This window comes from Loxodonta africana, chromosome 5 (assembly GCF_030014295.1).
Source record: "Loxodonta africana isolate mLoxAfr1 chromosome 5, mLoxAfr1.hap2, whole genome shotgun sequence".
Lineage (NCBI taxonomy): Eukaryota > Metazoa > Chordata > Mammalia > Proboscidea > Elephantidae > Loxodonta > Loxodonta africana.
The window spans coordinates 102,775,488-102,844,708 of NC_087346.1; the positions used below are offsets into that span (position 1 = coordinate 102,775,488).

The window sequence follows — 69,221 nt, forward strand, 5'->3', positions numbered from 1 at the left end:
CATAGGGTTTTGAAGGCTGTGGCCTTTCAAAAATAGATTGCTAAGCATGTCTTCTGAAGTGCCTCTGGATGGGTTTAAACCAACATTTTAGCTAGTAGTTGAGTGCTTAACCATTTGCAATACCCAGGCACTCCCTGGCCTCTAAGTCTTAGTCAAAAAAAAAATTTTTTTTTCACAGTGCCCTTCCCTTTATAGTCTAATCTTTAATGCTATTATAGTATTAAAAGTTGAATTCAGGTAAACAATTTCCTAAATTTAAACACCATATGAATTTCATTCTTCTTCTTAAAGTTACTGAAGTCTTTAAATACTTCTTAAAATGCATACAACTCAGGCAAATTTCTCAGAATTTATTTTTTGCTCACTATTTCCTCCCTAAATTCTTCACATTCTTAAACTAAGTTTCCATCAAGGAAGACAGTATCTGCTGCCAACTTTAAGGAGAAATGTACGAGCAATTGTAATAGCCCCTTGAATTTTTATAATTTAAAAAAATTAAGTTATCATCAAACTTTCTAGCAGTAATATATGCTGTTTTGAATTGCTTAACATTTACTTCGTGAAGTGCTTCTTTGAGTTATGAAAAAGTCTTAAGAATTCAGTTTAAAGATCCAGTTTCTAAAAATACACCAACAAATTATCGGTTTGACTCATTACATAAGTGTCCTTATATACACAACCGAAGCTAAACATTCAGTTGTATACCCAATTGGCACTTTATCTGTGTTTCCTACCTGGGGTGAGATTGTCTATATTTCCAGGCAAGTGGCTGAAAACATGAACTCTGACCTAATGGTATATCCTGTTGGAGAAGTGATCAATTCTAAAACTATTTTGCAGTAAGCTAAGTTTACTAAGTAACCTATGAAAGAAAAGAATGTAAGAAATGAATTGAAAAAAAAATTACAGTAGAGTATTAACTTCGTTGGACCTAAATCAGCTAACTTTGAGACATGTTTTTGATAGAGAAATATTTGGAGTTCTTGAAGAAAATGAGTTTTCAGATCTTAGTGCATTCGAACACTTTCCTTAAATTTTGTTTGCTAGACATTCTCTTCTCCCATCCCTCATATCTTTTTTTACCTCCGTTTCCAAAATTCCTTTACATATTGCTCTATTTCCAGTGATAAGACTCTAAATGACTTGTACGGTTGGGCTTCGCATTTGAAAGTATAAAATTTTCTGTACATTGGAACTTACGTTTTATTCTTTTTCTTTCTTCTCTTTAATATATTTGGTAACATTTTTTATTTAGACATAAACATATAGTTTCTATGTGTACATTTCTACCCACTAATTTCTCAATCTTTTAATTTGGGGGGTTATAGTAAAGGTGGAATTAAGAACAAATATTTTAGAATTTCAGATATTTTTGTTGTAAAGCAAAGATTTCAGTATTTTAGTAGATCTCAGAACATTTCTTAGAATTTAAAAATATGATTGTACTTATATTAATGCAATAACTGGAAAATGTCTTGACTGATACATTTCATGGTGTTTGCCATCCTGGTGATTCTCTTATGATAAGTAGTTGTTAATGAAAATGGGAAGCTACAAGAGCCAATTTTATGAAAATTGTAAAATGTTATTTTATATTAAAATGAAATATTTTAAGAAAAGAAACACTATAAAATGTACCCATTATGGGTGATCAGTTAGTTCCTATTTGGTACTTCTTTTCGTTACCGCTTCTGGAAATGTAATTATATTGGGAAAATATCTTCTGAAGTATCATTGAATAAGCATACTTTACCAAAGTTGTCCCTCAATTTCAATCTGCATTCCTACAGAAATATTGTGTAATATTTTTTAGCTCTGCCTGAATTCTATTTTCTATTTCTCCGTATTCATGTGTTATGTATACACATACAATATTTATTTTAAATAAATTATTTTATTCTAACAAAATGCTGAAGGGTGGTTTTAAATATAGTTAATTAGCTACGAAGTGTCTATCATTTTTCTTTCTACTTATCGGTGAATACATGTACAGCTGACAGATTTCCCAAAAATAGAATCTGCTATATTGATAAGGAAATTATTTTTAAATACAATATACTGATGATTGTTACTGCTGGATATTGAAAATTCTTCTGGTGTAGATACAAAGATTCTGTACTGATATGAATTACATACTGAAGTCCTTGATTCCCTCTTTGTTTAGTTATTATAGTTGGAAATTCCTGTATGCTCAAAAAGAATTTGCACTTAGTATTATTTGATTTGTAATACCCTCATTTTCTCTTTCAGGGAGAATTTCAACGTCCTGTTGCAAGTCGAAGTCAGGGGTTCTTTCTATTCAGGGTGTGCACATATTGTATTTTCAAAAAATCAACAGTATCCAAATTGAAAAATACTTTCACCATGCATTTATTTACATTCTCATAAGTTTCAATTAAGTTTGAAGTTTGTTTATATCTATTTAATATTAAATGTTATAGTCTGAGGTTCACTTTGGTCACTACTTTACTGTTTTCCTACCACCACATCTCTGATCCCTTCTCCCATTCACTACTCATGTTTGTAAACACTCCAAGTGACATTCACCTACTTTACAGTTTATGACCATGACAGTTTATGTACAGGAAATGAATGTCTTAATGTTACATTACTCTTTAAGTTCCAAAGAGTCATTTACTAAAGTTTTGACTTAGTAGATTGGAAGAGTTATGACTACTTTTGCAAGTTCTTAAAAGAATCAACTAAAGTCGAGGCTATTTGCAGACAAAACTTTGTAATTGCATTTCGTATTTTGTGTGTCAAAACCATCTATGAAATATGAGTGTCTTTTGAAGCAGCTATACTTTCTAAAACATGGGCATCCTTAGTACATTACCAGAAGGTTTTCATTCATTCATGTAGCTACTATTCATTGAACTTCTACTGGATGCCGGGCAATGTACTGAGGGCTGGGAATATAAAGGTAGATAAGACTCCACTTTTAAGCTCTAGGAACTTACGGCATAGTGGAGAATATAAGTAAGTAAATGAATAAAAAGTACTGTGCTAAATGTACCTTTAATACAGGGGCTGTTTTCTCCAAAAGGAAGGTACCTAACCCAGGCTGGGGAGTGAAGGAGGTATAGGGAAGGTTTTCTGGGTTGAATCCTGAAGAATCAACAGGAATTGTTTAACGATATATTTAGCTGAGAAATTTCAACTTGAGTGTAAAGACTAAGGAGAGCCATAAGGTAAGATTTGCACTTTGGAAAATAACAGCAAATTGGAGAATGGATGGAAGTAAGGAGCAAGACTGATAGCAGGAATACTGAACAACTGTGTTTTCAGTAAGTTAATTTTGGTTTAAATCAAATTTGTCTACATCTGTTTTAAAACTTTAGTACCTTCAAGGAAATAGGCAAAATCAAATAGTGTCTAATTTAGCGTGGTCCTCAGCAGCTTCAGCATCACCTCAGAGTTGGTTAAAAATTAAATTATAGGGCCCCACCCCCAGACTTACTAAACAGAAACTGTGGCTTTGAGGCCCAGCAAGCTGTGTTGTAGCAAGCCTTCCAGATGATTCTGATGAACATTAAAGTTAGAAACACTGGTCTATATTGTTGGACTTCTTTCTATGGAAATGGCCTTCATTCCTTAGTTATACTGATTTATTTCCAATTTAATATTTTCCAGCCACGCAATGGAAGGAGGTCAGCAGGTTTCAATTAAAATGGTATGTGTCTCACATTCCAACCCTGTTTGAGGATTTCTATAAATTTCAAACATAAATTAAACTATGATGAAGGTATTTCTATTATTTGATTGCATGTGTACATTGATCTTCTATGTAAACACTACAATAATAGGTGCTATGAGGGCTTTATATTAAGGAAAAACACCAGTATTTTAGGGCCATATTTGCTTTGCCCATGTCATATATTCCTCAGATTATGCCACAATAACAATCATCGTCATTGATTTTTTAAACATTGTCCTTCTCATCCTTTGTTGTGCAGGTGGCATATGCCAGAGATTGAGTTCTTATTGTGGTAATCGGTTTCCACCATAATGGGCCAGAACTTACAGACTCGATCTTTTTCTGCCTTCCAAATAACCTACACTGAAAGATTCTTTATAAAAGCTGTGATTTAGCAGTTTCTAGGGAAATAAGAAAATGTGGGAAGACATGAGAGCATGACATTTACTTTATTACTGCCAGTTTCTAATTCACTACTGGGCATACAATAGACACTTAGTAGCTCTTGACTGGCCCCACATGTTTGATAAATATGTTAATCTTAATATTGTATTAGACTACGAATTTTGAAATTAAACCAAGTGCAGATTGACAAATTTAAATCATATTAACACAATTTAAAGGTATATTCTATGAATTTCATGTAATGCTAAATCCAGATTCTATGCTGAATATATTTTTCCAAGTATTTCATTCTTAGAATTTATTTCAACCTTGAAATATATTTACCTTATAAATATTAAAATTCTTAATATTTTCTCATAGAAACAAAAATCAAAACCCATCACTTCTAACTAAAGAAGATATCAACACTAAAATTGTACAATATCTAGGAAATAAAGATAATGAGAACCCTGCATATTAAAACTTATGGGACTCTGCCAGAGTTGTATTCAATAGAAAATTTAAGTCTTTAAATACTACAAGCAAGACAAAATTAATCAAGTAAAGATTTAACTCAATAAGTTAAATTAAAATAAACCTCAAGAAAGCAGAAGGAAGCAAATTATAAAAACCAAGGAAGAAATTAATAAATTAGAAAAGAAAGAAGAATTGGTAAATATGACAAAAGTCTGGTTCTTTGGCAAAACAATAAACCAGTAAAATAAACTAGCCCAATCAAGAAAAAGCATAAATATACAAGAATGCAAATGAAAAGAGAGAAATAAAAATAAACAGATGTAAAAGAAATGAAAATCATAAAAATACCTTGCAAATCTTTGTACATATAATTTGAAATTTTGTATAACATGGAAGTTTGTTGAGTAAGTAGATGTTAACAAAATTGACCTCAGAGGAAAGAGAGAAAAAAACAAAACAAAAAAAACACTAAACAGAGGAATAGCCATGGGAAAAAAATTGAAAACGTTATCTAGAAACCAGCTCCTTAAAAATCTTTAGGCCCAATAGATATTGAATTTTTTCAGCCCCAGAGAAAGAAGAAAATCTCTAAATATTTTTTATGAAACCAGCATAATATTAATACCAAACCTAACAAAATATTATTAAAAAAAGGAAACTGTAGATCAGTTCTATTTATAAATATTGATACAAAAAATTTAAATGAAATATTAGCAAATAGTATCCAGCAGTATGCTTAAAGAATTATATGGCCGTACTAAATAAAGTTTGCCCCAGCACCTGGAGGATGGCTTAACATTAGGATGTCTAAGAAAATATTTCCAGCGTTAGGAGAAAAATTATATAATCATCTCAATAGATGCTTTTGATAAAACTTCACACCAATTTCTGATGTTTTAAAAGAAGATCCCATAGAAGGAGATGAATTTTGACATTATTAATGTAACAGTCTCAAACAGACTCAGTCGTAGGCTTGATAGTGAAGCACTTTGGAGTGCTTCCATTAATGTCAGGACTAAGACGAGGATGCTGTCACTTTTTATGTAACATAGTTCTTAATAATGCACTAGCCAATTCAATTAGACAAGTAAGAAATAAATACGAATATTAGAAAAGTGAAGGAAAAATTCAGTATGTTCATAAGGTGTAATTAGGTACTTGAATTTTCAAACTATATTTAGTATTAGCTTCCATTTCAGAAGAGGCCTGCTAAGTTATTTTCCCATCAAGAATATAGGAAAACATATTATTTCGTATTTTTTTCTCTTTTCAAGGAACTCAGAACAATGAGTTAATGGAAAAGAAACGCTACCTTTTATAATACTACAAATGTATACAGGCACTTAAAAAATGTAAGCAAAAATAAGTTAAATGGAAACAAATGTCTGTGGTCCTAACACTAAACTGTTAGAGTGTTCACAATGTGAAAAGGAATTTAATCCATGATTGGAATCAATTTAGCAAAAATCTCTCCTGAAGTTGAGAAAAATACCATAGACTAATTCACTCAGGATTTCATTTTACTTTGTCTATACAGAAACAGTTTATAATCATTTTTCTTTGTTTTTCTACTCCGGTTATCTGAAGTCTTACTTTGTCCTGAGTGACTTATATTTACTTAGAAAGTAGTTAAAAAAAAAAAACAACCCGCTGCCATCAAGTCAATTCCGTCTCATAGTGACCCTATAGGACAGAGTAGAGCTGCCCCATAGGGTTTCCAAGGAATGGCTGGTGGATTCCAACTGCCTTCCTTTTGGTTAGCGGCCCAGCTCTTAACCACTGCACCATCAGGGCTCCAAATATAAAGTAGGATAATTTAATTAAAAAAAAAAAATTAAAAATATGTGAGGAAATAATAATAAGGAATAACTGCAAAACTTTTGAAATATTTTATTTATAAATCTTGTTGGCATCAACAAGCTTTTGGAAACCAGTTTTATATTAAGTCCTATAAAAATATGGAAAATACAGGCATATAGAATAAGTGTTTTGTCAAAGAGAAATTAAATCATACATAGCCAGAAATACACAGACTGAAGGACTGCTAGGAAATATCTCAGATGTCAATTTTATCAAACTAAGACAAAATATTTATAGAAATGTCTATATACACACATTCACATACACTTGAATCTAATTCATTTTTTTCTTTTTATAGGCTGCTGACTAATTTTCCACAGAAGCAATGCAATGGAATAAAAATTGTACTGACATTTTGTTTTCTTCTCAAAAACAATCCTTGCTAAGTTTACCATGTCTGAGAATCTCCAATAAGCAATTTCTGATTTATATACCATAAACATTCTTGGTAAACATTAAGACTGTAAATGTTTAATTCCTTGAAAATAAAAAAAGCATCTTAAAATATTAAGTTTTTCTTAGCGTTTTAATGGTAGTGTGTAATAAGTCTGCAAATAGTGATGTTTCTCCAATAACTTCAGCTTTTGACAGTACTGATCCACGTGTTCTTTGCTATTTTTATTAAAGGCGCTCAGTAGAGAGTTGGGATTTAATGAGTTGTGTTTTTTTTTTAATTTTAGTATATCCTATTTGGATTTTGGAATAAGTACAGCCAGAATGCTCATCTGAAGCAAGGATGGCGAGACTTCATCTCACATACTTCAGACACGTTATCAGGGGGGACCAGTCCCTGTAGAAGAACATCATGCTTGATCAAGTGAGGGTCAGTAAAAAAAAAAAATGGAAGACCCTCAACGAGATAGATTGACACGGTGGTTGCAATAATGGGCTCAAACATAACAATGATTGTGAGGATGGCACAGGACTGGGCAGTGTTTTGTTCTGTTGTACACGGGGTTGCTATGAGTCGAACTGACTCGACAGCACATAACAACAACATTTGGATTTTGTCAGTGACAAAACCTCCAGCTGTTATAAAAAACCAGAATATCCAGTAGCCAATGATCTTAAAATGTGAATACCAACTAAAACTGCACTAGTCTGGGAGATGTGGCCAAAATCCATCCAATAGTCCAATAAGCAATTTCTGATTTATATACCATAAAGTGAATTTCTGATTGCTACAAATATATCAGGGGCCTAGCTTTTTCTACTAACTAGTAGTATTCAGTTTATCTTAAACTGTTTGTTTCAGCCTGCGACATTTGAAAAGCAACCAAACCAAAACCAAAACCAAACCCATTGCTGTCGAGTTGATTCTGACTCATAGAAACCCTATAGCACTGAGTAGAACTGCCCCATAAGGTTTCCAAGAAGCTGCCAGTGGATTCAAACTGCCAACCATTTGATTAGCAGCCAAGCCCTTAACCACTGTGCCACCAGGGCACTTTGAAAGGCAACAGGTTTGTCCATGACCAGCAAGAAAACAAACTTAGTAGTAGAGGATCGTGAACACACTTAGAGAAGTTTTACATCCAGTCAATGTGTAGTGAACGCAGAATTAACCTAAGATGATGAGTTTATCTCCTCCTAGGTTCTCCTCACTCTCTGCCTTCTGACTGGACTGGCCTCCTCAACCTTCATTTTTTACACTAAGCAGGTAGAGTTAGATCTTTTGGATTCTTCGGAGGAGACTCTACAAACCTTTGTCTTACTAATGTTGACTACCCATTATAAGTTAAATTTGGTGAATTAAACTTCTTACCAAGAAAGTCCCTGATTCTCACTTCTCCTTGTCAACTCAAGTGAAGAATGTTAGGAAAGAAGGAGCAGAAAAGGATAAAAGTACATTCTTCTTATTCTTAAAACACAAACAAACAAATAAAAAATTGCCTTGACAAGATGGAGACTTGAGAACAGGGAAGCAGTCCTGCTCCAAAGCCACAGATGCATGGGGCATCATGAACTAGAGCTGTGCACAGTAATTCAACTTGCTTGGATTGAGTCAGTCGAATATTAATTTAAGCAGCAGTTCCTAGGGCATCTCAGACATCCAGAGAGTTTTAGCCCACTTACATTTTTTAGGACTCTCAGAACAGCAAAATAAAAAGAAAATGAAGTATCAAAACATGATCCCAAAAATTGTGGCATATTTTTAAACAAACAAATTAATGTGAAATGACTTTACATTAAGTACATTTTAAATGTTTAACATATTAATGTCTCATACACAAACACAACATGATATTTGGAGTTTAGGATTTGTATGAAGTATTCACTGGGCCCTGCGGTTGGGGGTGGTCCAATGCTGAAGCCAAGTTTAAAATTGAGTCATTAAATTTCTTTTTTTCTTTTCCATATCCTTGCAGTATATCTCTGCGACCATTTGTATAACCTTATTTGGTAATAACATAAAATGTTTTCCCCACGTTCCTGACAGTTCCCAGTAAACATCTGTCCCCTTAACTTAAACACCAGGAACCTGACTCTCTAGGTTTTCTACCTAAGGCCAGAGCTCCTGTCCCTTACTTAAGTCAATGGGTTTTTAAGATGGGGGTAGGGAGGCTATGATCTCATTTAAGAACCTGATGAAAGCTGTGGTCCTTAATTCCAGAGGGGAAAAATGTACAGATACAACAAAATTTTGTACAGTTGGGGCTGGGAGTTAGGGATCCCCTAAAATCCATCCAAGTATCTGCTATAGGCTCCAGTCTAATAACTCCTCCTCTGGAGAGTTCTCTCCCCCAGGATTTTGTTATTTCTCCGCGAAGACAGGCTTGGTATATTTGGTGGTGGTAGAACGACGAGTGGGAGGACTGCCTGGACAAGCACCACACAGCAAACAGGAAAAGCAGGCCTTGAGAAGATGGGTCTGGACCTGGTGCTTCTGTACCCACAATCGCCCACTGCTATGCCTCCGCGTTGCCCGGCAACAAAGCTGCGCCGGCACACGCGCTTAGGGAGCCCTAGTTCTCCGATTTGCCTCCCCTTGGGCGTTTGAAACCGCTAGGGCCGCTGGGGGCTTCCTTCCCCCTCTTGAGGAGGCATCAGGTCCTGTGGCCTCAGTCTGGAAAGTGTGGCCAGAAGCCGGCGAGTTCGGCGCGTGAGCGGCGGAGCGGAACACCATGCAGGTTAGGGCGCTCGGCCCACCGGGTGAGCCCCCGGACCCCGGAGGGGATCTCGGTTGGATTCGAGGGTGAGGGGCAGAAGTGAGGAGGGCAGCCCACAGGGATTGAATTCTCACATCCATTTAAGAGCAAAAGTTTTCGTGCGGCTTTATTTAGATTTGAGAGAAATCCAAATTAACTCTAGGAGAACGTCATTTCTTTTTTCCATGTTCAAGACTTCGATATGTCAATGGAGTAAACTTTCATAGTTGTTTGGGATTGCTTTCTACACATTAATCCTGGAGCTCATACTGTGGCTGTATTTCTAACTTGAGAAATAGGCCACCACCGTTTGCCCAAGTGTAATTCAATTTAATTGCCCATCTCCACCACCTAAGGAGCCCTGGTAGCACAGTGGTTAAGCGCTAGGCTGCTAACCGAAAGCTGGGCGGTTGGAACCCATCAGCGCTCTGGGGGAGAAAGACGTGGCACTCTTGCTTCCGTAAAGATTTCAGCCTAGGAGACCGTATGGGGTAGTTCTACTTTGTCCCGTAGGGTCGCTACGAGTCAGGATCTACTCAACGGCAGTGGGTTTGGTTTGGGTTTGGTCCCCACCAGCTTATGAAAGGTCAGTACGAAAACCCAGTAACATCTGCCTTGAGGAACACCAGGAGTTTCTCCTAACCAAAAAACGAACAAAACCGTTTGCCATGGAGTAGATTTCGACTCATGGTGAACCCATGTGTTTCAGAGTAGAACTGCCGCTCCATAGGCTTTTCATTGGCTTTAATTGTTACCAGAGAGAATAGCCTTGGTCCTTGTCTTCGGTGTAGGAAAGAATTCAAACACTGAGACAAATAGCGCCAAGCTAGCAGAGGTTTATTAGCTAGCAGAGGGTGAGTAGCAAAAGTACACTCGACTAGGGAGCGTCAAGCAGGCTACTCAGATATAGAGTCTGAGAGCCCCGATAGTGGTTTTCTTAGTGTTTTATACCCCTTATCTCTCCCTGTTAACCTTTAACAGCCAAGTCAGGGACCTTATCAAGTTAGGGACTACCTTATTGAGGAATGTCACCACCCCCTGTCTCTTCTTCCTCCTGAATGCAAGCTGTCTACCTCCCCCTTACATCTTTCCCCCTCAAGTGCGATTCTCCCAAATCTTTGGGGTTGCTGAAGGGGAGTGGTCTGTCTTCTGTAGCTGCTTCTTGCTGTTAATGGGGCCTAGAGCTGGCCCTAGGAGTGACACTTGTTCTGTAATGGGGGGGCGGGGTTAACTTGACTTCGGGAGCTGGGAGCTGAGGAGGCGTTGGGCAGGTTGATCTAAAGGACTTTCAGGACTTGTATTATTTGAAGATGTCTGAATTACAGACATTTGCAATTGAAACTTTTGTAACCTGGAGGATATAAAACGAGTGAGTATTTTAAAGAGGCAGGGCCCAAATAGTAAAAGAAGAATCAAAGACATTAAAGGACCAAGGAATGGTGTTTTCTTGGGGCCCTCGGTTGATAGTGGCCAGTTTATTGAAATTGGTAGGTTTTATTCTGTAGGCATTCATTCTCTCAGCCAGGTACACTAACATGTGGTCTCTTGTCTACCTGTCTCTTTGGGTATTATATATAAACCCATCTCGGATCTGTGCTTCGGACTGTGGTGGTGCCCATGGGGTAGGCCTGTTGGTTTTGTATATATAGCCCATCCTGCAGATCATCTAGCTGCCTCGGAGAGATTTAATCTTTCCCCCTGGGTGAGCATTTGGTTACAGATTATCATTATGTCTTTCCAACCCAAAACAAAGGTGAGTGTTAAATTCCTAAACTTTTCTATATAATTGTTAGGGTCATCAGAGAAACTTCTTAGTTCTGTTTTTAACTTTCTTAAGTCCTGTATTGAAAAGGGAACCTGTACTCTGACTGGTCCATTAGGCCCAGTCACTTCTTGAAGGGGACACAGGTAGGGTGGTGAAGGTGCTGTGGGCAAGGAATTGAAGTAGGGAGGAGGAGGAGGACCAAATTTTTTTTGGTATACAAGGGTGTAGCTGTAGGGTTTGTGTTGTTTTGTGGGTTAGTAGGGTTTGGGTCTAAGGTGCCTGTTGTTTGGTTCTGGCCAGATTTCTCTATCTCTCAATTTATATTGCGGCCAAGCAGTGTGATAAAAGAAGACTAATCTCTTTTTCTTCAGGGTTTGAGGGTCAAACCTGTCTCAATTTTTGAGGATACATCCCAGAGGCGGGGCTGGTGGTACCGAGTTTTGGTTTCCCATCTGGAAAGGAACAGAGTAGGATGTCTCCTGTGCCCCCTATGTTAAATCACTGCTGGGAGAAAGCGTCCCTTCTCAGGCCTGGGCTTCCAGAATTAGTCAGTCTTACTGTGTAGCCCGCACCTAAAGTTTCTTGCCTGGAAACTTCCTACTGCTTCTGTCCTAGGAGTCCTTGTTTACGTTGGGCTTCCAGAATTAACTAGTCTTACTGTTTTGTCCGCACTTGAAGTTTCTTGCCTAGAACCTTCCTACTGTGTTGGGCTCCCAGAATTAACTATTCTTACTGTGTAGCCCGTCCTGAAGTTTCTTGCCTAGAAGCTTCCTACTGCCTCTGTCCTAGGGGTCCTTGTCCTTGCTCTTGTCTACATCTGTGGTGTCGATGGGACATGAACCTGTATATTTGTTGATGTCCCTGTTCTGGCAAGAAACTGATTATCGTATACCCCGCCAGCCATTTTAGGGTGGAGGTCTTTTGTGCCTCTGTCTGGGAAGTCTTCATTTCATTGGCAAACTTTGCTACCCATTGAAGCTGACACCTTGATTGTCTTGCCCCCTGACATACTGCATAATCTTGGGGGTCCCTTGGAATTGGGCATAGGAGATGATTTAGCATTTGTGGGAGCCCCTCTTCTGTCCATACCCTTTCTTCCAAGGCACTTTTGGGTGGATTCCAACCACCAACCTTTTGCATTTACAAGCTGTCTTCAGCTTCCTTTTGTACCTTAGGAAGCCCTTTCTCTCTGTCTGAAGCTTTCTTACCAGTCAGAACCCTGTACTTCTGTTTGTTTGTTTTTAGCAGAGTAAAATTCTCACTTTTGACTTAAAGAAACAGCTTCGTCCCACCTACTCCTCCAAATACAACAACTGTGATTTTTCCTGTTTTACATATTTAATTTTGGCATTTGTATAAACTGTATAATTTATTAGAATATTTGAAAAAAAACAAACAAAAAACCAAACTCAATACCATCAAGTTGATTCTGACTCATAGTGACCATATAGGACAGAGTAGAGTTGCCCGATAGGGTTTTCAAGGCTGTAAATCTTTACAGAAGCAGACTGCCACATCTTTCTCTGGCAGAGGTTCTGGTGGGTTCAAACCACTGACCTTTCGGTTAGCAGCCAAGCACTTAACCACTGTGCCATATAATTCTGGATAGATAGGTCTTTCATGTTAATAATAGATGCCTAAACATGTACATCTTATGCAATGTGTGAAAACATAGAAAATCTGTCCTGGTTTGCATCTGCTCATCAAGAATTAGGCTGAAATGGAATTGAAAGTGGAGTCAACAGCACATTAACCATAGTTTATTTATTCAGAAACTGTTTATTCAGTACTTAAGTTTTAGATGCGGTCTTGTTCTCAAAGATCTTACTATGAGGTAATAAGAGGGAAACATGCAATGATACATGCTGTAGTAGTTTGAACAAATAGATTGTGGTACCTATTTCTATCAGATAAATTTCATAGATAATTTCTAAAAATGAAGGCAAGGACAGAATACAGAGCATTTATTGTTACATAAATCCCATAGCAACTGACTCCTAAATCAGTTAAGCAGGAACAATCAGAGAGATGTGAATAAAAGCGTTAACAACATGGTGTCATGAATATCAAGAAAAAGTGTTTCAAAAGAAAAGAATGATTAACACCAAAATGCAGCTTGAAAGACCAAATACAACAAATACCCACTGGAAATAACATGGTAGAGCTCATAGGTGACATTGGCCAGAGCAGTTTTTACGGAGTGTTGGAGGTAAAAGCCAACTTGGAGTGGGATGAAGGGTGAATGGGAGGTGGAAATAGTTACAGCATATAGAGACAATTTTTTAAAGAGAGAAGTGAGACAGGATGGCAGTAGGTATGAAGTGCAGGGAGGGTTTTTTTTTTAAGGGTAATTGCTGGAATTTTTGTTTCTGATAGTAGTGGGTTAGTTTATTTGGATACCAGGGAAAAATGCTGGCAAGAGTGTAAAACATAGCTCTCTAAAAGCATCAAAGGAATTTCAAGATAGTAAGAAACTATCAGATGAAAATCTAAGGGAAAGGGGAAATCCAGGTGAATGGAGTTCTGGAGCCCCAAAGCCATTTTTTGCTGTGAAGGCATTAGCAATCTGTGTTTTGGTCCTGGGTATAATTGTGGGGTAAGGAAGACCAAAAGATACAGTCCATCAAAGGTTGGGACACTGATAGAGACTTTTCCCACGTTAAGAAGGGTGAACCAGAGGTAAATTCTAGGGGGAGGTTCAGGGAGGATTATGTTGGTGCTTAGTGGAGCAGAGGAAAAAAAGTAAAAAATCAAACTTGTCTTCAAAAACCTGTCGCCCAGGCCAGTACATAACATGGATTTGCAACCTGTGTTTCATTGCTTGGGTGGTCCAGCAAATCTCAAATTGTGAATTTTATTTAAATTAGTTATATACTATAGTGTCCCCAACTGCCTGGAAGAAGTAAATATAAATCCTCTGTGGAGGAGGACATCTTTATCTTAGGCTTCAAGATATTTCCACAGATATGTTTTCAAGAACAGCAAGCAGAAATTAATCAAAAATAACCAAGCACACAAAGAAACAAGGCATGATGAACATGAACCAGCAAATGCAGATCTTCAGAGGTTTCAGGTATTGAAGTGATCAGAAACAGGTTTTAAAACTATGCTTATTGTGTTTAAAGAAATAAATAGCCAGTTTGAACTTATCTGTAGGGACTAGGAGACTATAAAAAGTGACCTTAAAGGTTTGATAAAGAGACAATTCAATCTTCTAAAAATGAAAAATTGCAATAAATAAAATTAAAAATGCTTTGGAAACAGCAGTCATGAAATCAAATATATATTCCATTGGGCAGATCTACTGCAAGAGACCTCTTTAAAGTGTTATAACGCAAACATGTCACTTTGAGGACTAAGGTGGCTTTATCAGATAGATTAGAAGCATAGAAAGATGAAAAAACATAAAAGAAATTAAGAAATAAGGAGAAGGGAGTAAGAAAGTCTAGCATATGTTAAATTGGCATCTCAGAAAGAGAGGTGCAAAAGAGGTAAAGAAATATTTGAAGACATAATTGCTGTGAATTTTCTAGAACTGTTGAAAAATACCTTTCTACAGCCTACTGAATCCACACAGGATAAATAAAAAGAAACACACACTTAGATGCACTATGGCAAAACTGCAGAAAACTAGAAACAAAGATAATCTTAAATGCATTTAGATAATCTTCAAAAGCCTGAAACTGACAGTTGATTTCTCAGCAGCAACAGTGGATCCAAAAGATAGTGAAAACATTTTTTCAATGTGTTGGAAGAAAAAAACTATACTCAGAGAAATTCTTTTTCAAGAGAGAGCAAAATAAAAACATTCTAATAATTGAGAGAATCAGGCCCTAGCAGGCTCTCAGTAAAGGAAATTCTCAAAGCCAAAAGGAAAATGTTTCCAAACAGGAGGTCTGAGATTCAAAAAGAAATGAAAAGCAAAGAACATGGTTAAATACACAGGTAAGTCTAAATAAAAATTGACTGAATAAAATAATAATAATAATGATAATGTATTGTGGGGCTAAGAAAAAATATTATCTTAAGAATAATATATTAGTTGGAAGAGAAGTATATGAAGTTGATGTATTACTGTGGGGTAAAGAATTCAGGTTTACCCAAAGTAAGGATGGCTTTTGTCCTTGGTGGTGTTGCAACCCCGTGTACAACAGAATGAAACACTGCCCGATCCTGCGCCATCCTCAGAGTTGTTATGCTTGAGCCCATTTTTGCAGCCACTGTGTCAGTGCATCTTGTTGAGGGTCTTCGTCTTTTTCACTGACCCTCTACTTTACCAAGCATAATGTCCTCCAGGGACTGGTCCCTCCTGATAAGATGTCCAGAGTATCTGAGACATAGTCACGCCATCCTTGCATCTACAAAGCATTCTGGCTGTACCTCTTCCAAGACAGATTTGTTTGTTCTTTTGGCAGTCCATGGTGTATTCAGTATTCTTCACCAACACCATACATAAATCAAAAGCGTGGATACTTCTCTGGTCTTCCTGATTCATTATCCAGCTTTCAGATGCATTTTATAAGGTGATTGAAAACACCATGGCTTGGGTCAGGAACACCTTAGTCCTTAAAGTGACATCGTTGCTTTTTAACACTTTAAAGAGGTCTTTTGCAGCACGTTTGCCCAAATGCAATGCGTCATTTATTTCTTGAATGCAGGTTCTATGAGTGTCGATTGTGGATCCAAATAAACGAAATCCTTGACAGCTTCAATCTTTTCTCCATTTATCACGATGTTGTTTGTTGGTCTAGTTGTGAAGATTTTTGTTCTCTTTATGTTGAGGTGCCATCCATATTGAAGGCTGTGGTCTTTGATTTTCATCAGTAAGTGCTTCAAGTCCTCTGCATTTTCAGCAAGCAAGATTGTGTCATCTGCGTAACGCAGGTTCGTGAGTCTTCCTCCAATCCTAATGCCCTGTTCTTCTTCATATAGTCCAGCTTCTCAGATTATTTGCTGAGCATACAGACTAAATAAGTATGATGATGACGCACACCTTTCCTGACTTTAATTCATGCACTATCCCCTTGTTCTCTTTGAATGACTGTCTTTTGATCTATATACAGGTTCCTTATGAGTACAGTTAAGTGTTCTGGAATTCCCATTCTTCACAATGTTATCCATAATTTGTTATGATCCACACAGTCAAACGCCTTTGCGTAGGCAATAAAACACAGGTAAACATCTTTCTGGTATTCTTTGCTTCCAGCCAGGATCCATCTGACATCAGCAGTAATATCCCTTGTTCCACATTCTCTTCTGAATCAAGCTTGAATTTCTGACAGTCCTCTGTTGACGTCCTGCTGCAGCCACTTTTGAATGATCTTCAGCAAAATTTTACTTGTGTGTGATATTAATGATATTGTTTGATAATTTCTGCATTTTGTTGGATCACCTTTCTTTGGAAAAGGGAAAAATATGGCTCTCTTCCAGTTGGTTGGCCAGGTAGCCGTCTTCCAAATTTCTTGGCACAGACGAGTAACCACTTCAGTACTCCATCTGTTTGTTGAAACATCTCGTCTTAGGCTGGGTTCTCTAGAGAAGCAAAACCAGTAAAGCATATAAATATATAGAAAGATTTATATCAAGGAAATGGCTCACGTGAGTGTGGAGGCTGAAACATCCCAAGTCCGTAATCAGGATGGAGGCTTCTCTCAATTCACGTAGTTGCAGGAGCTGGCACACCCAAAACTGGCAGGTTGGAGAGCGGAGCTCCTGCTCTCAGGCTGTGAAGATCAACAAATTCCAAGATTTGCAGATAAGCTGATAGCTCAAGTCCCAAGAGCTGGAGGTGAGATGAACAGGAGGCAGCATAGGATCCAGAGTGAGCAAAAAAGCCAGAATGTCTGCTTATATTTGGATGCAGGCCATATCCCCGAGGAAACTCCCTTTCAACTGATTGGCTACTCACAGTAGATTCAATCATGGGAGTGATCACACACAAACACTGAGAATTATGGCCCAGCCAAGGTGACACACAATCCTAACCAGCACACAACTCAATTGGTATTCCATCAATTCCTGAAGGCTTGTTTTTCGCTAATGCCTTCAGTGCAGCCTGGACCTCTTCCTTCAGTACCATCAGTTACTGATCATATGCTACCTCCCAAAATGGTTGAATGTCGAACAATTCTTTTTGGTATGGTGACTCTGTGTATTCTTTGCATCTTCTTTCCCTGTAGAATCCTTCAGTATTGCAACTTGAGGCTTGAATTTTTTCTTCAGTTCTTTCAGCTTGAGAAATGCCAAGCCTGTTATTCCCTTTTGGTTTTCTAACTCCAGGTCTTTGCACATGTCATTATAATACTTTATTTTGTCTTCTCGAGCTGCCCTTTGAAATCTTCTGTTCAGCTCTCTTACTTTATCATTTCTTCCATTTGCTTCAGTTACTTGACATTAAAGAATAGGTTTCAGAGTCTCTTCTGACATCCATTTTGGTCTTTTCTTTCTTTCCTGTCTTTTTAATGACCTCTTGCTTTCTGCATGTACGATGTCCTTGATATCATTCCACAACTCGTTTGGTCTTTGATCATTAGTGTTCAATGTATCCAATCTATTCTTGAGATGGTCTCTAAATTCAGATGGGATATATTCAAGGTCTTACTTGTCCTTGGTTCCTGAGAAATAACCCTTGGAGCAATTGGAGTAACTTGGTCTGGGACTTCCAGGCCACACCTAAGGGTTTGTGCTGGTGACTAGGGGCTGGCCAGACCAAAGAAGACTCATCTGGTAAGCCTATATCAGCTAGCCTCGGGAGGCATGATTTAGCATATCATGCAGGACTGGCCAATAAAAGCCCAGAACACAAAGGTTTGGAGAGCTTCCTGGTCAGTAAAGGAGGCTTATGTACCCTCTTTCAGACATAGAAACCCTATGTTGGGGACCCTCCCAGACCTCGTTCATGTGTGTCTTCCTTATGATGATCCTGATTTGTGTCCTTTTGCAATAATAAATCTATCATTGCAAGTGTAGTCCTCTCTGTGAGTTTTGCGAGTAATTCCAGTGAATTACTGAACCCAAAGGAGAAGGGGGAGGGAGCCAGCAGGTGAAAGTGAGGATATTGTGTAGACTCCCAAACTTGCAACTGGCATCTGCCTATTTGGCAGTCTCAAGGAGGTGTCTTTTTAACCTGTGAGATCTGCCCTAACTCTGTGTGGCTAGGGTCAGAGAGTGTGCTACGTGGGCAGCTGGTGTCAGAAAAGATTGCAAAGTGGGGAGGTGGGGGTTGGATCAATTTCTACATTTAGGGGATGTTTTCATGCTGATTTTTATCAACGAAGTTAAAAACATAAAACAGGACCAATAGTAAGCACAAAATAAAATGGTAGATTTAAACCCAAATATATTAGTATTTACATAAGATATAGACCATATGCTGTAGTTAAAAGACAAAGTTTTTAGACTGCATTAAAAACAAAACAAAATAAAAACAACTACATGATATTTATGAGACATGTCTAAAACATGTAGGTACAGACAATTGAACATAAATGGATGGATAAATCACAAAAGGGAAAAGGAAGTTCTACTTCTGAGTCATAGTGTCTAGGAGCTTTGAGAAACTCTCACAACCCACAATCAAATTGACCATAGTATATTGTCCTCTTGGAGGCTTTTTAATCTGGGAGCCTCCTTCCTCCAAACAAACAAAGTTGAACCGGGGGTGACTGGGAAATAAGGAGACTGTCATTTGGATGGTAGTTTTAGGACCCAGGACTGATGTTGCCTGGATGAGAGCAACAAAATCAGGATCAAGGGCTGGAGTAACAAAGAAGTAGAGAGGCCTTTTGGACCTGCAGGCAGCAAGGAAGAGTTCCCTTAAGGCTGAGCACTAAAGCAACACATGGATTTCTGGAACAGTATTAAAGAATGGAAGTTGAGGCTGAAACATCCAATGAGCAAAATCCTCTAGAGAGGCTTAACAGGTTTGGTGACTGAGGAACAGTACTCACCTGTCAGATAATAGCAAACCCCTTTTGAAGGAAAGCCTCATATTTTAAAAGCAAATATGACCTCAGAAAGATCACCAAATGCTCAAGAATACTAGCTACTGTGTGTTAATGTTAAACACAGGCAAGAAACAGCAGTTACATCCCCAAGGATTGCATGTGTTGAAACAGTCAGATATGGAATACGAAATATCTGTTAATGAAGTGTTCAGGAAATACAGGATGACATTATAAAGAGGAATTTATATAGGAAATCATCAAGAATGAACAGATAAAGAAATGGAAAGTATAATCATTGAAATAAAAAACTGAATGGGTAGTGTCTTAGGCTGAGTTCTCTAGAAAAGCAAAAGCAGCGAAATATGTATATATATGTAAGAAGTATTATGGATTGAATTGTGTCTCCCCCAAAATGTGTGTCAACTTGGCTGGTCCATGATTCCCAGTATTGTGTGGTTGTCCACCATTTTGTCATCTGATGTGATTTTTCTATGTGTTATAAATCCTACCTCTATGATGTTAATGAGGTGGGATTAGTGACAGTTATGTTAATAAGGCAGGACTTAATCTATAAGATTAGGTTGTGTCTTAAGTCACTCTCTTTTGAGATATAAAAGAGAGAAGCGAGCAGAGAGACACAGGGACCTCATATCACCAAGAAAGCAGAGGCAGGAGCAAAGCACGTCCTTCAGGCCTGGGGTTCCTACATGGAGAAGCTCCTAGACCAGGGGAAGATTGATGACAGGGACCTTCCTTCAGAGCCAACAGAGAAAGAAAGCCTTCCCATGGAGTTGGTACCCTGAGTTTGGACTTCTAGCCTCCTAGACTATGAGAGAATAAATTTCCCTTTGTTAAAGCATCTACTTGTGGTATATCTGTCATAGCAGCGCTAGATTACTAAGACAGAATTTGGTACCGGTAGTGGGGTGCTGCTCTAATGGATACCTAAAACGTAGAAGTGTTTTTGAAACTGTGAATGGAGGCTGGAAGAGTTTTAAAGTGTCTAATAGTAAAAGCCTAGACTGTCCTGAAGAGACTGTTGGTGGTATTATGCATGTCCAGGACCATTCTAGTGAGGATTCAGAAAGAATTGAGGAGAGGTGTTACACCGGAGATAGCACAGATGGTGAGAAGCGGCAGCAGAGAGGTGGCAGCAGCAGAATTAGGAGACCAGCATGAGACAGCACTGGAGCCAACCAACAGAGTGAGAGAGCTGAGTATCTTTGTGTAGGAGGCTTCCTGGCGGAGTGGGATCCCTCTGAGCAGTTATTAGTGAAGCTAGGCATGCTGACCCACAGAGCAAGGGAGCTGAGTGCCTTCTGGCTGGAGTTTACTGGCAGACTAGCGTGCCTCTAGGCACTCCTTGGTGGAGCTACACAGCTCTGGAACACTTACCCAAGCTTGGTAGACACAGATGGCGGGACCCAAGGGGTGGAGATGCCAAGGTACCAGGAAGCAGGACCTGAGGAAACAAGGAACACAGGAAACAGCTGCCTCAGTCTCAAAACGGTGGAGCCACGGCCTTTAGAGTTTCTAAGCGTGGCGTTGCCACTCAGATGGACTAGGAGAATGGGGGTGCCCAAAGCTGAGGAGCAGAGTTGCCCTTCCAGCGGGCCTGGAAGGCAGAGCTGAAGCCCAGGGCCGAGGGGCCTACATGCAGAATCTGCAGAGTGGCCAATACCTGGAGTCTGGAGGGCAGGGCCATTGTGTAAATGGTCTCAGAGAACAGAGGATTATTTTCAAGCCTTGAGGGCTAATGTAATGTGTTCTGCTGACTTGTTTGGTACCTGTTATCCCTTCTGTCCCTCCAATTTCTCCCATTTATAATGGAAATGTCTACCTTGTGTCTGTTCCACCATTGTACCTTGGAAGGAGATAACTTGTATTCTTGATTTCACAGATGAAGAGGAATTTTTGGATTTTGGACTGGAAGTTGATTTAAGACTTTAGCTATGATATGATGTAGTGAATGTGTTTTACATGTGGCAAAGACATGAACTTTGGGGAGGCTATAGGGTGGAATGTTACGGAATACATCACATCCCCAAAAAATGTGTGTCAGCATGGCTGGTCCACGCTGTGTGATTGTCCACCATTTTGTCATCTGATGTGATTTTCCTATGTGTTGTAAATCCTACCTCTATGATGTTAATGAGGTGGGATTAGCAGCAGTTGTGTTAGTGAGGCAGGACAACCTAATACAAGATTAGGTTGTGTCTTAAGTAACTTTCTTTTGAGATATAAAAGAGAGAAGCAAGCAGAGATACATGGGGACCTTATACCACCAAGAAAGCAGTACCGAGAGCAGAGCGTGTTCTTTGGGCCTAGGGTTCCTGCATGGAGAAGCTCCTTGACCAGGGTAAGATTGATGACAAGGACCTTCCTTCAGAGCTGACAGAGAGAGAATACCTTTTTCTAGAGTTGGCACCCTGAATTTGGACTTCTACCCTCCTAGACTGTGAAAGAATAAATTTCTCAGTGTTAAAGCCATCTGCTTGTGGTATTTCTCTTATAGCAGCACTAGACAAGACAGAATGTATGTATGTATATGTATATATAGAGAGAGAGCAAAAGATTTATCTCAAGAAAATGGCTCACGCAGTTGTAGAGGCTGGCAAGTCCCAAGTCCACATGTCAGTTGTCAGGCTGGAGGCTTCTCCTGATTTATGTAGCTGCAGGGTATGACAAACCCAAGATCAGCAGGTTAGATAGCATGCTGCAGAGGCTGATGAATCCTAAGAGTCACAGGCAATATGGCAGGCCACAGGCTCAAGTTCCAAGAACTGGAGGTCTGATGATGATGAGCTGGATGCAGGATCCAGAGCAAGCAAATGCCAGCAAGCTTTGCTAGAACATCCATATATATTGGATGCAGGCCACAGCCCTGGGGAAACTACCCTTACAACTGATTAGCTAATCACATCATGGAGGTGATTATATCACAAAATGGTGATAACTACATCATCACATAACTTCCAAACCACTGAGAATTATGGCCCAGCCAAGCTGATGCACATTAACACATCTCCTTAAACCAATCTCTAAATAAAGATAATCACAAAGTCATACTTGTGCCTAACATCATATAACAAACATGCTACAACTGAAAATACACTAGCCCCATTTACACCTTATAATTTATAAGTGAAGAAAACAAAAATATTTGTTGCACACATACAAGGAATACTCATAACAATTACAGTCCTCGTTTCTGTAACTGGTCACATGGTTGCAACTGGTATTTAGAACTATGTTCTTCCACCACCCATTCTGTATTCCCTTTGCCCTCAGCAAACACCTCAGCTGGTTGTGGTCCTTTGCCTGGCAGGATAACCCAAACCTTCATTCCTAAAGGGTCTGTGCCATTAGTAGTGATGTTGGAATTGGGTTGTTGTAATTTTCCATTGACTTCAGTCACAGGACATGGTAGTATACAAAGATGTCTTAAGGGATCTCCTGCATTCCAGACATACTTTTCTTTACCTCCATTATGTAATATCAATCTGATTTTCCCCTCGGTAATCAGGATCAATCACACCAGCCAATATGGTAATTCCCTTCTTTGCCTGTTGATCCAGAGTCATGAAGAGCCCAAAGTGGCAGGGTGGCATTCTTAACTTCCAGGTCAATGGAGTCAGTGTTGTGTCTTCTGGTGGGAGCATTTCTCCCTTTGGAACTAAGACCTCTAGACCTGCAGAGCGTAGGGTTGCGGGGACAGGACAGGAAGCAAAAATTTTGCGAGTGGGTCACTAGGGGTAATAATGAGTGGATACCACTCCTATTTCCACCCCTTGATTCCTGGACCCATGAATCCTCACTATGAAAGGAACAGTACCATATATTGGAGGCTGGTTTAAAGCATACAGAGCTTCCTGGAGAACATTGCTTCAACCCTTCAAAGTATTGCCACATAGCTGGCACCATAACTGTGTACTTAGAAGGCCATTCCATCATTCTGTTAAGCCTGCTGCTTCAGGATGATGGGGAACATGGTAAGACCAGTGAATCCCACGAGCATGGGCCCATTGCCGCCCTTCATTTGCTGTGAAGTGAGTCCCTTGATGCAAGGTGATGCTGTGTGGGATACCATGACAGTGGATGAGGCATTCTTAAGTCCATGGATGGTAGTTTTCACAGAAGCATTGCATGCCAGAAAGGCAAATCCATATCCACAGTAAGTGTCTATTCCAGTGAGAACAAAACTCTGCCCTTTCCATGATGGAATCGGCCTAATATAATCAACCTCCCACTAGATTGCAGGCTGATCACCTTGAGGAATGGTGCCATGTCAGGGACTCAATGTTGGTCTCTGCTGCTAGCAGATTAGGCGCTCAGCAATGGCTGTAGCCAAGTTGGCCTTGGTGAGTAGAAGTCCATGTTGTTGAGGCCATGAATAGCCTCCATCCTTGCCACCATGGCCACTTGTTCATGAGGCATTGGGCAGTGATGGGAGTGACTGGGGAAAGGGGATGGATGATTTCCACAGAACGCATCATCCTGTCCACTTGATTGTTAAAATCCCCCTCAGCTGAGGTCACCCTTCAGCGAGCATTCACATGAAACACAAATATCTTCATTTCTTTGCCCATACAGAGAGGTCTGCCTACATACCTCTTCTCCATACCTCCTCGTCTCCAGTTTTCCAGTCATGTTCCTTCCAAGTCCATGACCATCCAGCTAAACCATTGGTCACAGCCCGTGAATCAGTATACATTTGCACATCTGGCCTTTTCTTCTTCCAAGCAAAATGAACAACCAGGTGCATTACTCCAAGTTCTGCCCTTTGGGAGGATTTTCTTCTATGACTGTCCTTCATACAGTCTCAGAAAGGGGCTGTAGTGCTGCATATCCACTTGTCCACTTTCAGGTGGTGCCTGCATATCATGCAGAACCATCTCTAAATCAGGCGTGAGTTTTCTCTGCCTCAGTCAACTGATCATAAGGAACTCCCCCAGGAGGCCACAGGTGTAGACTGGAAGAGGTCAGGTAATGTATAATGAGTGGAGACCATGGGCATTTGGGCCACTTCCTCTTGTAGCTTACTTGAGCCTGCAAGTCCTGCTCAGGCCTGATTTCGTATATACCACATCCATTTAAAGATGGAGTGTTGTTGTGAACGTCCATCTTTATGGCTTTGTGGATCAGACAACACCCAATTCCTGATGGGCAGCTCAGGCTACTTGGTGACTTGGTGTCCCATGGTTAAGCATTCAGTCTCTACTAAGGCCCAATAACAAGCTAAAAGCTGCTTCTCAAAAGGACAGTAGTTATCTTCAGAGGATGGCAGGGCATTCCTCCAAAATCTTAAGTGTCTGTGCTGTGATTCACCAATAGGGACCTGCCAAAAACTCCAAACAGCATTTCTATCTGTCACTAGCACTTCAAGCACCATTGAATAAGCCAGTTCATGTGGCCCAAGTAGCAGAGCAGCTTGCATGGCAGCCTGAATCTGTTGCAGAGCCTTCTCTTTTTCTGGGCCCCATTCAAAACTAGCAGGTTTTCAAGTCACTTGATAAATAGGCCAGAATAGCACACCCAGTTGAGGGATATGTTGCCTCCAAAATCCAAAGAGGGTCTCCAGGAGTTGTGGGAGAGGCCAGATGCAATAATTTATCCTTCACTGTAGAAGGATTATCTTGTCATGCCCCACACCAGTGGACTCCTAGAAATTTCACTGAGGTGGAAAGTGCCTGAATTTTTGTGGGATTAATTTCCCACCCTCTAGCACACAAATGGAAACCCTGGTGGCATAGTAGTTAAGTGCTATAGCTGCTAAACAAAGGGTTGGCAGTTCAAATCTACCAGGTGCTCCTTGGAGGAGTTCTACTCTGTGCTATAGGGTCGCTTTGAGTTAGAATTGACTCAATGGCAATGGGTTTGGTTTTTGGTTTTAGTTCCTAAAAATCTAGTGCCATCGAGTGGATTCCGACTCATAGGTTAGCACACAAATATTTTACCAGTAAGTCCCAAATCATTGACCCTTCTTCCTTACTAGGTCCAGTCAGCATAATGTCATCAATGTAATGGACCAGTGTGATGTCATGTAGAAGGGAAAGGTGATCAAGGTCCCTTTGGACTAAATAATGACATAGGGCTGGAGAGTTGATATACCTCTGAGGTAGGACAGTGAAGTTGTACTGCTGGCTTTGCCAGCTGAAGGCAAACTGCTTTTGGTGTTCCTTTGAAACCAGAATTGAGGAAGAGACATGGGCCAGATCAATAGCTGCGTACCAGGTACCAGGAGATGTATTAATTTGCTCAAGCAGTGAAATCACATCTGTAGCAGCAACTGCAGTTGGAGTCACCTACCTGGTTAAGTTTTTGATAATTCACTGTCATTCTCCAAGACCCATCTATTTTTTGCACAGGCTACATAGGGATGTGGTGGGAATCACCACCCCTACATCCTTCAAATCCTTGATGGTGGCACTAATCTCTGCAATCCCTCCAGGAAAGCAGTATTGCTTTTTGTTTACTATTTTCCTACACAGGGGCAGCTCTAATGGCTTCCACTTGGCTTTTCCTAACATAATAGCTTTTAATCCACTCGTCAGGGATCCAGTGCGGGGGTTCTGCCAGCTGCTGAATATATCTATTCCAACTGTGCATTCTGGAACTGGGGAAATCACTACAGGATGGGTCCAGGGACCCACTGGATCCACTGTGAGATGAACCTGAGCTAAGACTCCGTTAATAACCTGACTTCCATATGCCCCCACTCTCACTGGTGGGCCACAGTGATGTTTTTGTTCTCCTGCAATTAGTGTCAGTTCAGAGCCAGTATCCTGTAATCCTCGAAAAGTCTGATTATTTCCTTTTCCCCAGTGAATAGTCACTCTTGTAAAAAGGCATAGGTCCCTTTGGGGAAGGCTGGAAGAAATATTAACAGTATAAATTTTTGGCTGCACAGTGGTGTCCTTCCTTAAGGGAACCCACCCTCCCCTTCATTGAAGGGATTGTACATCTGTAAACTGACTCCAATCTAAGAGTTGATTGAGGGGCCGTGACTCTCTGTTCTGGCAATTCAAGTTAGACTGCTGTTCACTTGACCTAGAATTCTTACGCTTGTACAGATCAAGTAAATATTTAATAGATTTCCCATCTATTTCACTCCTAGGGACACCATGACTAAGTAGTCAACACCATAAGTCCATATGAATCAGACTATTCTGATTACTGCTCTGACACTGCTATTACAGTAACCACGCCCACCTTGTCTTTGTTGTTCGAGTGCCATCATTTGGCCCCTACCACCACGGGGTCCAATCAGCCCCATTGTAGCTAGGTGTCTTACTTCAGTTAGGGTGGTTCTCACTGTCAAATCTGACTTAAATAGCAATCACAGCAGTCTTCAAGGATGCTGGTGTAATGGATTGAATTGTGTCCCCCCCAAAATATGTGTCAGCTTGGTTAGGACATGTGTAGTTGTCCCCCATTTTGTGGTTCTCGTATGTGTTATAAATCATAATCTCTACCTGTGGTTAAAAAGGATTAGGGTGGGATGTAACACTCTTGCTCAGGCCACATCCCTGATCTAATGTAAAGGAAATTTCCCTGGAGTGTGGCCTGCACCACCTTTTATTTTACAAGAGATAAAAGGAAAGGGAAGCAAGCAGAGAGTTGGGGACCTCATACCACCAAGAAAGCAGCGCTGGGAGCGGAGCGTTTCCTTTGGACCTTTGGATCTGAGGTTCCTGTGTGAAGAAACTCGTAGACCAAGGGAAGATTGATTACATAGACCTTCTCCAGAGCCGACAGAGAAAACCTCCTCCTGGAGCTGATGCTCTGACTTTGGACTTCTAGCCTACTAAACTGTGAAAGAATAAATTTCTCTTTGTTGAAGCCATGTACTTGTGGTATTTCTGTTATAGCAGCACTAGATGACTAAGACACTGGGGCTCCCTTCACAAATCTGTTCCTCACCATTGTGGTAAAATGTATGTCCTCTGGGCACTCCATGTGTGGGTCTGTGGGTCTAACCTGATAAATTCACTCTAACATGCCAATTTCCCTAAGCCTTTGGATACCTTCATCTACAGTATACCAAGATAGATCTGGTGCTTCAACTTGATTTAGAGTAAAAACCAGAAAAAAAAAAAACAAAAAACTAAACTCATTGCCGTCAAGTCGATTTAACTCACAGCAACCTTATAGGACAGAGTAGAACTACCCCAGAGGGTTTCCAAGGAGCAGCTGGTAGATTATAACTGCCGAGCTTTTGGTAGGCAGCCGAGCTCTTAACCACTGTGCCATGAATGCGCCTAATTTATTCAAATTAAGGCTCTAAAATTTCTTTTTTGAACTGCTTTAGTTACAGCTAAATTGTTTTGAAATGTAATTTTATTGTTATTCAGTTCCTAACCCCTTGTAATGCCCATGTAATTTCTTCTTTCACTTGTGGGTTGTTTAGAAGTTTTTTAAGTACCAAATACATGATGATCCTCTAGTTATTTCCTTCTTACTGATTTCTGTCTTTAGTCACTGTGCTCAGATTTGTAGAGCTTTGCTCAATTTCTCAGCCTCTGGGCCTCCTCCAGAATTGGCAGTTGATCCCAGGGGAGTGGCCCCAAATGCAGAGCTCCTTTCTCTAGGTCTCCTTTTCCTGCAAGATCTTGTCTCTTTATAATTCTTTTCACTGCCTTGATGAATCTCCAGTGCCTTCAGATTGATTTTTATCTATCTTTTTCCAGTTTTTCTAATTGTACTGAATTAACACCATCAAGTGTTCTGCTTTTGGTAAAAGAAAACTTGATAACTTGCATCAACTGAGCAGGGAGGTTGATGCAAGTTATCAAGTTTTCTTTTACCAAAAGCAGAACACTTGATGGTGGTGACTTGCAATTGTTATTAGAGTTATAGTAAGAATGAGAATCGGGAAACCACTTGGATAGAGACACCATTAAAAGACCCAGTGGGGAAAGAGAAAAAACTGTCCAAAGAATAGAAAGGAGAAATGATATGGTATTTATAGTAATTATCCATTACTGCATAAGAAATTACCACAGATCTGGTAGCTTAAAACAACATTTTATTATCCCGTAGTTTCTGTGGGTCAAGAATCCAGGCATGGTTTTGCCATGTCATTTTAGGGTTTTCCACAAGGTTGCAATCAAGGTGTCAGTAAGAGTTGGGATCTTATTTAAAGGCACAACAGAGGAAGGATACACTTTCAAGCTTAAATACATTGTGGCTGGCAGGATTCAGTTCTTCTTAGGATGTTTGATAACTTTAGCTCTTAGCTGGCTATTGGCCAGAAGCTGCCCTCAGTTCCTTGCCACACAAGCGTTTCCATAGGTCAGTTGACAACACGGCAGCTTGTTTCATCAAAGCCAGTGAGAGTTTGCTAGCAAGATGGAAATTACAATAGTATGGAATATAATCACAGAAATGACATTATTTCACCTTTGCCATATTCTTTTGGTTAGAAGTAAGTCACAGCTACCACCCATGCTGACGGAGGTGGGATTACACAAGGCTGTGAATACCAGTAGTTGGAGATTCCTCAAGACCATCTTAGACTCTCTTTCCCACAGTATCCACTCATGTATATAATTAAGTTCTTTCTTCCTCTGGAAATATCAGAGAATATGGACAACAGGTTAAACAGACAATACTTAATAGGTGTCAGACAGGTTCTGGAAAAGTAGCAAAAAGATCACAAGGAAAACAGGACAAACTTTCATAGAAACAAACGATGGTTAGACAGAAATTGAACGGTGAAAAGATTCCTGGCATCTTCTAAGATTTAACCCATGGTGACAGTCACACAAAGCTACATAGCTGAAAATAGAAACAAGTTCATTTAGAGGTCTTGAATGCTTACACAGAAGGAGAAACAAATGCCATTTGTACATGATGTGAATTGGTTTTAGCCACTATAGTCATCTGAAAATCTTCTGTAACTTAGGAGTTTACTCTCTTAATATTTGATATGTATGTTCTAAATTGATTTTTCACTAAGCTTCTCAGTATATTTTGAGGGTAGAGGACGTACCTTGTTTATCAAAGTATTTAGTCCCATTAATGCTAGGAAACGGGGGAGAGTAGGCCAATTTACTCTAGTCTTTGAAACTAATTATATAGTTATTGCTAGAGTTCATGAATAATTGCATACTTGGAAGTGCCACATGTCAGTTTTACACATACATATTAAAATGCCCAACTATGTTAATAAATTTTCTTATGTTTTTCTATATAGGATCCAAATGAAGATACCGAATGGAATGAAATTTTAAGAGACTTTGGCATTCTTCCTCCAAAAGAAGAACCAGAAGATGAAATTGAAGAAATGGTTTTACGTTTACAGAAAGAAGCAATGGGTATAGTTGTACATTTGATGGGCTGGATGAAGAGGACAATACAGTTATGACAGTGATAGTATACTGCATGAACTTAGGAGAGAGGACATTAAAATCATTTAATTTAAACCCCACACATAATTTTAAAATTAGGATGCTGATACCTAAAATGACTAAATTACATGTTGAAAGTCACATGCTAGTTAATAATAGCTGAAATAACATTAATTCTAACCTCCTAAGCTTTTTTTCTATCAGCATATTCCTCTACCTCATGACTGCCTTCCATTTAGATAATTCTATATAGTATCATTTGTCAAGGTTTCCAGGCATGTGGAGAAAGCTAAATTTATGGGGTCTAATTGATTTTCACATCTACTTTTAAATGTACCCTGCCAGTTCTGTAAACTTTAAGAAAGTGATAACACTTTAATATTGTAGTTTTTCAACATATAAAGCTATTTTCTGGCTGTTTCAGGTTTGCTTAAAGATATTCTTAATTTCCATTTATATAAGATACTATTTTTAAGTATATGTAACTGTAAAGTAAAAATAGTTTTTAAGCAATTCAATTATACACCAATTTGTGTTTTTTAGTTAAACCATATGAAAGGATGAACCTTGCACAGTTGAAAGAAGCTGAAGATGAATTCGATGATGAAGATATGCGAGCTATTGAAATATATAGGTATAGTGATTCATTTGGATTACTTTTGAATTTTTGAATGGAGAAGTATTTTAAGGATAAAACTAAGAACAAATCCTATTTTGTCTACAGAATAGATAGAACAAAGCAGGCTAATTTTTAAGTGACATTTTAAAACTAACTGCCTTTACATGAGATAGAATGGCTTCATTATTTTTCTTAAACTTTTACCTTTGTTTAAATAGAAAATTTACCAGTAACATATGGCAGAACTTCATCAAGCTATATATGAGTAAAGCAGAAAATACCAATAAAAAGTCAACAAAAAGAGGGCCATGATTCTCTTTCTAGCATGATGTCTTTTATAGTTTCTATAGAATAATTATATCCTGCATAAGACACATTCCTTGAGGATATTGTCAGTCTCACAGCGATAGATGAGTTTGCTAACTACTCCCCAAAACTAACGAGCGAGGTGGGGTTGCTGTGAGGGCAGATGCCAATGACAGCATTGCTTTCAGGATTTTGAATCATAGTCCAGTAGAAAAGTAGGGACACTGAGCTAAGAACACTGCGTTAAGCCAACATCCTTAGAAGGCACAAGGCTTTAAATAATAGGTACCTCCTGGCTCCCTGAGGAAGTAGAAGCAAACCTTCTTGGGAGGAAAGTTTTCCACTTAAGCCCAAGGACTTCTACTAATGAAGATCATTTAATGAACTCACAATTAAAGATTCATTAAATGCACAATAAGGCAAATAGGTGAGAGCAGAAATTAGTTTCCCGAGGATTATAGACAGTGTAGTTGTCAGAAAAAAAGTATAGACAAATTCTGTATTAAATGCTTAAAGAAATATGAGATGGCAATCACAAAGAGAAGTATGTATCAAAAGGCTCTCGGGAACAAACAGGCATAACTGAAAAATCGTGTGGTGTATAGGACTTAGTTTTACTCTAAAAGTAAGGCGGCCTTTTTCCTTGGCTCCAGAAAAATAACCCTTGGAGCAATTGGGGTGCCTTGGTCTGGGATTACTAAATCACACCTGAGAATTTATGCTGGCCAGACCAGAAAAGACTCACCTGGGAGGACAATAAAAACTAGTCTCAGGAGGCATGATTTAGCCTATCATGCAAGACAGGCTGATAAAATCCCCTGAACAATGGAGGCTCAGAGGGCTTTCTCCTTGGTGAGAACATCTGCTCTGTGGAGGTTAGCATGTCCCTTGGGCAAGGAAGCTTGGCATTGGGAAACCTCCAAAACGTCACCGTATGCGTCTCTTCGTTTGTATCCTTTTTGGCTACAATAAGTCTGTAGTCATAAGTATGGTTGTTGTTGTTGGGTGCCATCCAGTCAGGTCCCACTCACAGCAACTATGTACAACAGAACAAAACGCTGCCGGTCCTGCGCCATCCTCACAATTGTTGCTATGCTTGCTTGAGCCCATCGTTGCAGCCACTGTGTCAGTCCATCTCACTGAGGGTCTTTCTCTTTTTCACTGACCCTCTATTTTACCAAGCATGATGTCCTTCTCCAGAGACTGATCCCTCCTGATAACATGTCCAAAGTATATGAGATGCAATTTTGCCATCCTTGCTTCTAAGGAGCATTCTGGCTGCACTTCTTCCAAGACAGACTTGTTCGTTCTTTTGGCAGTCCATGGTATGTTCAGTATCCTCAGCCAACACCACAATTCAAAGGCATCAATTCTTCCTCAGTCTTCCTTATTCATTGTCCAGCTTTCGCGAGCATATGAGGTGACTGAAAATACTATGGCTTGGGTCAGGCGCACCTTAGTCTTCAAGGTGACATCTTTGCTTTTCAACACTTTAAAGAGGTGTCTTGCAGCCGATTTGCCCAATGCGATGTGACTTTTGATTTGTTTACTACTGCTTCCATGGGTGTTGATTGCGGATCCAAGTAAAATGAAATCCCTAAAAACCTCAATCTTTTCTCCGTTTATCATGATGTTGCTTATTGGTCCAGTTGTGAGGATTTTTGTTTTCTCTATGTTGAGGTGTAATCCATACTGAAGGCTGTGGTCTTTGATCTTCATCAGTAGGTGCTTCAAGTCCTTTTCACTTTCAGCAAGCAAGGTTGTGTCATCTGCATAATTGAGGTTGTTAAAAGAGTCTTCCTCCAATCCTGATGCCCTGTTCTTCTTCATATAGTCCAGTTTCTTAGATTATTTGCTCAGCATACAGATCGAATAGGTATGATGAAAGGATATAGCCCTGACGCACACCTTTCCTGATTTTAAACCATGCGGTATCCCCTTGTTCTGTTTGAACAGCTGCCTTTTGATCCATGTACAGATTCCTCATGAGCACAAGTAAGTGTTCTAGAATTCCTATTCTCTGTAATGTTATCCATAATTTGTTATAATCCACACAGTCCACATAGTCAAATGCCTTAGCATAGTCAATAAAACACAGGTAAACATCTTTCTGGTATTGTCTGCTGTCAGCCAGGATACATCCGACATCAGCAATGATACCCCTGGTTCCATGTCCTCCTCTGAATTCAGCTTGAATTTCTGGCAATTCCCTGTCAGTGTACTGCTACAGCGGCTTTTGAATGATCTTCAGCAAAATTTTACTTGCGTGTGATATTAATGACATTGTTTGATAATTTCTGCATTCTGTTGGATCACCTTTCTTTGGAATAGGCACAGACACGGATCTCTTCCAGTTAGTTGGCCAGGTAGCTGTCTTCCAGGTTTCTTGGCATAGATAAGTGAGCACTTCCAAAGCTGCATCTGTTTGCTGAAACATCTCAACTGGTATTCCGTCAGTTCCTGGAGCCTTGTTTTTCGCTGATGCCTTCAGTGCAAATTGGACCTCTTCCTTTAGTACTGTCGGTTCTTGATTATATGCTCCCTCCTGAAATAGTTGAGCATTGACCAATCGTTTTTGATACAGTGACTCTGTGTATTCCTTGCATCTTCTTTTGATGCTTCCCACGTTATTTAATATTTTTCCTGTTGAATCCTTTTATATTTTGAGAAGAGGCTTGAATTTTTCCTTCGGCTCTTTCAGCTTGAGAAATGCCTAGTGTGTTCTTACCTTTGGTTTTCTAACTCGAGGTCTTTGCACATTTCATTATAATACTTTGTCTTCTTGAGCTGCCCTTCAAAATCTTCTGCTCATCTCTTTTACGTCATCATTTCTTCCTTTTGCTTTAGCTACTCAATGTTCAAGAGCAAGTTTCAGAGTCTCTCCTGATATCCATTGTGTTCTTTTCTTTCTTTCCTGTCTTTGGAAGCTCAGCTGAAATCTGTCCACCATGGGTGACCCTGCTAGTATTTGAATACCAGAGGCATAACTTCCAGCATCATAGTGACATGCAAGCCTCCACAGTATAACAAACTGACTGACGCATGAGTGTATTCAGCCATAAAAATAAACACTGATATATACTACGACATGGATGGACCTTGAAAACATTATGCTAAATGAAAGAAGCCAGACACAAAAGGCCACATATTGTATTTTTCCATTCATATGAAGTGTCCAGAATAGGCAAATCCATAGAGATGTGGGCTGTCTCTTGGGGCTTGCTATGGGCTAACGGGAGGGGGTATAGGGAGTGACTGTTAATAAATACTGGGTTTTTTTTTCTTTTTTTATTGTGATAAATATATATGTAACAAATCTTTGCCTTTTCCACATTCTTTACATGTAAAATTCAGTGACATTAGTTATGTTGATCATGTTGTACAACCATTAACATTATTCATTTCCAAATTTTCCCACCACCCTTAACAGAAGCTCACTGGGTTTCTTTTTGGTGTGATGAAAATGTTTTGGAATTAGATGGTAATGGTTGTACAACTTTGTTATTATTTTTAAAACATCACAGAGTTGTACATTTTAAAAGCTTTTCATTTATGGTATGTAATTTACATCACAATTAAAAACAAAAAAGATTGTGGAGGAACTAGAACTCTTCTAAGATCAAGTCAGAAAAAAAAAGATGTAACAACTACTTATCAATCTGGCAGTTTCTTAAAAAGTTAACTATTCTTTTAATATATGATTCAGAAATTGAATTCCTGGGATTTACCCTAGAGAAATAAAAATACATGTTGACCCAAAGACTTATACATGAATATTCGTAATAGCCAAAAACTGAGAGTAGCCCAAAAGTCCATTACCAGGTGAATGAATAAGCACATTGTAGTGAACGTATTTACATTCTTTGGACATGTTATCAGGAGGGATCAGCCCCTGGAGAAGGACACCATGCTTGGTAAAGTACGGGGTTGGCGAAAAAGAGGGAGACCCTCAGTGAGATGGACTGGCACAGTGGCTGCAACAATGGGCTCAAGCATAGCAACAATTGTGAGGACGGTCCAAGACCAGGCAGTGTTTCATTCTGTTGTGCGTAGGGTCGCTATGAGTCGGAACCAACTAAACGGCACCTAACAATAACAACCACAACAGTGTATTCATAAAATGGAATACTACTCTGTAATAAAAGTAAGCAAACTACTGATACACACAATAACATTGGTGAATTTCAAAAACATTATACTGAGTGAAAGAAGCCAGATGTGGGACATTACATTATAAAATTTTTAAAAGGACAAAAGTAAAAAGAAAACAGATAAGTTGTTTCCTGGGGCCAGTGGCAGGGGATATTGACCGCAAAAACTCATGGGGGAAATTTTTTGGATGCCATTTTCTATCTTGATTGTGATGATATACATTTGTGAAAATTCATTGAACTTAAATAACTGTATTTTATTGTATGTAAATTATGTATCAATAAAGCTGATTTTTTAAAAACTAGGGATCATTACCTAATTGATACTTGGAGGACAATTAATATCACTAAATACATTTATTTAGATAAAAAAGATTGAGAATAAGTTAATTAAGCATTTTATTCATAATCTATTTAAATAACTGCAGAATCCAGAGAAAGAGCATTTAAAATAAAATTAATTAATTAATAGTAGTTTTTTTTTTTTAAGTAGTAGGTTCTTTGAGAGAACTGTGTAGTTAGGTAAGTTTTCTCAGTCCAGATCAAGATAAAAGGAGAGAAGAGCTAAATAGCAGTAGGGTAAAAAAGTGAAATAAGTACAGATATGAAGCTGATTTTTAAAAAATGATAAAAGAATATGTAAACTTTATTCCAGGACAAATTTATATCTAGATGAAACATGAATTTTTAAAGAGAATGTAAATTTTCAGTACTGAATCAATAATATGTAGAACAGCATGATTTAAAATAGTCTACCCCAAAAACCGACACCTTTGAATTATGGTGTTGGTGAGGGAGGTTAAATATACCATGGACTGCCAAAAGAACAAAATTCTGTCTTGGAAGAAGTACAGCCAGGATGTTCCTTAGAAGCAAAGATGGTGACACTGCATTTCACATACTTTGGGCATGTTACCAGGAGGGATCAGTCCCTGGAGAAGGACATCATGCTTGGTAAAGTAGAGGGTCAGCAAAAAAGAGGAAGACCCTCAATAGGATGGACTGACACAGTGGCTGCAACAATGGGCTCAAGCATAACAACTGTGAGGATGACACAGGACCAGGTAGTGTTTCATTCTGTTCTATATAGAGTTGCTGTGAGTCCAAACTAACTCGATGGCATCTAACAACAACAACCCCCTAAAATATAATTTTATAGCTGAATTTTCCCAACTTTCAAAGACAGATAGATCTCCATGTTCTTATAAAGATAGAAAGATTACTAATTTTTTAATATCCCAAATACAATCCTCAAAATGAGAAGAAACAGATGCAGGCATCCATTAGTAATCAGAATGTAGAATGTGTGAAGTATGAATCCAGGAAAATTGAACATTGTCAAAAATGAAAAGGAACACATAAACATCAGTATCAGAGGCCTTAGCTGAAATGAACTGGTATTGGCCATTTTGAATGAGACAATCATATGGCCTACTATTCCAGGAATGACACACTGAAGAGGAATGGTGTCATGTCCATGGTCAAAAAGAAAATTTCAAAACCTATCCTGAAGTACAATGCTGTCAATGATAGGATAATATCCATACGCCTACAAGGAAGACCAGTTAACGTGACTGTTTTTCAAATTTATGCACCAACCACTAATCCCAAAGATGAAGAAATTGAAGATTTTTACCAACTTCTGCAGAATTTGAAATTGATCAACCATGCAATCCAGATGCATTGATAATTACTGGCAACTGGAATGCAAAAGCTGTAAACAAAGAAGGGTTGGTAGTTGGAAAATATAGCCTTAGTGTTAGAAACGATACCAGAGATTGCATGATAGAATTTTACAAGACTTTTTCATTGCAAATACCCTTTTTCAACAACATAAACGGCGACTATACACATGGACCTAGTCAGGTGGAACACACAGGAATCAAATTTATATCTGTGGAAAGAGACGATGGAAAAGCTCAGTATCATCAGTCAGAACAATGCCAGGGGTCTGACTGTAGAACAGATCATCAATTGCTCACATTGCAGGTTCAAGTTGAAGTTGAAAATTAGAACAAGTCCACGGGAACCAAAATATGACCTTGAGTATATCCCACCTGAATTTAGAGATCCTCTCAGGAATAGATTTGATGCATTGAAAACTAGTGACCAAAGACCAGACGAGTTGTGGTGTGACATCAAGGACATCATACATGAAGAGGTCATTAAAAAGACAAGAAAGAAAGAAAAGACTGAAATAGATGTCAGAAGACTCTGAAACTTGCTCTTGAACTTCGAGCAGCTAAAGCAAAAGGAAGAAATGAGGAAGTAAAAGGACTGAACATAAGATTTCAAAGGGTGGCTTGAGAGGACAGAGTAAAGTATTATAATAAAATGTACAAAGACCTGGAGATAGAAAACCAAAAGGGAAAAACATGCTCTGCATTTCTCAAGCTTAAAGAACTGAAGAAAAAATTCAAGCCTTGAGTTGCAATATTGAAGGATCTATGGGGAAAATACTAAATGACACAGGAAGCATCAAAAGAAGATGGAAAGAATACACAGAGTCACCACACCAAAAAGAATTTGTCAATATTTAACCATTTTAAGAGGTAGCATATGATGAAGAACCGATGGTACTGAAGGAAGAGGTCCAAGCTGCACTGAAGGCATTGGTGAAAAATAAGGCTCCAGGAATTAACAGAATAGCAACTGAGATATTTCAACAAATTGATGCAGCACTGGAGGTGCTCACTCATCCACGCCACGAAATTTGGAAGACAGCTACCTGGCCAACCAACTGAAAGAGATCCATATTTGTACGCATTCCAAAGAAAGGTGATCCAACCAAATGGGGAAATTATCAAACAAGATCATTAATAGCACACGCAAGTAAAATTTTGCTGAAGGTCATTCAAAGGCAGTTGCTGCAGTACACTGACAAGGAATTGCCAGAAATTCAAGCCAAATTCAGAAGAGCTTTTTTTTTATGGGACCAGGGATATCATTGCTGATGTCAGATGGATATTGGCTGAAAGCAGAGAATACCAGAAACATGTTTACCTGTGTTTTATTGACTATGCAAAGGCATGCCACTGTGTGGATAATAATAAATGATGGATAGCATTGCGAAGAATGGGAATTCCAGAACACTTAATTGTGCTCATGGGGAACCTGTATTTAGACCAGCAGGCAGCCGTTCAAACAGAATAAGGGGACAGTGCGTGATTTAAAGTCAGGAAAGGTGTGCATCAGGTAGTATCCTTTCATCATAATTATTTAATCTTATGTTGTTAGGTGCCATCGAGCCAGTTCTGACTCATAGCAGCCCTATGTACAACAGAACAAAACACTGCCCTGTCCTGTACCGTCCTCACAATCACTGCTATGCTTGAGCCAATTCTTGCAGCCACTGTGTCAATCCATCCTGTTGAGGGTTTTCCTAGTTTTCCTCTACTTTACCAAGCATGATGTCCTTCTCCAGGGACTGATCCTTCCTGATAACATGTCCAAAGTATGTGAGCCATGGTCTCACCACCCTTGCTTCTAAGGAGCATTCTGGTTGTATTTCTTCCAACAAATTTGTTCTTTTGGCAGTCCATGGTATATTCAGTACTCTTTGTGGACACCACAATTCAAAAGCGTCAATTTTTCTTCAGTCTTCCTTATTCATTGTTCAGCTTTCAAAAGCATATGAGGCAATTGAAAACACCATGACTTGGGTCAAGCGCACTTTAGTCTTTTGATTTCTTAACTGCTGCTTCCATGGGTGTTGATTGTGGATCCAGGTAAAATGAAATCCTTTACAAGTTCACTATTTTCTCCGTTGATTATATTGTTGCTTATTGGTCCAGTTGTCAGGATTTTTGTTTTCTTTATGTTGAGGTGTAGTCCATACTAAAGGCTGTGGTCTTTTACCTTCATCAGTAAGTTCTTCAGGCCCTCTTCACTTTCAGGAAGGAAGGTTGTGTCATCTGCATATTGCAGGTTGTTAATGAGTCTTCTTTCAAACCTTATGCCCCATTCTTCTTCGTATGACAAATGGGACATTGTATTTGGGCAAATCTGCTGCAGAAGACTTCTTTAAAGTATTAAAAAGCAAAATGTCACTCTAACGACTAAGGTGCTCCTGACCCAGGCCATGGTGTTTTCAATCGCCTCATATGCATGTGAAAGCTGGACTGTGAATAAGGAAGACTGATGAAGAATCAATGTCTTTGTATTACGGTGTTGGCAAAGAATATTCACTATACCGTGGACTGCCAAAAGAACTAACACATCTGCCTTGGAAGAAGTACAGGCAGAATGTTCCTTATAAGCAAGGATAGAGAGATTTTGTTTCACATACTTTGGATATGTTATCAGGAGGGACCATTCCCTGAGAAGGACATTATGCTTGGTAGAATAGAGGTTCAGTGAAAAAGAGGAAGACCCTCAATGAGATGGATTGACACAGTGGCTACAACAATGGGCTGAAGCATAACAATGATCATGAGGATGGCACAGGACTGGGCAGTGTTTCCTTATGTTGTACATAGAGTCACATCAAGTTGGAAGCCACTCCATGGCACTCCATGGCACCTGGATAATCCTATTATCACAAGCAGCCAAGTCTAGAAGAGAAAAAAACAATAGACTTAGGTAGAGTTCTGAAAGGTCAAAATAATCACTTGGATACTTATTAAAAATGTAGATTTCTCATGTTGATTGAGTTCATAGAGATTCAGTCAGCAAAATTCAGACTGTGGGAAACTCTTTGGGACAAGCAATCTAGTTTCCTTCAAATAAATTTGTATAAGGAAACAAACAATGGAAGGAAATCTGTGGATTAAATGAGTTTTAGGAGATGTAACAACTACTTGTAATGCTTAAATCCTATTAATATCCTCTTTCAAATAAACAAACTTTTAAAAGTGGAGATAAGAGTGTTATTTGAACACTAATAGGATATTTCATTATGTCAAGGAAATACCGTTTCAGGTGTACTTGTGTTTTATGATTAAATATTTTAAATAATCATCTTTTAGAGGTATGTGATGAAATGAAATAAAGTAAAATGATATCTTGTACTTGCTTCAAAGTGATGAGGATAGAGGTAAAAGAATGGCCATGAATTGAAATTATTAATGGAGGAGACATAGGGTCATTATACTATCCCCTTTCACTTTTGTATATGATAATAATTGTCCGTAATATAAAGTTAAAGTGCATATTTCTCAGACCAGCACCAAAATATAATACAAATAGTTCCCAACTTACTGCAGGGTTCTATTCCAACAACTCTGTCATAAGTCAGTTCTGACATAAGTTGAATACCTCATTTTTTTTTTTTTTTAGTTTTCATTATTATTGCCTTTTTTTAAAATCAGTATCTTTATAAATCCAATCTTGTCTTTGGGGGTTGGAAACATTACATATAAACTTACAGATATATTTTAATACATACATATTATATAAACAAAAAATACCCACACTGTGAAAAAAGGACAGTTGTAGTACGGTTTGTCATAACTGAAATACATCATAAGCTTGGGACTACCTACATTCAGTAAGTTTGTATTGAGTCCCAGGAATATGTGATTTTAGTTATTACCCAGGTGATTCTCATATTGGATTTCCATATGCACCAACTTGAAAAACATTGGTATAGACCAATCTCACTTTTGATACGTACATGCGAAAATCTTGAATACAATATTAGCAAATTAAACAGTGTTCTAAAAAATAATATGTAATCTAAGTAGGATTTATCCAAGGAATGCAAGGATGTTTCCATGATAGCAGTCTATTGATATAATAAATTGTGTCAGACTCCATTCAGGTAATTAATGCTAGTTGCTTTAACAACTCCAAAATCTCAATGCTTTAACACAATAAAAGTTTCTTATTTATACATGATGTGTATCCTACAATTTTCCTAAGCAGCTTTCCTCCAGTCAATGAGTAAGAATCAAGGCTCTTTTCATTAGGGGCTACATCATCAAAGACTCCTTTATCTTCAGCAGTGTGGATCAGAGAGACAAGGTCAAAGATGGCATGGTATCTTTAGGGATGGGTGATAGAAATGATATAGGTCACTTTTATATGTTCCATTGGCCATAAACCAGTCTCATGGCTCTAATTTAACTGCCACAGAAGCTGGTAAATGCAGTCTTCTTAGGAGCGTAGGAAGAGAAAGCTAGATTGATGACCACTCAACCAGTCTCTGCCACAGAGGTCAAAAAGAGATACCATACATAGAAGCTCCTTTACTTAGTATATTCCACATTGAAAGTCCAATTCTATTTGCCACCAAATTATGACATTGTTTTCATTTCTCTGTTGTCACTTTGGATCTAAGAACAAATGAACCTGTAACCTTTAAAATTTTACTTGTTCTTCAGAAGAGGAAATTCTGCAGTCATCTTGACAGTGCTGATTTAAAGCAAATTGCTCATTTAAAGTGACAAAATCATTTTGATTCTCCTGGAATCCACGTTTGTGGGTTCATGGAATTGGGGTGACCCACCCAGGCCATCTGCCCTTGGGTGTCCTTTTGAACCTTGAGAGAACTGGTTCACTGGAGTCACCTTCAGGTCAAACAATAGCTTAGTAAGCAGCTTACTAGAGATCATTTGGCCTTGGACATTGGGTTCTTTTGGAAAATTATCTATGTGCAGGAACTTCAGGATCTTACTAGAGGCTTTTTTAGAATGTACGGCATGTCCTTATTGACTGTTTCTGTAACCTGCTCAGTGCTCTGATGCTCTTGAAATTAACATAACAATGACCTATATAACTTGCCTTCACTGTCCTCTATTTGGAGCACCTTTCCTTTATGTTGTTCGAACTGACACTGCCCATTTCAAATCGTTATCTACTCACAATAAATATATTCTCTTACACTAATTTTTGGTGTTTCTCTAAGCAATTTAGGTTTTTGACAAAAGTAAAAATAAATTGACTAGAAACTGTGTTTTAAAAAAAAGATTAGCAAGCTAGAATAAAGGAACTTTACTTGAAAAAGACTTTAACCAACATGAAATGCTATTATAAAAGTTGAGAAAAAGACAGGATCTACTGAATGTCAAATCATAGGTCCTAGATGGTGCCTTAAATCAAGAAAAAGAAAAATATAATATTCAAAAAGAAAAGACAAAATGCTATTGTATAGATAATTAGCTATTTTTATAACTGAATCAGTTGAGAAACTTATAGCTAAAAGGATGAAGAAAAATCTATACATAAACATATTTTTGTGGCAGATATGCTAAATTGGCTCCCGGAGTCCTTTGCAGCAAGGGCAGTGAATGTGATTTAGATGCTATGGGATACGTTCACAAAAGTCTTGAATTCAGAACTAAATTAAGTGGAGGAAGAGGTGGTAGCACACAAAGCATCCATTTTGCTGGTACATATCTAGCATTTGCATCATAGTTTTAGAGCCATTTTTCTGGCAGCAATTATTCTCCCTCAGATTGTTGCTACAGAGGTGGGTTCTTGAGGCAACAGTTGTTATACCGGCTTCCTGATTCTCAGGGTAGTGCGATAGATACTAGGGCCAAGAATTGGAACAGTAGTTCCTGATTCCCCAGTTTCTGGATTGTGGCAAAGAAAGCTATTCCCTTGGCAGACCAGTTTTGCAATGTTGTTCTGGGAATCATCCCTGGTAGCCCAGCCTACAGGTTGCTCCTTCTTTCTGTTGAGTTTGTAAGCACTTAATTCCCCATATAAAGCTCCTTTCTGCTTATGCAACTGAATCCCAAGTGATATGATTGTTAGGTGAACATAGCAAGCCACTGAACACTCTATGACTTCTTGGTAGCAAAATTAACCTATGTGTTTATGTCTCTCTCCTCCCCAAATACCATTGAAATAACAAAGAGCAGTTGAAGGAGGAGAAGAGGAGAGGAAGCAAGAGAGAAGAGTTTATAATTGCACCACTAAATAGGATATGGTTCCACCACTGGAACAAAAACTTAGAAATCACTGCAAGATATTAAGTGATAAAATAAGATTGAAGGAAATCAATGACAGTTCTGTTGAATATTTATTGCAATCAAACTAGGACTCCCGAAAGATCTTTGCAGTAACCGCAGGTTCTAAATAGCTGTACCAGAGGAGGTAAATTTGAAGGACTTCAATTGGAAAACTATGAGAGGGCCCTGGACCTGGATTACTATCCTTGGCATTTTCCTCCGGCTTGGATTTTGCTTTGATTACTTGCTATGTAAAGTGAGGAATTTCACTTGACATGTTTTTAACATGTGAAGTAAGGCCAGAGAGAGAAGGAGGGTAAGGGCCCCAGCTAATTTAGAATTGTAGAATCAGTGAATGTTAAGAAACTTGTAGACATGTCAGAAGCTGTTTAGGTTTGCTTCAGGAATCCAAACATTCAACAACTAAATCATCAAAATAGGTAAATTTTGAGAAAGTTGTTTGACAAATTTTTTTAAGGATCTCTTTTTTTTATGGATGAATTGGAAATCCTGGTGGCGTAGTGGTTAAGTGCTACAGCTACTAACCAAAATGTTGGCAGTTCGAATCTACCAGGCGCTCCTTGGAAACTCTGTGAGGTAGTTCTACTCTGTCTATAGGGTCGCTCTGAGTTGGAATCGACTCGACGGCAGTGGGTTTGGTTTGGTTTAGATGGATGAATGATTGGTAAGCAGTAGTGGTCCAGTGGTAGAATTCTCGCCTTCCATGTGGGAGACCCCGGCTCGATTCCTGACAAATGTACCTCAAGAACAGCCACCACTTGTCTGTCAGTGGAGACTTGCATGTTGCTATGATGCTGAACAGGTTTCAGCAAAGTTTCCAAACTAAGAAAGGCCTGGTGATATACTTCTGAAATCAGCCAAGGAAAACCTATGGATCACAATGATCTGGTTCTGTTGTGCACAGGGTTGCCATGAATCAGAGGCTGGCTTGATGGCAGCGAACAACAATGGATGAATGATTACCAAGAATAAATAACTAACATTTATTGAATGCTCACTATGTGTCAGGCACCCTGCCAAGAAATTTACATGTATTATATCATTTAATCACCAACAGTCCCATGCATGTAAAAAAAAAAAAAAAAAAAAATGCATGTAGGTAGTATTATCCTTATTTACAGGTAGGGAAAATTGGAAGCTTAAATAACTTGCCTGTGATCATAGTGCTAATAAGTGATGGAGCCGGTGTTTGGACTCAGTTTAGTCTGACCTTAGAGTCCAAGCTCTTAATCACTCTCCTCTACTATCTATTTATATTTATACAAAGTAATTACATTTATTCACAAAGGCTTTGGACTGAAGGTCAGCTTAACATCATGGTAGTTAAGAGCATGTAAAATGGCCATAATAATAGTATCAGATTTGTTTTTGCCAGGATTAAATTAGTTGATGTAATTAATGCACTAAAACATTTTCTGGCAGCATAGTAAGCACTCAATAAATGTTAGCTATTGTTATTATGGAGCCCTGGTGGCACAGTGGCTAAAAGCTCAGCTGCTAACCAAGAGGTCAGCAGTTCAAATTCACCAGCAACTCCTTGGAAACGCTACAGGGCAGCTTGACTCTGTCCTATGGGTCGCTATGAGTCAGAATTGACTCAATGGCAATGGATTGTTTTGATTATTGTTATTATGGATAGTCTACCTAAATATTTAACCTATGTATGAATAAACTCCCTATAACAATGATTAAAGTCTAGTCTTAGATTAAAAATACATATGAAATAGTTGTGAATTTATACTTTACGATATGCATGACAACACAAATTTCCATAGAAGAATTGGCCTTCTAAGGCCATTCTATCATTGTTTAAAATATTTTATATGTGTGGTATTAGAGGATACCCCAAATTTTTACTGTATGTGAGAATGACCTTAAGAATATAACAGTTTACTGAAACTAATAGGAGAGTACAGCAGAGTATTAGGATACAAGATAAACATACAAAAATCAGTTGGATTCCTCTACACCAACAAAAAGAACATCGAAGAGGAAATTACCAAATCAATGCCATTTACAGTAGCCCCCGAGAAGATAAAATACTTAGGAATAAATCTTACCAGAGATGTAAAAGACTTATACAAAGAAAACTACAATACACTTCTGGAAGAAACCAAAAGAGACTTACACAAGTGGAAGAACATACCTTGCCCATGGATAGGAAGACTTAATATTATAAAAATGTCTATTCTACCAAAAGCAATCTATATATTTAATGCAATTCCGATTCAAATCCCAAGGACATTCTTTAATGAGATGGAGAAACAAATCACCAATTTCATACGGAAGGGAAAGAGGCCCCGGATAAATAAGGCATTATTGAAAGAGAAGAACAAAGTGGGAGGCCTTACTTTACCTGATTTTAGAACTTACTATACCGCCACAGTTGTCAAAACTGCCTGGTACTGGTACAACAACAGATACATGGACCAATGGAACAGAATTGAGAATCCAGACATAAATCTATCCACATAGGAGCAGTTGATATTTGGCAAAGGCCCCAAAACAGTTAAATGGGAAAAGACAGTCTTTTTAACAAATGGTGCTGGCATAACTGGATATCCATCTGCAAAAAAATGAAACAAGACCCATACCTCACTCCATGCACAAAAACTAACTCAAAATGGATCAAAGACCTAAATATAAAATCTAAAACGATAAAGATCATGGAAGAAAAAATAGGGACAATGTTAGGAGCCCTAATACATGGCATAAACAGTATAGAAAACATTATAAAGAACGTAGAAGAAAAACTAGATAACTGGGAGCTCCTAAAAATCAAACACTTATGCTCATCCAAAGACTTCACCAAAAGAGTAAAAAGACTACCTCCACCCACCCACTGCCGTGTACAGACTGGGAAAAAGTTTTTAACTATGACATTTCTGATCAGCGCCTGATCTCTAAAATCTACATGATACTGCAAAAACTGAATTGCAAAAAGACAAATAACCAAATTAAAAAATAGGCAAAAGATATGAATAGACACTTCACTAAAGACGACATCCAGGTAGCTAACAGATATATGAGGAAATATTCATGATCATTAGCCATTAGAGAAATGCAGATCAAAACTACAATGAGATTTCATCTCACTCCAACAAGGCTGGCATTAATCCAAAAAACACAAAATAATAAATGTTGGTAAGGCTGTGCAGAGATTGGAACACTTCTACACTGCTGGTGGGAATGTCAAATGGTACAACCACTTTGGAAATCGATTTGGCACTTCCTTAAAAAGTTACAAATAGAACTACCATACGATCCAGCAATCCCGCCCCTTAGAATATATCCTAGAGAAGTAAGAGCCTTTACACAAACAGATATATGCACACCTATGTTTACTGCAGCACTGTTTACAATAGCAAAAAGATGGAAGCAACCAAGGTGCCCATCAACGGATGAATGGATAAATAAATTATGGTATATTCACACAATGGAATACTACGCATCAATTAAGAACAGTGAGGAATCTGTGAAACATTTCATAACATGGAGGAACCTGGAAGGCATCATGCTGAGTGAAATTAGTCAGTTGCAAAAGGACAAATATTGTATAAGACCACTATTATAAGAACTTGAGAAATAATTTAAACTGAGAAGAAAACATTCTTTTGCGGTTACGAGGGGGGGAGGGAGGGAGGGTGGGAGAGCGGTATTCACTAATTAGATAAGAATTACTTTAGGTGAAGGGAAAGACAGCACACAATACAGGGGAGGTCAGCACAATTGGACTAAACCAAAAGCAAAGAAGTTTCCTAAATAAACTGAATGCTTCGAAGGCCAGTGTAGCAGGGGCAGGGGTCTGGGGACCATGGTTTCAGGGGACATCTAAGTCAATTGGCATAATAAAATCTATTAACAAAACATTCTGCATCCCACTTTGAAGAGTGGTATCTGGGGTCTTAAACGCTAGCAAGCAGCCATCTAAGATGCATCAATGGGTCTCAACCCACCTGGATCAAAGGAGAATGAAGAACACCAAGGACACAAGGTGATTATGAGCCCAAGAGACAGAAAAGGCCACATGAACTAGCGACTACATCGTCCTGAGACCAGAACAACTAGATGGTGCCCGGCTACAACCGATGACTGCCCTGACAGAGAACACAACAGAGAACCCCTGAGGGAGCAGGAGAGCAGTGGCATGCAGACCCCAAATTCTCATAAGACCAGACTTAATGGTCTGATTGAGACTGGAAGGACTCCGGGGTCATGGCCCCCAAACCTTCTGTTGCCCCAGGACAGGAACCATTCCTGAAGCCAACTCTTCAGACATGGATTGGACTGGACAATGGGTTGGAGAGGGATGCTAGTGAGGAGTGAGCTTCTTGGATCAGGTGGACACTTGAGACTATGTTGGCATCTCCTGCCTGGAGGGGAGATGAGAGGGTGGAGAGGCTTAGAAGCTGCCGAAAAGGACACGAAAAGAGAGAGTGGAGGGAGAGAGCAGGCTGTCTTATTAGGGGGAGAGTAATTTGGAGTGTGTAGCAAGGTGTATATATGGGTTTTTGTGTGAGAGACTGACTTGATTTGTAAACTTTCCCTTAAAGCACAATAAAAACTATTTTAAAAAATTAAAAAAAAAAGAATATAACAGTTTGTTTCCAGAAGAACTAGATGGTGCCTGGCTACCACCACCAACCCCTCTGATAGGGATCACAATAGAGGGTTCTGGATAGAGTGGGAGAAAAATGGAGAACAAAATTCAGATTCACGAAAGACCTGACTTACTCATCAGACAGAGCCTGGAGGAACCCTCAAGACTATGACCCCCAGACACCCTGTTAACTCAGAACTGAAGCCACACTCCCAGAGTCTACCTTTCAGCCAAAGATTAGACAGGCCTATAAAACAATAACCCACGTGGGAACGTGCTTCTTAATTCAACCAAGTATATGAGACCAAATGGGCAACACATAGCTAAAAGCAAGGACAAGAAGACAAGAAAGAACAGGAAACCAAGATGTCTAGACACAGAGAACCCAGGGTGTAAAGGGAAAGAGGAGCAGTACTGACATATTGCAGGAACTGCAACCAACGTCACGAAACAATTTATATATAATTTTTTTAATGAGAAACTAATTTGTGCCATAAACTTACACCTAAAACATAATACAATTAAAGAATGTAAGAGTTTTTAAATGCATTTTAATTTCATTTTTTAATTAGAGAAAAGCGGTTGCAAGAATGGAAAGCCCTTAAGAAAAAACAAAAATTTGGGGAATTAAGAGAAATTTCTGGAAATCAGTATGTGAAAGAAGTCACAAATGCAGAAGAAGATGTGTGGGTTATAGTTCATCTGTACAGATCCAGGTAATAACAATAGCATTTTCTCAAAATGTGTATATACTAATGTTTTAAAATATATATTTCTGATGTTAAGATTCTGTAAAGCATGTAAAAAGAATACTCAAGGAACAAAACATACATGCATACAGATCTTTAGAGTTTTTGATATTCATTGGCTTCAGGAATTAAATTAGGTATTTTAAATTATTTTCATTTCTAATTTAAAGAACGTGTCACACTTCTTAGAAAAATAAGCACTCCTTGACAGTTAATTTAAAGAAAACTTTTTATTATGGAAAGATTCAAACATACAGAAAAGTAGAACGAATGATAAAATGAGAACCCCTAGATTCAACAATTAGTATTTTGTCATACTAATTTAATTATGTGTGTGTTTTTGCAAAACCATTTCAAAGTAAATTACACACAGCATGATGCTTTAGTCCTATATACTTCAATATGTATCTTCAAAAATATGGACATTTTTCTATGTAACCACAATAATATCTCACACCTAACAAAATTAACAATAACTCCCTATACATCTAATACCCAGCCCTTACTCAAATTTCCCAACTAACTTCAAAATGTGTTTTATAAATACATGTATTTTTTTAACAAGGATCCAATCAAGGATCATGCAGCATAAATGGATATATCATACTTCTTAAGCTGTGGCGGCACGAGGGTTGGTGTCACTCACTGTGGTAACTCACGGTGTCCCCTCCCTCCCCCCAAAGACCTCCTCCCATACCAGACCATACAGAATCCTTATAAATGCTTTTTATAATAATGTTGCTTACAAATCATAATTCCCATATATCACTCCTTCTTTTCCTTTAATTACTACTTCATTCCCAAAAAAATTATTGATATAGGTTTACAAATACTAATTGTCATAATATTGCAGCTAGAAACACCAGAAAATTTGACAAAATCAGCAACTATAAGAACACCAACGCATGCTTGTAGTGTGTGCAGATGAAACCACAATATTCAAAGCATCATTGTAATTGGGTAATAATGACAGTTCTGACCAGAGCACATTAGAAGGTTCAAAAAGTAAATTAGCATAGAGTTTTAGCCTTGTAGGTATATTGATACTTGTAAACTGGGCTTACAAAAGAGGTTTTTGTTGTTATAACTAACTACAGGGATGTTTTTATAAAAAGTGATTTCCGCTGAAACACTGTACAATAATTTTATAGACAGTCATTTTGGTACCACCCCCTCGGACAGTGCCATCCAGTGCGCTCTACACCCCCAGGGCCCTCCTAGTGATGCCACTGGAACTGGGCCTACTTTTCATTCAAGTAAGGGTTCAGCCTGCTTAGGGAGTACTAGTCACTCTGGGCCAGTGAGCTTAATGGCTCAGCTTGACGTCTGTCTTGGTTTTGGTCTTATACAATCTTACACTGTGCACAAATTCTAATTTGCGGCTTCTACATTTAGCCCTATGCCCAGCTTCATACTTTGAACCACGTATGCCGTAATTAGGCCCTTAACTTGTTTCCTCATGTAAGAGATCTCTCTTAAATTTTATAGTTCTTCTGGGGTTAAAAATTCTTACCCCTGAGCCCCCAACACCACATCTGTTCCCCTACCACTTGTCAGAACTGTTTTCAGGAAACCACTTTCTCCCTGCACAACAATCTATTATGCCATATTCTCTCCTTTCTTAAAAAAATTTTTTAGTGTGGTGAAAATATACACAACAAAACATTCGCCAATTCAACAATTTGTACATGTATAATTCAGTGATACTGATTATATTATTCATGTGTGCAACCATTATCACTTTCCTTTTCTGAATTGTTCCATCACCATTAACATAAACTCAGTACCTCCTAAGCAAAAACTCCCTCTTTTCCCCCTTCCCCTCCCCACAACCACTAATAATCTTTGGTTTTTATATATTTGCTTATTTCATTTAAGTGAGATCATATAATATTTGCCTTTTTGTGACTGACTTATTTCGATCAGCATAATGTTTTCAAGGTTCATCTATATTACGGCATGTATATCAGGACTTCATTTCTCTTTATGAGTGAGTAAATACCATACTCTCTTAATTCCATACTTTTCACGCCACCACTAATGTCATCCTCCTTTCTGCCGTTCATATCTCCCTAGCCCCTTCGCCCCAAAAGTGTCTGTCATACTTAGCTCTCATTCTGACAGTAATGATAAAATTTCTTGGAATTAGATATTAATGGATTCATTTTTACCTATTCGAGGAAAATTTGAACATATAATGTCAATTTAGATTATTGCTTTGTGAGGAAAACTGATATTTAATTTAGTATATGCTTTCCTGGAGCCCTGGTGGCGTAGTGGTTAAGAATTCGGCGCAAATCAAAAGGTTGGCAGTTTGAATCCACCAGCTGCTCCTTGGAAACCCTATGGGGCAGTTCTACTCTGTAAACATGGCATGGGGAAGATATCTAACCTCTTCCAACCCCATAAGGGGCAAGGAGAACCAAGATGAACAGCGCAAGGCTGATTCCTATGAGGTGGAGGCCAGACATGCGTACTCTCTCCATCATCTTTACCACTTCTGACACCAACCATCCCTCCCACGGCACTTTCTACTGGGTTTGATAATTCATTGCGATGGCCACAATAGAACTCAACAGACCATACTTACAGCTATGGGGTTTACTAGGGAAGTAACAGTTATGTGGGCCACCCACTAAAATACAGCAGTATCTAGATTTGTTATTGTTGTTAGGTGCCATCAAGTCAATTTCCACTCATAGCGACCTCATGTGACACAGTAGAACTGCCCCATAGGGTCTCCTAGGCTGTAATCTTTATAGGAGCAGATCGCCGCATCTTTCTCTTGCAGAGTGGCTAGGTAGTGGGTTTGAACTGCAACATTTTAGTTAGCTGCTGACCACTTAACCATTGCACCACCAGGGCTGCTTTCTAGATTTTTAGCAGATTATAATTACCAAAAGAAATGGTATAGATGTATTGTGAAGTGCACTTATACATGTAATACATTTAATTTGCTTTTCTTAGCTTTTATATAATATCACCTAGAATTATGAAGATTTCTAAGTGGGGATAAAAAGACAAATTAAGGCACCTCTCTCTGCCATTAAGGAACTTCCAGGGTAGTAACAATGAAGTCCTTTAGGTACCATGGTTGAAGTCTGCACAGTTAGTAAAGGCACTGAAGAAGGAGTAGGTAGTTCTACCTTTGGAGGAGAGAAGTATGGAAGGTTCTATAGAGTAAGCAGTTTTGGTCTTATTCTCAATAATTAAAAAAGGATTCTTCAAATTTACATGGTTAGAGAAAGTAGATAGGACCGATGGTGGTATTTTAGATGGAGTATGTGGCTTGAACAAAGGAACAGAAATAAGAGGCATCATGGCTTTAAGTAATTTGTTCTGGCTGAAGTATATGGTGCAGTATGGTGGCAGACAGGGAATAATGCTGGGGAGGTAGGCAAGGGCCAGACCATGGAGAACCTTCAAGGCTACACTGAGGACTTTATCTCAAAGGCAGTAAAGAAACACTAAAAGATTTTAAGCTTAAGGGAAGGGTGATTGTTACACAATGAGATTTTCATGCTATAGTCCCTTTGTCAACTGGGTCAAGGGTAAGTTTGGAGAACCAAGACTGGAAACAGAGAGACCATTTACAGGAATCTAATGCGACGGCACTGGGTTTTTTTTTTTTTTGGGTGATGAGGCAGGAGTAAGGCAATCAGGAAAGAGAAGAGAGGATAGATATAAGATATAATAAGGAGGTAGAATTAATATGACTTGACCATTAATTTAATGCTGTGGAGGAAAGAAAGAATTTTGGCCAAACTAATGCAAGAGGAAAATCAGATTTTTATTTGGGGGTGGAAGGGAAGGTGATGGTGGCAGTAGAGTTATCAGCTGTTGATATCATCAGTGTGGATAAGATTGCCCGGTGAATGTGTCTAGAATGAGACAAGGGTCCAGGACATAGTCATAAGAATCATCTGCATTTGAAACATAGACAGAAGAAGAAGTCAGTGAGACAGAAAGAAAATTGATAGAAAGTGTTTTCACAAAACCAAAAAAGGAGAGTTTCAAGAAGGGTGATGAACAGACATAGCAACTTTTATTTATTTTTTTCATCTGGGCTTTGAACAGATAAAGAGAGAGTTGTTAATAAAAGGGTACACAGAGTTGCAAGGAAACATTATTTTAAAGATTTAGTATTTTGAATATGTTATGTAAAGTAGAGAAAGGAACCTTTGGAGAAGGAAAGATTGAAGAAGTAGGAAAGAGAGAAGCTAGATAACCAAAAGAGAAAGTTTCCGTAGGAAATGGAAGGAGTATGGGATAAAGTAGAGGGAATAGCCTTGAAAAAGGCCATGAGTGAGTGATGGACTGGGAGAAAAGGCCCTAGAGTCCTTTCAACTGAAGAATGGGTGTAATGGGAGTTAAGTAGTACAGCAGGAAGAATTGGAGATTTGGTCACACTTTCAATCAATTTTAAATTTCTGAAGAGGAATAGTTCTGGTAGTGGGGACCAAGATGTGACATGGGAGTGGAATATTAAAGAAAAATATGGGTGAAGTTTGTTGGAATCAAGAAAGTTAAGGAACTTTGAGACAAATTTTGGATGTGATATTCTCATTATGGGGATAATAAATCCCTGATGGTGACAAGAGTTGGGAACCCCTTGTTTCAACTTAGAACTGCCAAGGATTCACCAGAAGTTTCTTGTTTTTTTCCAAGTGTCCTACAAACTGGGAACTGGCTTGAATTTAGTTAGGCATCAAATTCCCATGGCAACAAGTTTCATTCTCAGGCTATAATGGTGTGTGCAGTACAAACCAGGGGGCTCTATGGTTCAGCATTACTAGAGGTAAAAATAGGGGATGATAATGATATACTCTTATATTAAAAACTACCTAAAGAGATATTTTTGCCATAGAGATGTTTCACTTATTTTATTAGACTGAGAAAAATAGTTTTTTAAAGTTACCATGTCTGCTGTTTCTCTTTTTAGCATCACAATGTGTTTGTTGGTTAACCAGCATCTTAGTCTCCTAGCAAGAAAGTTCCCAGAAACTAAATTTGTTAAAGCCATTGTGAATAGCTGTATTCAACATTATCATGACAATTGTTTGCCAACAATTTTTGTTTATAAAAATGGTCAGATAGAAGGAAAATTCATTGGAGTTATAGAATGTGGAGGGATAAATCTCAAGCTAGAAGGTAATGATGTTATTTTAAAATTTTGTTTATAAAATTAACGTGAAAACTTCAATAAATTAACAAGTACCATGAAAACTTATTTCCTTAAAATATAAGGTTGTCTTCTTAACTTCTAGTCTTATATGCCCCCAGATAAATTTTCCTACAATAATACTCTTGCTTAAAAACTCTATGGTTCCATATCTCAAATAAGATAAAAATTGTCTTCTGATTTAGAATTTGAGCCAACCTATCCAACTATGGAAAACCCTGGTGGCGCAGTGGTTAAGTCCTACAGCTGTTAACCTAGAGGTTGGCAGTTGGAATCCGCCAGGTGCTCCTTGGAAACTCTATGGTGCAGTTTTACTCTGTCCTATAGGGTTGCTATGAGTCGGAATCGACTGTACTTAAATACCTTTCTTTTCCTTTAATTTTTTATTTATCCTGCTTTAAGTGAAAGTTTACAAATCAAGTCAGTCTCTCATACAAAAACTTATATACACCTTTTTTTTTTTATGTACTCCTAGCTGCTCTCCCCCTAATGAGACAGTACACGCCTCCTCTCCATTCTGTATTCCCCGTGTCCATTCAACCAGCTCCTGTCCCCTTCTGCCTTCTCATCTTCCCTTCAGGCAGGAGCTGCCCCCATAGTCTTGTGTCTACTTAAGCCAAGAAGCTTACTCCTCACCAGTATCATTTCCTGTCTTATAGTCCAGTCCATTCCCTGTCTGAAGAGTTGTCTTGGGAATGGTTCCAATTTTAAGCTAACAGAAGGTCCCGGGACCATGACCTCCGGGGTCCCTCTAGTCTCAGTCAGACCATTAAGTCTGGTCTTTTTATGAGAATTTGAGGTCTGAATCCCACTGCTCTCCTGCTCCATCAGGGATTCTCTGTTATGTTTCCTTTCAGGGCAGTCATCAGTTGTAGCCAGGCACCATCTAATTCTTCTGATCTCAAGCTGATACAGTCTCTGGTTTACGTGGCCCTTTCTGTCTCTTGGGCTCATAATTAGCTTCTGTCTTTGGTGTTCTTCATTCTCCTTTGCTCCAAGTGGATTGAGACCAATTGATGCATCTTAGATGGCTGCTTGCTAGCATTTAAGACCCCAGACGCCACTCACCAAAGTGAGGTGCAGAACATTTTCTTAATATACTTCTTTATGCCAATTGACCTATATGTCCACTGAAACCATGGTCCTCAGACCCCTGACCCTGCTACTCTGGCCTTCGAAGTGTTCAGTTGTATCCGGGGAACTTCTTTGCTTTTGGTTTAATCCAGTTGTGCTGACCTCTCCTGTATTGTGTGTTGTCTTTCCCTTCATCTAAAATAGTTCTTGTCTACTATCTAATTAGCATACCTTACTCTTCTTTATTCTCCCTATCCAATCTTTATTCCTTTTTGGGTATCCTCAATTCCTATCTATTCCGTTATGTAATCCTGACCAATTTATAATTTGTGTTCCTCTCCTCTTTTGAATTTCTGTAGCAAATATTCTGCATGGAATTTATTTTTTACTTACTCATATGCTATCCAATTCTATTGATTAATCAATTCTCATTGAGTCTTACCTCCCTTACAAATGCAAGGACCATGTCTCATTATTTCTCTTTTATAGCATACAGCACAGGAGTTTATTTATACTTTTTACCTCCTTTAGCAATTTCTTGAAACCCTGGTGGAGTACTGGTTAAGTGCTATGGCTACTAACGAAAGGGTCGGCAGTTCGAATCCACCAGGCGCTCCTTGGAAACTCTGTAGGGCAGTTCTACTCTGTCCTATAGGGTCGCTATTAGTCGGAATCAACTTGATGGCACTGGGTTTGGTTTGGTTTAGTGATTTCTAACCTAGTAGCAAGGCCTTAGAATGGAAATTCCAGAACACTTAATTGTGAGTCTGTACACGGATCAAGAGGCAGCTGTTCAAATAGAACAAGGGGATACCACATGGTTTAAAGTTAGAAAAGGTGTGCGTCGGGGCTATATCCTTTCACTGTACCTATTCAATCTGTATGCTGAGCAAATAATCCGAGAAGCTGGACTATATGAAGAAGAACCGGGCATCAGAATTGGAGGAAGACTCTTTAACAACTGTGCTATGCAGGTGACACAACCTTGCTTGCTGAAAGTGAAGAGGACTTGAAGCACTTACTGATGAAAATCAAAGACCACAGCCTTCAGTATGGATTACAGCTCACCATAAAGAAAACAAAAATCCTCACAACTGGGCCAGTAAGCAACATCATGGTAAATGGAGAAAAGATTGAGGTTGTCAAGGATTTCATTTTACTTGGATCTGCAATCAATACCCATGGAAGCAGTAGTAAAGAAATGAAAAGTCGCATTGCATTGGGCAAATCTGCTGCAAAAGACCTCTTTAAAGTGTTGAAAAGCAAAGATGTCACATTGAGGACTAAGGTGTGCCTGACTCAAGCCATGGTATTTTCATTTGCCTCATATGCATGAGAAAGCTGGACAATGAATAAGGAAGACTGAAGAAGAATTGTGGTGTTGGCGAAGAATATTGAATATATCATGGACTGCCAAAAGAACGAACAAATCTGTCTTGGAGGAAGTACAGCCAGAATGCTCCTTGGAAGCAAGGATGGCAAGACTGCATCTCATATACTTTGGACATGTCAGGAAGGATCAGACCCTGGAGAAGGACATCATGCTTGGTAAAGTAGAAGGTCAGTGAAAAAGAGGAAGGGCCTCAATGAGATGGATTGATACAGTGGCTGCAACAATGGGCTCAAGCATAGCAACAATTGTGAGGATGGCACAGGACTGGGCAGCGTTTTGTTCTGTTGTGTATAGGATTGCTATGAGTAGGAATTCAATGGCACCTAACAGTAACAACGGCAACAAGGCCTTATCCTTGGTCTAGTCATTTCTTGGGACTGCTTTAACCGTATTATTAAACTAAAATTCCTTTGTTTTTACTGTAACTTCTATTATGTTAAATTCATCATTGTTTATTTTACCAATTTATAGGAGAGAATGGTTATTCTCAACCACTCTTCTTTCACTCTGTCATTCTTCCAAGAGCAGTTTTTGGCCTTACTGAGACCTTGGATACTTTATTTGTTCCAGAATGCCCTCCTCTTTCTCTTCTAGTCTCTAATGCTCTTCCTTGTTTGATTACCTTATTTTTCTACCTTGGACTTCATCCTTTTAATTAACAAAATTTAATGCGTAAGAGTATAAAAGAATAATACAGTAAACATTCATGTAATCATTATCCAAAAATAACAAATGTGAACATTTGTTCACATTTGCTTCAGCTGGCTGTTTGCTGTTTTTGAAATAAGCAATACAGATATGGCTGAAGCTACTTATATTTCCATTCCTAATCCCATTCCCCACCCCACTTTCCTAAAGGCAATCATGATCATTAATTTAGTATGGATCTGGTCCATGTTTTTATACTTTAACTACACATATATCCATTAAAATATATATGTAATATTTGTATTATAAATTTGAAACTATTCAATAAATGGAATTCTATTATAGTATTCTGTAACTTTTTTAACTCAACAACATTGTTTTCAAAATCTAATGGTTGTTTCATATAAATCTGATTCAAGAATTCTAAATTCTGTCTAGCATTCTCTCATCAGATATACCGTAATATTTTTATCATTCCCCCACTGATAGAAGCTCGTTCTTCACCAATATCATTTTCCATCCCATATTCCAGTCCAACCCCTGTCTGAAGAGTTGGCTTTGGGAATGGCTCCTGTCTTGGGCTAACAGAAGGTCTGGGGACCATGACCTCTGGGGTCCCTCTAGTCTCAGTCAGAGCATTAAGTCTGGTCTTTTTATGGGAATTTGAGGTCTGAATCCCACTGTTCTCCAGCTCCCTCAGGGGTTCTCTGTTGTGTTCCCTGTCAGAGGAGTCATCGGTTGTGGCCAGGCACCATCTAGTTTTCTTCTGGTCTCAGGCTGATGTAGTCCTGGTTTATGTGGTCCTTTCTGTCTCTTAGGCTCATAATTACCTTGTGTCTTTGGTGTTCTTCATTCTTTCTTGCTCCAGGTGGGTTGAGACCAATTGATGCATCTTAGATGGCTGCTTGCTAGCGTTTAAGCCCCCAGACACCACTCTCCAAAGTGGGATGCAGAATGTTTTCTTAATAGATTTTAGTATGCCAATTGACTTAGATGTCCCCTGAAGCCATGGCCCCCAAACCCCTGCACCTGCTACGCTGGCCTTCGAAGCATTCAGTTTATTCAGGAAACTTCTTTGCTTTTGGTTTAGTCCAGTTGTGTTCACCTCTCCTGTATTGTGTGTTGTCTTTCCCTTCACGTAAAATAAAACTTACCTGCTAATTAGTGAAAACCCTTCTCTCTCCATCCTTCCCTCTCTCGTCTTGTAACCATCAAAGAATATTTTCTTCTGCGTTTAAACTATTTCTCCAGTTCTTGTAATAGTGGTCTTAAATAATATTTGTCCTTTTGCAACTAATTTCACTCAGCATAATATCATCCAGATTTCTCCATGTTATGAATGTTTCATGGATTCATCATTGTTCTTTATCGATGCATAGTATTCCATTGTGTGAATATACCATAATTTATTTATCCATTCATCTGTCGATGGGCACCTTGGTTGCTTCCAAGGCTGTTGTTTTTTTTTAATCTGATGGATATGAAATGGTATCTTGCCATTGTTTAAATCTGCATCTCCTAGATTACTAGTGGAGTTAAGCATTTTTTCATAAGTACTGGCCATTCTAATTTCCTTTCCTAATTGTTCATATGCGTTACCCATTTTCAATTGTGTTGTTTTACTGATTTATAGGAATGTGTGTGTGTACATATAAAAAATTCTGGTTACTAATCTTATATGTATTCCTAATGTATTCTCACTAGCTATGACATCATTTCATTTTGGTTGTCTGACAAAAATTATTGGCATAGTTAAATTTATTAATCTTTTCATTTATTTTATACTTTCTTTGTGCTTTCATTAAAAAACCCTTCTCTGTTCCCCAGGTGAAATGATCTTCTCCTGTACTTCTAATACTTTTAAAGTTTTGTTTTTCACCTTAAGTCTTGAATAATATTGGTGTTTACTTTTGTGTATGATATGATGTACGGGATGTAGCTCATTGTGGTTTTGACTTGCATTTCATGTGTTGGCCATTTGTATATCCTCTTTGGTGAAATGTCTACCCAAGTTCTTTGATCATTTTCTGATTATTTGTCTTTTTGTTCTTAAGTTGTAGAAGTATATATATATTTTAAATATTAGACCCTTATTGGATTTATGGTTTCCAAAAATGTTCTCCTAATCTGTAGGTTGTCTTTTCACTTTTTCGATAAAGTCTTTCAATCAGTTTCTTTCTTTATGTTGTGATCAGTTTTGTGTGAGGTGTGTCTATTAGTTTCTTCAAAGAACCAGTTTTTGATTTTGTTTGGTCATTGCTATTGTTTACGCTCTTCTATTTTTGCTAAAGCCTTCTCTTCATTATATCCCTTCTTCTGCTTTCCTTGGGTTTATTTTATTCTTTTCCTAGCTTCTTGATCTAAACTTTCAAATCATTTACATTTAGTCATTTAAAAGTAAGTTTAACCATCATTCCCCCTTTAAGTATAATTTTAACTGTATCCAATGTGTATTTTGTTATGTAGTACTTTATTGTCATCCAGTTCTAAATATGTCATCATTTCCACATTAATTTTATGTGTCAACTTCCTTTTCATATAGATGAGAAATTCTTTTTCTCATTCTTCAAATATTTTTTATCTGATTTAATGATTGGTTATTTATTGCAGAACTTGAATGGAAGCTAGCAGAAGTAGGAGCAATACAGACTGATTTAGAAGAAAACCCCAAAAAAGGCATTGTAGATGTGATGGTATCTTCAATTAGAAACACTTCTATTTATAATGACAGTAATAATTCCAATAGTAATAATGATGATACCAAGTAGAAATATTTAATAAATGGCTTTAAAGTGTTTATATACTGAATGTTTTATTTACTAGTGCCTTTATAATCAGATCAGAAAATTTATAAATAGATTTATTTTATTTTCATTTTTATTTTGGAATTATAGCTTATAATTTTGAAATAGTCATTTCAAAAGCTTTCAGTTATTTCAGGATATTCATTGCCTCCAACAAAACCAGAACTTGTACTGAACTCTTAATATCCTTTTTCTGACCCATATTGTACTAAAAATATAAATATTACAAGTCTTTTGAGTTGCTTACTCACTTCCAAAGAAACTCATGAATGACTAATAATGAGACAGACCATGAAATTTCATTTAATTTAAATCCACAGATTTTTAAGTATTATTTAGAGACCTTGAGTTAAAATACTAAATTTATGACCATATGCTTTCTCTTTGAAGTCTCTTACCTATTAAAAAGTAACTGCTCAATTGGGATGCAAACCTCGAATTCTCATAAAAAGACCAGACTTAATGGTCTGACTGACACTAGAAGGACCCTGGAGGTCATGGTCCTCAAACGTTCAGTTAGCCCAAGACTAGAACCATTCACAAAGCCAACTCTTCATACAGGGATTGGACTGACTGTAAGGCAGAAAATGATACTGGTGAGGAGAGAGCTTTCTGGCTCAAGTAGACACATGAGACTATGTGGGCAGCTCCTGTCTGGAGGGGAGATGAGAAGGCAGAGGGGAACTGAAGCTGGCTGAATGGACATGGGAATACAGGGTGGAGAGGAGGACTATGCTGTCACATTGGGGGAGAGCAACTGTAAGTATATAGCAAAGTGTATACAAATTTGTGTATGAGAGACTGACTTGATTTGTTAACTTTCACTTAAAAAAAAAAGCACAATAAAAAAATTAACTGCTCAATAGAAAAATACAATTTAGAAATTCTGAAAAGTACAAAAGAAACATCCTCCATTCATTATTATTGTTCTTAGTTATTAAATTAGGAAGCTATTAAGTGTTCTCATTACTAGTTAAATTATAAAATCATTAAAATAGTATGACATGTTAGGTTCTAAAGTATGAGTCAGAGAGGTGTGATAAAAATATAATATTTGGGAATTTACCTAAATCCCTGGGTGATGCAAATGGTTAATGTGCTTTGCTGCTAACCGAAGGTTTAGAGGTTTGAGTCTACCCAGAAGCACCTCAGAAGAAAGGCCTGGTGATACTTCTGAAAAAGCAGCCATTGAAAACTCTATGGAGCACAGTTCTACTCTGACACACATAAGGTCGCCGTGAGCCAGAACTGACTTAACAGCAACTGGTATGTTTTAATAGCAATCACAGAAGAAATCAGCATGAGAAAACATACAACATGAGGACACTGCAGATAAGCTGCAGGATGTCTTGTCTTAGCTTAATAATGAACATTACTTTTAGAGAAAAGGACTTCATGATATATCCAGCACGTAATAGTTCAGTAACAGATTTCATTCTCATACTTGTATTTGCATTGATGATCCATAATTCTGTATATGGTTGTTCACTAATGTTTATGAGAATATATTAAATCTAAATGCTTAGATGACAAACGTAAGTTGGTGAGAATAATGCAGTTTAACAGAGAGTAAAGCAAAGGCTCTTGGTAGCTTTGGTGTGGGGGTGTTAGGGATCATATTAAGCTACAGAGAAGGATGAAGGGGCAGGAAACTTAAATACTGATTTGAGTAAGATAATGACGATTTACTTCACCAGAAAATGTACAATCAAATAGTCTAACTCTGGAAAGAATTAGGAAGTCCTCTTTCTCCTGAGATAGTAAAGAAGGGCTTGTAAAAATATATACCTTGGGACTAGAGGGAAGGAAAATTGAGAGAAGTCACACACATAGGTCTTTATTATATCATTACGCATATGTATGAAAGAAGTATTTACCTAGTTACACTCATCTAAATCCTGAACTTCTACTTAGCAAATGGGTAGGTAAATTCCTATTCAGGAAAAAACAGTTGTAGAAATGAAAGGAAGGGCCATATTATCACCAAGTTACAATGTAATTCTAATGCTGTCTAAAAAAAAATATGAACATTATCTCCTCCAATTGAAACCAAATGCAAAAGATCTCCTTAATCTTTTTTAAAGTAAACACATACTTAGCTATTTTCTCTTGCAAGTTAAAATTAACAGAGGCGGTACTAATAGTATTTAAGATAGCTGAATAAAAAGATGTGTATTTCCCTCTTAACTCTTTACTCAGATCCACCAGGTGGCAGTACATTTTTATACACAATCACAGTTCATGAAGATTTTAATATTTGTAAAAATCATAAAATGATTGCATGTTAGAGCCGGCTGACTTAGATTCCAGCCCCACTCCCCCCAACACACACACCTACACGCACACACACATTCTTTTAGCAAGGACTCATTCATGCCCGCCAACACAAGTCAGTACTGTTCTATATCCTGCTTTATCTATACATTCTCACTCAAGTAGCATATACATTTTTGTCAGAATGTGGGAAAATTAATATATAATTTGTGCTCTCCATTTTATCGAACAGTATCTATTCACTAAAAACCAAAACCAAACCTGTTGCCATTGAGTCGATTCCAACTCATAGTGACCCTATAGGACGGCACAGAGTAGAATTATCCCATAGGGTTTCCAAGGAGCACCTGGTGGATTTGAATTGCCAACCTTTGGTTAGCAGCTGAGCTCTTAATCATTACACCAACAGGGTTTCCATCTATTCAATAGGATACAAAAAAAAAAAAATTCTTTTTTTTGGGAAATTGCCAATATTCAATGGCCTACAAAAATGGGTATTTATATGTTTCAGCATAACATTTTTCTCTATTCCTTGCTGCCAACAGTGCTCAGTTGGAACTCCCCTCCCTACTTACCCATTGCTATTGGGTCAATTCCCACTCATAGCGACCTTAAAGAACAGAGTAGAACTGCCCATAGGGTTCCTCCCTATTTAATAGTGCCTTTTTGTCAATGTAGAGCAGTGGTGGTACAGTGGTTAAAAACTCAGCTGCTAACCAAAAAGTCAGCAGTTCAAATCCACCAGCTGTTCCTTGGAAACCCTATGGGACAGTTCTACTCTGTCCTCTAAGGTCACTGTGAGTCGAAGGCAGCGGGTTTGGTTTTGGTTTTGTTTTGTCAATGTGTAGTCCTAGAATCATCAGCACCCCTAAGGAGTGTGTTAGAAACGCAAAATCTTTGGCCCATCCCAGTCTAACTGAATTGGAATCTGTATTTTAATGAGATTGGTATGCGGCTTAAAATTTGAGAAGCACTGGCTAACAAAGACCTTCGAGGCTCCTTGAGCAGATTCTTTAACTCTTCCCCCATATCTAGGATAGGCAAGTGTATAGAGACTAAAGTTTATTAGTAGTTACCTGGGGCTGGTGGAAGGGAGAGGAAAACAGGGACTCATTGCTTAGGAGACACTGAGCTTCTGTGAAGGGTGATGGGAAAATTTGGAAATGGAAAATGGTAATGGTTGAACAACTTGATAAACATAATGAATATCACATGGAAAGAATGTTGAAAAGGCAAATGATTTGTTACATATATATTTACCATAATTAAAAAAAAAAGACTTGCATGTTAACAACAAATAAGACTTGCATATTAAAATTAAAAAGTCTATCTAGTTAAAAACTTCAATCTCAGTTCCAATCCAAGCATTCTCTGGCCAAACTTGTGACTCAGGGAATGCTGGACAGGGAAAGTAGGATTTTTAAAAACTCATTCTTTCACTGTCCTTTTGAGGCCCATCCCCGCTGGTATTGGGGACTGGGTGGGAGATTAGGGAAGAAAAGGATACGTTTTTCTTAACTATGTGAGTACAATCCATATTACATCTAAATGTTCACTCTTTTATGGGGCCTATCTGAGTTCTTCTAGAAACCCTGAGGACACCCTCCCACTGCACAGTTCCTCGATATGAGAGATCAGCTTCGGCTCCCTCTCTTCTAATCTCTCTCAGTTCCTACTCCCAGAAGAATACCCAGCCTCTTGCTGCTAGAATTTCTATCCCCTTAGCTATCAAGGTGTCTCAAACTTGGACAGCACTTTCTACATAGCATCAATCAATGTATGAGACACATCTTTCCTATACCAAACAGCAGGAGAGCAGGTTGCTTTACTTCAGCCCACTCTCCACCAGCTATTTCTCTCCAAGTTTCTATTCCCCTGTTCAGATAGGTGTAGGGCATATCAACAAACCCAGTGAATGAGATACCAGTCTCCTTTTTTTTTTTTTAATAGTAGCCTCTGATTTCAATGACTCACTCATTTAATTTTGAGTTAGGGGGTAAATAAAAAAAGGAAAAAGCCACAGGAACCTCCTCAGAGATGGCTCCAGTGATTCATTTGTATCTTCCCAAGTGTTTTGCTTATGCGGACTCAGAGTGGGGAGTTGGAGGTTTTAACTATAGCAGGGCCAGTTTGGTTCAGCATTTAGCCCTGGCTGTAGGAGTGGCTATGAGTCGGAATTGACTCTACGGCAGTAGGTTTGGTTTTGGTTTGGGTAGGAGTGGGTATGTGGCCCAAAATGTTGGCAGTTTTCTTTAGAAGGTGAGATACATCATGATCTTTATTCCCTATTTTGGGCCTCATTTAACATTCCCCTTATAAAGGTTGGAAATTCTGGCAGCATAGTGGTTAAGAGCTACAGCTGCTAATCAAAAGGCCAGCAGTTGGAATTCACCAGACGCTCCCTGGAAACCCTGTAGGGTGGTTCTACTTTGTCCTATAGGGTTGCTGTGAGTTGGAATCAACTTGATGGCAATGGGTTTGGTTTTTGTTTTTTAGAGGTTGATAGCCATATATGGAATTTAAGAAAAAGAGACATAAGAATTATACAAATAGGAATATCAATAACTGCTAGTGCTTATGTGGGATTTCTTATGCACCAGGACTATTCATATATTACATATATATGTATTATATGTTAAAAAAAAAACAAAACTACAATTTCCTCATCTTTGGCATTAGTGGTTGGTGCATAAATCTGAATAATAGTTGTATTAAGTGGTCTTCCTCTTAGATATATGGATATTAAAGATAATATCACTGACAACATTGTACTTTAGGATAGATCTTGGAGTGTTCTTTTTAATGATGAATGCAATGCCATTCCTCTTCAATTTGTCATTCCCAGCATAGTAGACCATATGATTATCCGATTCAAAATGGCCAATAACAGTCCATTTCACCTCACTAATGCCTAGGATATTGATGTTTATACATTCCATTTCATTTTTGATGACTTCCAATTTTTTTAGATTCGTACTTCATACATTCCATGTTCTGATTATTCATGGATGTTTCTAGCTGTTTCTTCCTATTTTGAGTCATGCCACACCAGCAAATGAAAGTTCCTAAAACTTGGCTCCATCCACATCATTGAGGTGAACTCTACTTTGAGGAGGCAGCTCTTTCCCAGTTGTCTTTTGAGTGCCTTCCAACCTGAGGGGCTCCTCGTCCGGCACTATACCAGACAATGTTCAGCTGCTTTTCATAAGGTTTTCACTGGCTAATTCTTTCAGAAGTAGACCACCAGGTCCTTTTTCCTAGTCTGTCTTAGTTTGCAAGCTTCACTGAAATGTGTCCACCATGGGTGACCCTGCTGGTATTTGAAGTATCGATGGCATAGCTTTTAGCATCACAGCAATATGCAAACTATCACAAAGTGACAGATGCCAGATATGAGGAAATACCAAAGATGAGAAAATTGAAGATTTTTACCAACATCTGCAGTCTGAAATTGATCAAACATGCAGTCAATTGCATTGGCAATCACTGGTGATTGGAATGGGAAAGTTGGAAACAATGAAGAAAGATCAGTAGTTGGAAAATATGGCCTTGGTGATAGAAACAATGCTGGAGATTGCATGATAGAACTTTGCAAGACCAATGACTTCTTCATTGCAAATACCCTTTTTTCAGCAACATAAATGGCGACTACACACATGGACCTCATCAGAAGAAATACACAGGAATCAAATCGGTAACATCTGTGGAGAGAAAAGGTGGAAAAGCTCAATATCATCAGTCAGAAAAAGGCCGGAGGCCAACTGTGGAACAGACCATCAACTGCTCTACGCAAGTTCAAGTTGAAGCTGAAGAAAATTAGAACAAGTACCTGACAGCCAAAAAATAACCTTGAGAATCTTCCATCTGAATTTAGAGACCATCTCAAGAATAGATTTGATGCATTGAACGCTAATGATGAAAGACTAGACACATTGCGGAATGACATCAAGGACATCATACCTGAAGAAAGCAAGAGGCCATTAAAAAGACAGGAGAGAAAGAAAAGACCAAAATGGATGTCAGAAGAGAGTCTGAAGCTTGTTCTTGAACGTAGAGTAGCTAAAGCTAAAATAAGAAATTATGAAGTAAAAGAGCTGAACAGAAGATTTCAAAGGGTGGCTCGAGAAGACAAAGTATCATAATGAAGTATGCAAAGACCTGGAGATAGAAAACCAAATGGAAGAACACACTCAGCATTTCTCAAACTGAAAGAACTGAATAAAAAATTCAAGCCTTGAGTTGCAATACTGAAGGATTCTACAGGGAAAATTCTAAACGACACAGGAAGCATCAAAAGAAGATGGAAGGAAAACACAAAGTCACTGTATTAAAAAGAATTGGTCGACACTGAACCATTTCAGGAAGTAGCATATGATCAAGAGCTGATGGTACTAAAGGAAGAAGTACAAGGTGCACAGATGGGAACTACAAAAAATGGGGCTCTAGTAATTGACAGAATACGAGTTGAGATGTTTCAACAAACTGTAATTTCAGCCACACTGGAAATGCTCACTGATCTGTACCAAGATATTTGGAAGACAGCTGTCTGGTCAACTGAACGAAAGAGATCCATATTTGTGCCCATTCCAAAGAAAGGTGATCCAACAGAACGCGGAAATTACCAAACAATATCATTAATATCACACACAAGTAAAATTTTGCTGAAGATCATGCAAAATGGTTGCAACAGTACATTGACAGGGAACTGCCAGAAAGAAGTTCAAGAAGACATGGAAAGAAGGATATAATTGCTGATGTCAGATGGATCTTGGCTGGAAGCAGATAATATCAGAAAGATGTTTACCTGTGTTTTATTGACTATGCAAATACATTCAACTGTGTGGATCATAACAAATTTTGGATAACACTGTGAAGAATGAGAATTCCAGAACACTTAATTGTGCTCATGAGGAACCTGTACATAGATCAAGAGGCAGTTGTTGGAAAAGAACAAGGGGATACTGCATGGTTTAAAATCAGGAAGGGTGTGCATCAGGGTTGTATCCTTTCAGCATACTTATTCAGTCTGTATGATGAGGAAATAATTCGAGAAGCTGAACTATATGAAGAATGTGGTATCAGGATTGAATGAATACTCATTAACAGCCTGTGATATGCAGATGACACAACCTTGCTTGCAGAAAGTGAAGAGGATTTGAAGCCCTTACTGATGAAGATCAAAGACTACAGCCTTCAGTATGGATTACACCTCAACATAAAGAAAACAAAAATCCTTATAACTGGACCAATAAGCAACATCATGATAAATGGAGAAAACACTGAAGTTGTCAAGGATCTCGTTTTGCTTGGATCCACAATCAATGCCTATGGTAGCAGCAGTCAGGAATTCAAACAGCGCATTGCATTGGGCAAATCTGCTGCAAAAGATCTACTTAAAATGTTGAAAAGCAAAGATGTCACCTTGAGGACCAAGATACACCTGACCAAAGCCATGGTATTTTCAATCATCTTATATGCATGTGAAAGCTGAACAATGAATAAGGATGATCGAAGAATTGATGCCTTTGAATTATAGTGTTGGTGAAAAATATTGAATATGCCATGGACTGCCAGAAGAACAAACAAATCTGTCTTGGAAGAAGTACAGCCAGAAAGCTCCGTAGAAGCAAGGATGGTGAAACTTTGTCTCAGGTACTTTGGACATATTATCAGGAAGGACCAGTCCCTGGAGAAGGACATCATGCTTGGTTTCTTAGTTATCTAGTGCTGCTACAACAGAAATACCACGAGTGGATGGCTTTAGGAAACACGTTTATTCTCTCACAGTCTAGTAGGCTGGAAGTCTGAATTTAGGGCGCCAGCTCCAGGGGAAGGCTTTCTCTCTCTGTCGGCTCTGAGGGAAGGTCTTTGTCATCAATCTTCCCCTGGACTAGGAGCTTCTCAGCACAGGGACCCTGAGTCCAAAAAACATGCACTCCTGCTCTCCTTTCTTGGTGGTATGAGGTCCCATCTCTCTGCTTGCTTCTCCCTTTATGTCTCAAAAGAGATTGGCATAAGACACATCTTGTACATTGAACTCATAGATTGAGTCCTGCCTTATTACCATAAAAGCCACCAATCCCACCTCATCAACATTGTAGAGCCAGGATTTATAACACACAGGAAAATCACATCGGATGACAAAATGGAGGACAATCACACAATACTGGAATCACGGCATAGCAAAATTGACAGATATTTTTGGGAGACACAGTTCAATCCATGACACTTGGTAGAGAGTCAGTGGAAAAGAGGAAGACCGCCAATGAGATTGATTGACACAGTGGCTGCAACAATAGGCTTAAGCATAACAATAATTATTAGGATGGGGCAGGACGGAGCAGTGCTTCGTTGTACGTAGGGTCACTATGAGTCAGAACCGACTTGGTGGCACCTAACAACAACAACATAGTGTATATATTACATATACATATATATGTAATTATATAAATATTACATAATTAACTTTTACAATCCTTTCAATTGCCCTATGAGATGAAATTACTATCTTATTTTACAGATGAGTAAGTTGAAAAACAGAGACGTAACTTGCTCAAGGCCATAACATCAACTGGGGAAATCAGTTCAGAAGGGAGTAGGAAATGCTCAGTTTACATGATAGGAAGGCATTCAAGAGGAATGAATAGAATATTTGAATTACATAAAGTATTTTTAAGGAAAGGGTTTAGTGTGGGGGACATAAATTAGGATTTATCAAACTGTGAGGCAGGATTTTTTTTTCTAATGGAAATGAGGAATCTGGAAGTTGGAAAGGTTATTAAAAAACATCTGATAGTTTTCTTCTCAGAGAGAATATGGGGGGTAAAGGAGAAATTGTGAACTGAACCATGGGCAGTGTTCAAGCAGTGGCAGAGGACTGAGCAGAAACACAGGGATTATCACAGAACTTGGTAAATGGTTAAATACAGAAAATGAGAGACAGAGGAGTCAGAGATGAACACAGTTTGATCCTGTTGACTAAGAGGACAATGGAACCATTAAAAAGGGCAAAGGTATTTTTGAAGATAGTATTCTAGATTATGTGGAATATGAGATGGAATCACTGTCCCTAGAATAAAATCCAAACATCAGCATCCTTGGAAAAGCATTCAAAACCTCCCATCTGGCTACAACCTGTTGTTAGGTACCCTCAAGTTGGTTCCAACTGATAATGACCCTATGTACAGCAGAACTAAACACTGTCTGGTCCTGAACCATCCTCACAATCATTGCTATGTTCAAGTCCATCGTTGCAGCCACTGTGTCAATCTCATTGAGGATCTCTCTCTTTTTCGCTGACCCTCTACTTTACCAAGCATGATGTCCTTCTCTAGGGACTTGTCCCTTCTGATAACATGTACAAAGTACTTAAGATGAAGTCTTGTTCTCTTTGCTTCTGAGGAGCATTCTGGCTACATTTCTTCCAAGACAGATTTGCTTATTCTTCTGGGAGTTCATGGTATATTCAATATTCTTTGCCAACACCAGAATTCAAAGACATCGATTCTTCTTTGGTCTTCCTTATTTGTTGTCCAGCTTTTACATGCATATGAGGCAACTGAAAATACCTTGGCTTGGGTCAGCCACAGCTTAGTCCTCAAGGTGACATCTTGGCTTTTTAATAGGTCTTTTGTAGCAGATTTGTCTAATGCAGTATTTTGATTTCTTGACTGGTGCTTCCATGGGCAATGATTGTGGATACAAGGAAAATGACATCCTTATTCTATTCAGTGCTTGGTTGAGTTCTTATCCCTTCATTTGATGTTTAGGGTTCCAGGATTGATGTTTGTCTCTATTTTACTTAGTTTCTCAGGTCTTTGCTGTGGAGGGATGGCGTGGTGTTTCTGTCTATAGCACCATGTTGGTTCTGCC

At 38.5% G+C, this 69,221-nt stretch overlaps 1 protein-coding gene across 1 annotated transcript; it reads left to right on the forward strand.

The window, feature by feature from the left end:
• The first annotated feature begins 20,332 nt into the window (after positions 1–20,332).
• On the forward strand, positions 20,333–59,258 carry PDCL2 (phosducin like 2). The gene is made up of 6 exons (XM_064286316.1): positions 20,333–20,482; positions 29,477–29,597; positions 30,174–30,264; positions 47,798–47,941; positions 52,917–53,125; positions 58,882–59,258. The coding sequence occupies exons 1-6, from the start codon at positions 20,333–20,335 to the stop codon at positions 59,037–59,039; spliced, it is 873 nt and encodes a 290-aa protein (XP_064142386.1). The 3' UTR covers positions 59,040–59,258.
• Positions 59,259–69,221: the final 9,963 nt, after the last annotated feature.

What these genes read in the sequence shown, in the direction of transcription:
- PDCL2 (XM_064286316.1), top strand. Translation starts at nt 20,333, where the DNA reads ATGTCCAGGACCATTCTAGTGAGGATTCAGAAAGAATTGAGGAGAGGT. An exon ending in CACTGGAGCCAACCAACAGA is followed by an intron (nt 20,483 to 29,476) that starts GTGAGAGAGCTG and finishes TTTTCTATATAG; the next exon opens with GATCCAAATGAAGATACCGA. An exon ending in TTTACAGAAAGAAGCAATGG is followed by an intron (nt 29,598 to 30,173) that starts GTATAGTTGTAC and finishes TGTGTTTTTTAG; the next exon opens with TTAAACCATATGAAAGGATG.